The following is a 71445-nucleotide window of genomic DNA, read 5'->3' as shown; positions in this document are numbered from 1 at the left end:
GAAGAGCCACATGGAGCATCAAAAAATGAGAGGAGAGTGACCCAAAGGTATTGGGTTGGGTGTTGGTTCAGGGAAGTGGGTAGAAACTGTGTATTCAAAATGGATGAAAACCGATCAAACCAACCTGGGAGGGCCTAAAGGTCCTTGGGCTGTGCTTGCTATCTTCTAGTTAAGCAGTGAAACCCTTTCTGTGGTTCATCAAATTTGGTGCTTTGTAAAGGCCCCAAACAGTGGCTCTCTCATCAGCAAAGATCAGACATTGGTGATGGAGAAATTAGGCTCCAGCAGGGGAAGTGACTTTATATTCTCACAGGCCAACAAGCCAAGAGGTGACCGTCAGAGGCCCTGCAGGCCAGACCAGCACCTCGGGGCAGCGCTCGGCCAGCACACCTCGAGGCAGGAGGAGTCTCACATTATCTCAAAGGCTGTCGAGAAGCGCTATTATAACTTGCTCCTATAGAAGAGCTCAGTGTCAGACTTCTTTGTTGTCCTATCAGTATCAGGTTAAAAGACAGTTGGTCACTTTGCTGATGATGTTCATCATGGCCAGTCTGCCCACACACTGCTCTGAGGAAATTTGCCCTAAAGAGCCACGTTCTGGAGCACGTGCTCCATCTGCATTCCTCACATGATTGGACAAGGGGTGGTCACTTCATCTAAGGGTGACCCACTTATTGGTGACCCACCAATGGTGATCAGTGATTGGGGTAGCCTGGCTCAAAAATATGAGCTAGGGTAAATAAATCCTTTCAGGGGAATCTTGAATTGAAAATGGAAAGGCTGAGTCGATTGGCAATGTACACTGAAGTTGGAAATGGAGTTGTGGGGTGGGGGCCATGATGTCTGTGTGGAAGCTGACTTTATGGCGAAGTGGAAAGTGGGAGTAAGAAGTGGAGAGCAGAGGTTCAGAGAACATGCAGAACATAAAGCCACTAAAAGAGAGATGTCTGGGTTCCCCACAGCTTGTCTGTCCCCATGAGTTCTGGTTATGCTTGTGTTTCTGGCTGTGGGTTTCTATGAGCTAGCTTGAGCAGGTCTCTATTCTTTGCAAAAAAAAAAAAAAAAAAAAGACCATCATCTGAGACTGCCGTGATCTCTATAAAATAGTTGCTCAAATGCTAGGAGCTCCAGGCTAGATCCATCTTAATATGTCCTTTTGCAGCCTGAGGAATTCCACATCTTTAACTTTTCCTCAGAGGACCCCTTTTCCAAGGCTTTAATCCTTATGTTATCTTTCTCTGATCTCTCCTAAAGATTTCCAAATCCTTCATGTTCCATTGCTGTGACTGGTGCCAGGGTTGCCCCTGGGGACGGGCAGGATTGATTTTAGTGCACACTGCGCTCCTGGTCATCTACCCCAGGACTGCTCTCTGCTTGATTTCCTAATGACAGAGCTGTCTTAATGACTGACACACAGATCTGCTTCTCCCCTAATCCGATACCCCCCCAGGGTCATCCCTGTTACAAAATGTCAGTGCAGGAAGGGGCATGGCGGTCATCTAGCCCAACCCTGTCATTTCAGTAATGAGGAAACTGAGTCCCAAAGAGGCTACATAACTTGCCCAAGGTCAGGCAAAGTTGAATAACTCGCTTTTCCTTCATCTTGTGTGTGTGTGTGTGTGTGTGTGCGCGCGCGCTTTTGCCATTATTGAGTTTTATCCTACTAGTTTAAAAATTCTTCTTTGAGCTTCAGAGGGCATTTTGAATTGTGCATATTCAAATTCACATACATTATTTGTGATCCTAGGTGACTGATAGAAATAAGTGGGCAGACGTTTCACAGAACTCTGTATATTCTCAGGGTAGAATGAACCTACAAATATCCCAGTAATACTCATCTTTCAGACGACTGGTGTCCCAAGTAGATTATGTGCAAGCTGATTTATTGGGTTAAGACAAAAAGATTGGAATGTCTATTTTTTGAAATTTTAATTCCTAGTATTTTACAATGTATATGTTGCAGTGAATATGCAGACATATGCATGTAAAGTATATGTATATTTACTCTAACACACACATTGTAAAACACAACAAATATATATATTTGGGGGTCCTCAAATTCTTTTGCACATAGGCATGTGCAATCGAGACTTTTTTTTTATTGAGTTCATGATAGTTTACAATCTTGTGAAATTTCATTTGTACATTAATGTTTGTCAGTCATGTTGTAGGTGCCCCACTTCACCCTTTGTGCCCACCCCCCACCCTGCAATCGAGACTTTAACACAAGTCAGAACTTAAACTTTTAAGTTAGAGTTTCTGTTCACCAAAGTGCCATGTAACATAACGTGGTGGGCATTATGTGTACTTATCCTAATTCTGCCTCATGCAATCTCACCAAGCCAGTAGTACTTGTACCTCAAAATGGAAACTTGTAAAGAAAAAAATGGTACAATAATCTTAATCAGTTCTGCAAAATGCATTTAATAAAATTAATCAATCCATCTTGATTTTTCTTTTTTTAAAAACACCTCTTCGGGGCTGGCCCTGTGGTGTAGTGGTTAAATCTGGCATGCTCTGCCTCGGCAGCCTGGGTTCGCTGGTTTGAATCCCGGGTGTGGACCTATACCACTTGGTGGCAGCCATGATGTGGGGGCGACCCACATACAAAATAGAGGAAGATTGGCACAGATCTTCAGGGCTAATCTTCCTCAAGCAAAAAAAAAAAAAAAAAAGGAATGTTGGCAATGGTGTTAGTTCAGAGCAACTCTTCCTCACCGAAAATGAAACAAAAGCAAAACCTCTTAGAAGAGATGATTACTTTCTTAACATGAAAATGCTTTTTATCTTAAATTAAAAGCCAATGTTATTCTTAATGGCACAACATTAGAGGCATTCTCCTTAAAAGTAGAGATAAAATAAGGGTGCCAGCTATCACTTTTACTATATAGGTTTATCATATAACAATCATTTTGAAATTTCTTCCAATGCAATAAGACACAATACAGCAATAAGAAGTAAAACTCCTGGAAAGGAGGTGAATAAAATTAAGTTTCAGTAAAATAGATTAATGTAGGAGACATAAATAAAAACCAACAAGAGAAGCAAATTACGTCAATTTCCTCCAACGATCTGAAAATAGACAGAAGTCCCTTTATATTTAGAATTTTAATACTGAAAGAAATCTTAAATATGTACCCGACCCACAGAAGATGCTCAGAAAATATTTGTTGAATACATGAATAATTAAATGACATGAGTAGGGTCACTTTAAAGAAAAATGATTTTTTCTTTATGTATAAGACTAAGAGGCTCCACAAATCACTGAGAAGGGAAGGATTTTATTCAGCAAGTTCCAAAGAGATTTTTGGGACAACTTAGAGATTTGAGAGAAAAATTAATTTAGAAACTCCTGGCACACCATTTCCAAATAAACTCCATTGGTTTAAAGAGTTAAATGTAAAAAAATAAAATTAAAAGAAGCTACACAGATTTCTAGAAGAATGTATAGATGGCAAGATATCCTTAATCTCCAGATGAGGGGAAATTCTAGACTGAAAGCAAGGGGAGAACCAGGAAAGAACGAGAAGATCTGACCACATAAAGTGTTTAAAGGCTTTTACTTTGGAAAATAATAGAAGCCTAATTAAAAGACAAACAACGAGGTGGGAGAGAAATTTGCAACAAAATGTGAGAGACACAGGTTATTATCCTGTAAGAGTTCATACAGTTTGACAAGAAAAACAAAAAGATAAATGAAGAAAGTCAGGAACACACAGTTTACATCAAAGGAAGTGCAACAGACCAGCCTTTGGAAAGGAAGGGTCAGGGTCATAGAAAGTCAAAGCTTTGTGAATGATCACTTTCCACCTATCCAAGAAGGAATGTTTTGTTTATTTTTAATGGGCTTTATTTTTTTTAGAGTAGTTTTAGGCTCACAGCAAAATTGAGTGACAAGTCCAGAGCTCCCATATACCCCACCCCCACAAATGCATAGCCTTTCTCACTATTAACATCCCCCACACAGTGGCACATTTGTTACAATTGATGAACCTACCTTGACACATCATTATCACTCAAAGTCCATAATTTACCTTCGGTTTCACTCTTGGTGGTGTATATTCTATGGATTTTTTTTTTTTTAGGAAGATTAGCCCTGAGCTAACATCTGCCAATCCTCTTTTTGCTGAGGAAGACTGGCCCTGAGCTCACATCCGTGCCCATCTTCCTCTACTTTATATGTGAGACACCTACCACAGCATGGCTTGCCAAGCGGTGCCATGTCTGACCCGGGATTCGAACCGGCCAACCCCGGGCCGCCGAAGCAGAACATGCGAACTTAACCACTGTGCCACCGGGCTGGCCCCATCTACGGATTTTGACAAATGTATAATGACATGTATCCACCCTTACAGTTTGATACAAAATAGTCTCACTGCCCTAAAATTCCTTTGTGCTCCATCTAAAGTGGCTTTAATATAAATTGAAATATAAAATAAATTCTAACTACAAGAATTACAATTCTTATTCTAATTATATTTCCCATCTTTTAAAGTACATACAATTTCTGCTAAAGGAATTGAGAAGGGATTATGTGGATAAACGTCCCCTTGTTTCCACTGCTGACAGTTTCAACCTAAGAAAGCCAAGAACAGATTCCACACTGTCACAGCCTTTAAAACACTCATCCTCTTACTTCAACAAATATGTGCTCAAGGCATCAGAAGTCCCCTGTTTGCAGGTGATGACTAAGACAGCCAGAGTGAGAAAAATAATACAGAAAGAAACAGTTTGCATATTTTCTATTTACAACTGGGAAATAAGCATTTATTTTTAAATTAATTCTACTCCTGGGAATTCTACCTATGGGAAGGTTGCTAGATTTAGCAAATAAAAATATAGGATGCCCAGTTAAATCTGAATTTCAGGTATACAATGAATACGTTTTGAGACTAAGTTCATTCCTGGCGATATTTTGAGCAATTTATACTAAGAAATTATTTATTGTTTCTCTGAAATTCAAATTTAACTGGGCATCCTGCATTTTATCTATCAATCCTTGCTTATGGAAATAATCTAAAATGCAGCAAGGATTTATGCACAAATCTTGTTGCAATTTTATTGATAATAGCAAAAACATTGAAAGAAAAAATCCTAAATTTCCAACAATAGGAAAATGGGAGGGGGTTTGTGTCTGAAGTTTTTAATGACAATACTTACAATATAAGGTAAAGTTAAAAAACAAGCAGGTATCTCACACCCATTTGGATGACTGCTATCAAAAAACCCAGAAAGTAACAGGTATTGGATAGGATAAGAAGAAGCATTGGAACTCTCGTGTGCTGTTGGTAGGAATGTAAAATAGTATAGCTGCTGTGGAAAACAGTATGGAGGTTCCTCAAAAAATTAAAAATAGAATTACCATATGATCCAGCATTTCCACTTCTGGGTAAATACCCCAAAGAATTGATAGCAGGGTCTTGAAGCCATGCTATTCACAATACCTAAAACATGGAAGCAACCCAAATGTCTATTGATGGATGAATGGATAAGTAAAATGTAGCATACACTTGCCATGGAATATTATTCAGCCCTGAAAAGGAATGAAATACTGACATATGCTACAACATGAATGATCCTTGAGGAGATTATGCTAAGTGAAATAAGTCAGTCACAAAAAGACAAATACTGCATGATTCCCCTCACATGAAACACTTGAGTGGTCAAAACCGTAGAGACAGAAAGTAGAATGGCGGTCTCCAGGGGCTCGGGGGAGGGAGGCATGGGGAGTTAGTGTCTACCGGGTACAGAGTTTCAGGTCTGCAAGATGCAGAGATCTGAAGATGGATGCTTGGTAGCACAAAAACGTGAATGTACTTAAAATCACTGAACTGTACATTAAAAAATGGTTTAGATGGTAAATCTTATGTGTATTTCATCACAATGAAAATAAACTTTTTTTAAAGCGAGATCAAAGCTATGACCCTAAGTACATGAAACAGCATACACAGGAGAGTAACAAAAGCCAACAGTGGCTCTCCCTGAGCACTGACATCATGGGTTATTTTTATTCTCTTTGCGATGTAGTTCAGTATATTCTAAATTCTCTGTCACAAGCGCATAAAGCTGTTTAGTGGGGCTGGAGTGAATTAAGAAAATAAAACAAAAACAAACCAGGGTGTGGTCAAAACCTGTACTATTGACATTTGATGATGTGTCTAGAAGGGTCCCAGCAAATGACATTCCAAGGTGGGGAGAATGGATTAGAGGTGACGCCTCTTCTAATGCATCCCTGCTCTTTAGGCAGAGATTCAGGAAGTAGGACAACCCTCAGGGGGGTTTCAAAACGCAGCACTGGACACGGGCCCTGTTTCCAGGCAGGTCCCCAGGACGGCTTCGAGGCCTCAGAGAAGAGATGCTGCAGATGGTCCTTAAGACGGTCTCACAGAAGGACAGAGAAGGGGCAGAAAGAGGTCGGTCCTGTGACCGTGTGACCAGGAGCGGGCCCTGCAGCAAGGGTTCTGGGCTGGGAAGGGGCCAGACAACACGGCCCTGAACAACCCTCCCCCGTCCCGGAGACCTCAGGGGCAACCTTCATGCCTGAGCACTAAGTAGGTTTAGCGAATGAATTACAATGAAGAGGAGAATGCTTGTTGCATGAATCACGATGCCAGCGATGCCCAGGGCAAGCCCATAAGGCCCAGGAAGAGGAAGGGAAAACAGGGAAACATGGGGCAGAGGAGGAGGGAACAGATGGAGGCAGGTGAGTGGCAGAGCGCCCTCACAACAAAGGGCAGGCAGCCTTGGGAAAGGCTAGTGACTAGAGGAGGCATTGGGAGAGCACCACCACTGGGAGAGGCAGAAGCTGAGAGACGGTGAGGGAGGGCGGGTGGGGAGGCTGAGACCGGATGCTATCCTGTTGGAGGGAGGCCTTCGAGGAGGGAAGCTCCTTTGAATACCACACCCAACACCCAATAAGGCGCCTGGTCCTCAGTAGGTGCATAATAAATGTTTGTTTGCACGAATCACTATGTACTAGTAACAAGTAAAACACTTTACAAAGCAGATTGCTTCTAACCCTTACAACAAGCTTGGAAAGGAGGTACCCATATGCCCAGCTAACAGGTGAGGAAACTGAAGCTGAGACAGGTTAAGTCGTTTGCTCAAGGTCAAGGTGGCTAAGTCTGGATTCAAACCCAGATCTTCTGACTCCATAGCCCATATTCCTGCCGCTGCACCATAGTGGGTCATTAAGGGGAGTTAACGTCCTACCAGGGGGTCATGCACACCTAGTTCAGGGATGCCGTATGTAAAGTATTAGGGAATCATTGCTGGCTGCTTCTTGAAGCCTTGAAACCTGGCTCCGCCCCACCTCTTCCACAGGCCCTGCGGGGGTCAGATTGAAGGGCTCTTTCCCACCGCCCCCTTCCCTGAAGCCTCTGCAGTTCTGACCGATTCTCTCTTTCCCCTCAGGCTGCCTCCTTTGGCTTTCCTTCTCTGACTTCTCCCCCTCCTAACTCCTGAATCTAGACGCTCTCCCTGCTTCCCCATTTTTCACTTCTGTGGCTGACACACATCTTCAGAGCTCAGCCCTGTCCTGTCCTTGTGGCAGAGATGACCACCAGATTGTCATGCCCCCAGAGATGCATGGCCAGGCAGGGACTACCCATCTGGGTGCCTGCATGTGGGTGGGGCGGTGTGACGGAGCTCTGGCCAGTGGAATGCCTGGCTCACGAAATCCTCTTACCGGATCCTCCACATTCTCCTGTGCCAGAAGGATGTCAGTTGCAGGTTGACCCCCAGATCCACATGCTAAAGATGACGGGATCCTTGAATTACTGTAGGAGCAGAGCCCCAGCCCTCAGCCCTGTGCTAAATTAGCTTTCTGTGAGCAGGAAGTAAACTTCTATTGTGGCTCAGAGGTTTGGCAGTCTGTTTGAGCAGCCTGTATGCCTTACCTAACTCCGACCTCATGACCATCGAGCTCCTGGGCTCTCCCCACCCCACAGGAGGCCTCCCGTTCCACTCTCCTCCATACCTTCTTGCCAAATCAACCTTCCTTCAATCTATCTGGGTCACATTGCTGCCTTCCCCTCAAGTCTTCAACAGCTCCCCTTTATCTACAGACTCAAGAACAAGCTTCTGAGAGAGGCATGAAGACCCCATGCTCCAAGCCCCCTGCCCACCGCTTACTCTTTCACATTCTTGCACTCCTGTCAAATCTGAATGCCTAGAGTTGCCCAGATGTATCCTGCTCACTCTCGTCTCTGCTTCTTGTTGTTTTCTATCTTTGTCAAAATCCCCCATTTAAAATCCTTCCTTCTTCAAGATGGACTTTTGGCTCCTCCAGCCATATGGAATGGCTCCTCTCAGAGCGTCACAGCCCCCTCTTCTCTCTCCCATGGGATCTACCAGTTGCTGCCTTGCACTACAACGATGTACACTTGCTCAGCCCTCCTTCCCTCCCACTGCACTGTTGGCTCCCTGAGCACAAGCCTGGGTCTCACTTGTCCCCTCCGGGCCAGGCAGAGGCCAGGTACAAAGTGGGTGCCAGCTTCCCTTCCCCGTCACCCAACAATCCTCCATCTTTCTTCCTGGAGGGTGAGGCCAGGGGATTACAGTGTACACACCCAGCTCATCCATCTTCCTCCTCCCAACACTCAGAGGGCTGACTGGGTGACCTTTTGCATCTGTGGATTCCTCCCCCGCTCTCTCTCTTTTTCTTTTGAAACACAGGGTCTTGGAGCTTGCTCGGAGACCTGGCCTGGCTGGGAAGAAGTTGGCTGCTCAGTTATATTTAGGCTAGCAGAGACATCAATCTCAGGCTCTTTAAAAATAAAGTCCTGTTTCAGCTGGATCCCCAAGCCTGTCCCCACCTACTGCTAACAAGCTCGTTCGCCTCCTCCGGGTCCCCAGTCTTAGTTACAGACCCTTCACGTGGCCCCCACATGTGCGAATGTGTGTTAGGATGTCAGCGAACGGTTGCCCTCTCTGGCCCGGTTCAAAGCAGGGTTTCTCTCCTGTTTCGGGCCACCCTCCTCAGGGGCTTTTCTCTCCTTTCTGTCCCGGGGACCTTGTGATCTTCTTCAAGGCCTCTTCCCTCCCAAACTAGCCAGAGGTAAACCTTGTTAATGGAGGCGATACAGCCTCCTCTAGAGTTTCTGGGTCCTGCACTGCCCTTTCCCCTCAAGGCTGCCTTCATGGCTTCAGGAAGAAGGAAACAGAAGACAGAGACCAAAGACTGAAGCAGAAAGTGGACTGGCCATTGTGCTAGAAAGTGTGATGGGGGCCTTTGAATGAATGCTCCTAGTGCACAGCCTGTGCATGAGCATGTGCATGCATATGTGCAAGTGTGTGATTGTGCATGCATGTGTGTTTGCGTCTGTGTGTGCACGTGTGTGTGTACAGCACACTGAGGGGATATGAGAAGCAGCACCTGGGCACGCTGGGGCCGACCCCTCGGACTCCTTGACTTGGCTCCCGCAGCCCTGGTTCTTTTCCATCCTCACTGATGAAACACTTCTTTATGTCTTATTCACATCCTGTCCTGACTACCACAATTGTCTCCTTGCCGGGCCCACATGTCTCTCATCACCAATGGGATCCAAATGTTGCTGACAAAATAATCTCGCTGCCTTTGTGCTGCAATCACATTCCTCCACTTTTTCAAATTCTTCTCTGTCTCCCATTACTAGGGGAATCACACACACAGACCACCATCTCTCTCTGCTTCTTCACAGCCCCCTCCCCAGCCCCACTCCATCTCTCTCTGCCTTTCCTACCAGCTGGGCTCGTTCTCAGCCTCTTGCTGGTCTTAAGATGGCAGCTCTTTGGGGCCTGCCCAGCATTCCTGGCACAACCTCCTAGTACTATTTATTCCATCAGCAAATGTTTATTAAGAGTGACAGGCACTCTTCTAGGCACTGGAGTGCAGCAAGAAACAAAACTGAGGACAGCAGTCAACAAAGAAAAATACAACAGCGTGTCAAGAATTGTGAGGACTGTGAAGAAAAAGAAAGCAGCGAGAAGGGCCGGTGGGCGACTCTCACACAGAGAGAGGCCGAAGGGAGGCCTGGAGCTGCTCCCCACCTTCCCAACATCAGGGCTCAGGGCCTGCATCTCTAACATCCTTCTGCTCTGCCAGAGGCCTCCCCTCCATCCTTCGCTTGGTTTGTACCATGTTTACCCTGATCTTAAGAGCGGGGAGGCACCAGGCACGACTGTGATGCAACGGGAGACCTGCCGCTATGAACTCGAGGACTCCCTATGGCAGAAGGAACCAGGCGCACGCCCTCAAATCACTAAGCACAGACCCGGTCCTCTTCCATCTCCCCATCCAGAACACAGATGCTCATCTAAATACGGTGTCTGAATGACCACTGAGAGCTTGGCCAGAGTGTCCTGTCAACGTCCGAATTGTGTCTCCCTGTCCTGGAATCGGGGACCCAAATCTGGTTCTGTCGACTCCAGCCAGGCCTCCCCCTCTTCAGGCAAAGTGCAGGGCAGCCCACTGCGTGGATGCTCGATGCCCATCAGCGCTGTCTTCACTTGTAAACAGCCGACGGGAAGAGCATCAGAGATAGAAGCTCCGATTAACAAGTTTATTAGCAAGTGAAATGACTAACATTGAATTAGCAGCAATAAAAACTGCTACCACTCTGAAAACAAATTGTTGTCTCTGTGGGTGTTTTCCTTCCTGGGAGGGGAAAGGCTTGGAGGGATAGGAAGATGAAGTCTGGTCTCCGTCTAGATGGGAACAAAGCTGTGGACTGCTCGTCTTTTCACAGAGGCTTGCTGGTAGCCAGCTCACGAGTGACGGCCACGCTGCCCATAATAATCGTCTGTGTCCCCGGTGTCTTAGTGTGGTCCAGCTAGACCCTCCCTGCCCAATACAGCAGCCCGCAGCCACAGCAGACTGCACAGCGCTAGGAATGTGGCTAGTCTGAACTGACGTGTTCTCCGAGCATAAAACACATACCGGACTTTGAAGACTGAGCACAAAAAAGTGAATGTAACTACCACATCAGCAATTTTTATACTGCTTATGTTGAAACGATATTTTTGGACTAAGTAAAATGTACTATTATATTAACTATAATAGACAAATATTATACAAGTAATAATAATTATAAATGAAATGTATTCTTAAAATTAACTTCACTTGTTCATTTTTACCTCTTTAATGTGGCTGTTAGAAAATATACAATTGCATATGGCCTTGCATTACATTTCCACGGAAAAATGCTGGTTGGTAGCAGATCTCTGCTTTTTAACACATTGTTTAAGGCAGTTACACCGTGTTCAGCGGGAATCGTACCCACTACTCCACTACAGAAAGCAGATGACGATGGAGCAGTTCAGGTGGAAGAGGGGGACACATGCAGGGAGAGGAGGTTGGGGGTCCCGGGAGGGGCGCTGGGAGTGTGGAGGACCCCTATCCATTGTCAGAAGCCTGGTCTGGCTCATTTTTTACTGGACTGCATCTTCCATTCATTTGAAATTGTGGGGAAAATACTCCGAAGAGGCCCCCATTCAATCACCCTAAGTGGAATCTGATCGTTATCTTGGGATAAACATTCCAAATGGAAGGTGAGTGCTGGGAGATAAGGAAGATAAGTAAACCATATGGCCCTGTCAGGCGGCCCCAGGGCCCTATTCTTGAAAGGATTAATGAATCTAAAGGGGGTCATCTCAGCTCTGTCTTTTGAGGAGGCAGAAGCCCCAAGGCCCCAAATAGAGATGTGAGCTGTCCCCAGGCCTGGAGGACTCGCCCTCAGAGCCCACTCTTGCCTGTCCTGGCTCGCCGCCTCTCCTAGCTGTCCGTCCCCCTTCACGGCAAAGCCCTTTGGGCGGTGTAAACGGACCCCAATCTCCAAACAGTACTCAGCATCGCAGCTCTGTGGAGTCTGGAGTTTGGGATCCGATTCCCTACCCCCTTGCTCTGGCAAAATTTCCAGAGACACCACCTCTGCCCGCCCCATCCCCAGGGTGGGTACACAGGAGAGGGGCTTTCCTGGCAGGGTGGGGGTTTCAGTGGGGCTGCTGGGACTCTGGGACTCGGGGCCACGTGGCAGGGCAGAGAATCGCCAGCTGTGGGGGAGGGCAGGTAATACGAGCCCTGGAGAAAGGGATCTGGGGTGGAGGGGTGGGGGAGCGGAGGCGATGGGCTTTTGAGCACGTTCTCTCCTCCCCTGCATCACAAGACACTTCATCCTTCATTCCTCTGGCACTGCCGGTCCTGCACAGCTGTTCTCAGAGCCACAACTGAAGCCTGTCGAAGGCATTCCGTTTAGGTGGGAAAGTGAGTGCTCCAAGCAGAGAGAGTGGCTTCAGGATGGCGTGATCACGGTCACTGAAAAGAATAATCCAAAACTAACCGGTATTTACTGGGGGCTCATTTTGTGCCACTGCCTACCTCGATTATCTCATTAAATCCATGATAGCTCTACAAGGTAGGTGTTATTTTACCAAGGAGGAAACTGAGGTTCAGAGAGCTGATTCACTTGCCCAAGGTTGCACAGCTAGTAGGAGCTGGAACCAGGAATCAAACTCAAGAGGCTGAACCTTGAAGCCCAAGTTCTTGATGCCGACAGCAGCCCAGGACACAATTATTCCTATCAGACTTCAGCAGCCTTGGTCAGTGACAAGCAATTAGCAGACACTCTCCTGCCCACATTTTGTTCAGCCCGAAGGTCACGCGAATGTGGGCAGTTGAGCCTGGATGCCAACCAAGTGAGCCTGGGTTGTGGCCTCACACCTTGCTGGGGGCAACAACCCAAGCTCCCTGTTGTCCAAACCGCCCTGGCCAAGAAGAAGCCACTCCCTCAGCCTTAGCACGGTCACACCTTAGAGAGAGGTGGGAACAACTGGGGGGCAGCGGGGTCCCACAGAGTTCCTGCCTCAGGCTGGCCCTGGCTGATGGCCTCGGTTTGAGGCCTTTCTGTGCTCTGAGCACATCTAAACATTTGGAGGAAAACAAGAAAGCGAACAATAGACGCTTGTGGGCTGGAGGACAGGGCCGACTTCCCCCGGGGCCTCGGCACTGTTCATAAACTGCCCAGCTGCACTCTCACGGTTGGGATGTCACTGGAGCCTGGCTGAATCGCGGCCTTGTCCTCACTGGGGGCCGGCTCCTGGCTCCTCTTCTAGATGGCTGGGGGATGCAAATGCCGGTGCGGGAGCGGGTGCTCAGGGGGAAGGCATGTTTTCCCCGCCTGAATTTTGGGAAATCACACAGAAAAGATGCATCCGAGCCTGGGGATTGTAGCTCTGCCAGACCGCCCCGTGACAGACACGTCTGATCAGAGCTGTGTGCCCCACAGGAAAAGAATCAGCTTTCTGTCGAGTGGACTCCGGGCGCGGCCCCAGAAAGCTCACCCTCCAAAGGACCAGGAGAGTAAGCAGGACTAAGTGGTGCTAGGAGCAGTTTAGCCAGTGGTGGAGAGGGCGGTGGTGCCCTCAGAAAGAGGCCCCCTGGGCATCATGCTGGGCGGCTTGCGGGGGGGCCAATGGTGGGCTTCTCCGAGCTGCCCCTCCACCCCCAGGCTTTTCAGACAGCCACTTCCCATCATCACAGCCAAGGGCAGCAGGGCAGGGCATGCTGGGCTGAGAAAGAGTCAGTGGGTAGAGGGGTGCAAACCGGAGCTCAGACCCTCTTCTCATTCACAACTGACCCAGTGATGCCAGCCGAGGCCCAGGCAGCTAAATTCCTACCCCCAGGACCCCTAGCCCACTGTGAGGGGCTGACACAGAGTGTCCCCATCTGGATGGCATCTCTGGAAAAGGCTGGAGTGTTTCTAAAGAGGCCGTCCAGACATCACATCACAGTCCCAGACGGCCGGGAGGTCCTCGCTCTCACTTGGCCGCCCTCCCTGGGAAATGCTTTGGATCAGACAGCACTTCTGGGTTGTTTTTGCCTGAGGAAAGTGGTAAGAATTCAGCAAGAATCCCACGGTTGAAGGAAAACTCAGTGGATTTACTTAATAAAAGTGTTTGTAAAGAACCGTCCAGGACGTGTGAAGGGCAGCGTTGCAGGGCTGAGACTGAAGACGCTAGTGTGGGCAAGAAGGTCGCCAGATGAGGGGACCCTTGGGGGCAAAGAGAGAGGAATATAGAGACAGATGGTTTGGCTTCTGGAGAATAAAGAAAGGGTTTTGTTAGTGTCTAAGAAGTTCAAAATGGCGGTGCTAGGTCACCCCTGCAAGTGCTGATCAACAGCCTCGAGCTGAAGAGGTCTTCCTGAGGGTCCATTGCTCCTTCAGGCCCTCAGTCACTTAGCAGACACTTACCGAGGGCTGCCAAGCCTGGATGCTGAGGATGTAAAGAAGCCTAAGAAACCTCCGTGCCCGCAAAGCTCTCCCAGGCAAGCCAGAGATGGTTCCACGGTGCGGAAAGAGCCAGGACAGAGGGTGGGCCGCCAGTGGGCAGTGGAGTGCAGGAACACGAGCCTGGGGAGGGGGAAGTGGAGCTGAGTCTCCCAGATGAGCTGGAGTCAGCCAGGCAGCCCCAGAGGAAGGACAGCTAATCCCGGTAGAAGGCATGAACCGTGTAAAAGCTGAGAGGGAAAGCCTGCCCCCCTCCCCACCCTGAGGGACAGCTGAGACAATGGCTGTGAGAGGAGCTGGTACCCAAAGAGGAAAAGGCCAGCCCCACATTCCTGGCTTTGACGCTCATGATTTTCTGTCAGCTGGGCACATGCGGGCTGTGAAAACTTCCTGGTACGAGGACCTCTGCTGAGTTAAGGTCCATCCCTTCTGGCACATTAATTAAAGGCCTGTCCCCGGCTTTGGTGCTGGGGTGGCCCCCACGGAGAATGTGTCTTTGGGACACCCTCTCCTTTCATACCTAACGCTTTCCTAAAAGTCCGCTGGTCTGACACGCAAGAGGCGAGCAGCAGACTTGCAAGTTGTAAGGGATGGTTCTGTTCCCAGGACGCTAAGCAATACCATCACTGTATTTTCTTGACTTCTAGTCTCACAGCATCTCCCTCACCCCACCTCTAAAGAACTGTTATGAAACCAAGGCAGCTTGAGAACTGAAGGAACAAGATCCCTAACCACACCCCACTCTTTGGACCCAGTCTTTGACCATGGATGTCCAGCATTTCATAGACGCTCTCCAGCTTTATTCTTTTCCTTCATAATTGAACACACAGTCCACTGGCTTAAATCCAGCGAGCATTTGATTGAGGCTAAATATTCCCCCACTTTCGGCACGCCTAATGATTTCCATCTTTGTCTCAATTCTGTTAGGTTTACGAGACCTGCCCTTCTTATCACAAGCATCAGCACTTCATTTTTCCATTTTCCACTCATTCTTATAAAATAATAAGGTCAAAATGCAATAAAATATTCAAATACTTGCACAAACATTGTTGAACAGTCAGAAGGTGACGCTGCTGAAATGGAACTCTTGGCCACCAGGCAGGGTTCCCACATCATGGCTGGAAATGTGAGTTCACCCGCCAGCCTGGGAGGGCTTGAAACCAGTGGTTGACTCAAGGGGTCGAGGTGGTGGCAGTGGTGTTGGTCAACAGAGAATGCATAAAAAAGGAAGGTGTGCCAAAGTGCAGTGCACAAGCTGAAGGTCGTCTAGAACGAGCCCACCCTATGAAGCTCCGAAGTGGGGCATAAATCCTGCCTCCTCCTGCCTAAATGGGTAGGCACAGATGTGCAAGGAAGCTGCTGGTGATGGCTTTTCTCCAAGCAGCGTATACTGCGTCACAGACATGCTCCAGGAGACCTTCCAACATCTCCGCATCTGCAGGTGTGTGAGGGGAGAGGGTCGCAGGGACCACCACCCTATTTTACAGCTGGGGAGATTCTGCACACTCCTCACAGAGAAGTCAAGTTCTAGGTCACACTTTCGCATACAACTTGGCTGCAGGCAGATCCGCTGGCAGGGGGCTGGGGGCTGCTATCATCTCCAGAGATAGGGGGCTTACCGGCCAACCGCCTGGTGAAAGGACACTTAGTGTTGCTCGCGGAAATTCCTCAGGAGACTGAAGAGTGCCTGGAAACAGACACCCAGGATTTCTCTGCCACTTAGCAACCCTGGCAGCGGAACGTGACTCATGTTGCTAAGCTGGTAGCTGGTGTGGTCCTTGCACACTCAGCAATTCTAGGGTCTATGCTGGGAAGACGCTCCTAGGCTCTCCTCAGAGCTGCCTGGATACCAAGAACTTTTCCCCAGAGCTTCCTACTTTGGGTCTGAATCCTTTATGAGGAAAGGATTTTGTGAGTAAGTGGTAGGTGTAAACCTGGTCTTTTAGTCTACAACTAATCAGCATGTTAGAGGAGAAAGAATTCAACCACGGGTGTCGGAGACTTGGCCTCCAGGCCTCCTCTGCCCTGTCTTTCTGAGCCGCTCTGGACAAATCCTCTCATTTGCAAAATAAGAGGGTTGTTCTATATGAGCTCTCAGCTCTGATACTCAGAGTATTGGTGAAATGAGACAACACGTGAAATGTGAAAGTTATAAAGCATGATTTTAAAAAACATATCTCAGGAAATATTTATGGTCTTCACAGCTGAGAAATGTCACCAAGGCAAGGTAAGTCTGACCCTGAGATTTGTAACAAACCAGGAGGGGCTCCCCATCAGGCCCAGAACAACCACTACACAACTACAAGGCCTTTGCTTCTGAATCAAATCCTGCCAAGCCACTTCGTCCTCCTTCACCGGCCCCGGGTGAAGGGTCACAATTTCCCTTCAAGATTCTGAGGGGTACGGGGACGTGGGTCACAAGTCGGAGCAGGAAAAACTCCTTTTGTTTAAACTTTAGCCCAATCACACTTTTCTGAGTTGCTAAGACCCACATTTTGTGTTTTGCTTTAAGTTTCCAAGGCCTAATCTGAAGGCCTTTTCCCTTTTCTCTACCTTTAAAGAAGAAAATGGGAAAGAGAGGCGGGTTTTGTGATTCTTATTTGCAAACCCTCCCGGAGTGCAAGAGCTCCTCCTCCTCCGCAGGTAAACAGACACCTGAGCTCGGGAGGAAAACTACCTGGTCATCTGCAGGGAGTGCCAGCAGGACAAGGGGGGAGGGGGCAGGGCCAGCATGCCAGCGAGCTGAAGCCTACTTGTGTTAGAACCGCATCCCAGTCTTCACCCACCCACCCTTGGAAGCGGGGGCCACTCCTAAGGCGAAGCCCGGCTCCGCGAGGCCTGAAAGCTGGGGTGCAGAAAAACCCCGCTGATGCCCTCTCTGCAGCATCTCTCGGGCTCCGAACTTGAGGGAAGGAAGGATCCTCCCCCCTCCGCCCCATTCGGGTTGGTTTGCGCTGGAATGCCACGCTTTTCAAAGCGTCTGAGTGACAGGCACTTTCTAAATATGTACGGCGACTGACCGATAAGAAACTACGCCTCTGGCCTCGCGGGTTCGCGCCCCACCGGCAGCGGGGGCTCAGGCCGGCCGGCGCCCGCCTTGTGAGCGGCAGAACCTCGGCACCTCCGTGCAGCCCTGCAGAGGCCCCGTTTCCCAATTTTTACTTTGGGGACTGGCAAAAAAAAGGACGATGAGAACCCCCCCACCCCCACCCCCACCCCCACCCCCACCCCAGCCTCTGCGCCCACGCCCACTCGGGTGACCCAAATGGCTGAGTCAAGTGGGCGAAACAGGAGCGTCCCCGACGGCCCGGCCGCCCCAGCCCCCTCGCCCCTCGGTCGGCCCCACAATGCGCCCTTGTGCCGCGCCTGCAGCCAGGCCGGGGGATTTGGCGCAGGGATGGGGGGACTCGCCGTCAGATATTTAAAACAGAGCCGAGGGAACAAAGCCCGCCTTTGTACACCGAGGACGGCGCGAGCGCGGAGCCGGCGGCCGCGCGGAGAGATGCCCGGCGCATGCGCGCGGCCGGCCGGGCGCGCTGGGCTCCCGAGCGTTCCTCCCCGGGTCTGCGGGGCTCCGTTAACCCCTTCCCCCGCCGCTCCCCGGGGTCGGCCGACAGACAAGCTGGCTTTCATCTGTCGGCCGGTACATGTTTAATTGAAAAAAGAAATACTTGCTGTCCATGTTTCTGTAGGAAGCACAGGTCATTTAAATAAAATGATATACCAATTGGGAACCGGGGTTTTAAATGATGGGGATTTAATGGGACACTTGGGCCGTGTAAAAATCGAGGCATTTCGAAAAGACGCCTTTTTCGGACGCTGGTGAAACCGTTTTGAAAGGACTAGCTTCTGTCTTGTGTGTGCCCGGTGACTGGCTGCTTCGTTTTCCTGTTTACTGTCACTTGGGGTTTGGAAGATACGTTGGTTATTGTCAAGGTCCTGGCTTTTGTTTGGGGTTGTCGGCTGGACGGTGTTTATTTATTTTTTAAAAATAACTAAATGGAAGTGGAGTGTGTATGGTACAAAGATGAGATTGGGTCATGAACCGGGGAATTCAATTAATCCAGTCTATGCACTAGAGTTTCTTACAGAAAGAGAGAGAGAGGAAGGGAGGGAGGGAGGGAGGAAGGAAGGAAGAAAGGGAGGAAGGAAATTAGTTATGAAACACTTTTGGTTGTTGCTGGGGGAGAAGCTTGAAGTGACTTGTGGGGATGGGCTGTGCAAAGTACCCCATCCTACTTTGTACTGGCAATGATTGCCCCCCAGTAGGTAATGGATGAGGGCCAGGCAGAGGCTGGGGAAAGCCAGCTGCAGACTTAGAAGTGAGTTATTATGCTTGAATTTTCTAGATGGATGGGAAGGGCAGTCTCAAACCACCAGGCGAGCCAGAGCCTTCCAAACAAGGCTCCTGGGCCCAAGTCCAGCGAAGTTAGATGGACTGCCCCCCTCAGAGGCCGTGAGGGGCGTGGAAGGAATCAAACGGACATCTTGTGACTTGGATGTTAGGACTCTGTGCATGAGTCCACTCTGCTCTGCCGGTGGACACACATCTGAGGAATTTAAGGCTCGCTCGTTTTCTTTCGTAGCTCAATTACCAGGTGGTTATAAAAGCAAAGAGATTTCTATGTGAGGTCATCTTGGCAAGAAGCTCACTTACCATCCTTGACCTCCAGGTCTCCAAGGCAACTGCTGCTGGGACGTCACTGGCACCAGATCATGTCCCTGAAAGGCCACGCTGCAGCAAGGGCAGATAAACAATTTTGCGACAACAGTCATGTAGCAAACTCATTCTCAAATAAGGGCTGGTTACTCAGGATGACGTAAGTGGTTTTTTTCCACTCTCTTCCACACTCTGGCCCAGAATTCTGGGCCTAGGACATAGTCTAAGAATGTATCTCGGCGTGTGAGGTAAGAGAACAGTGTGGGGAGAGAGTTGGAGCAGTACCTTCTTCTAGACACAGGGACAAAGTCTCTTTCCTCTCGGCTTCCCCAGCCCACAGCACATTTCCTCTCCCTGTCCCAGCTCACTACAGGAATTTTATCTTTGTATAGAGAAAGTTGTGGTGGGCAGTCTCAATCTTCCCCTCCTGGGGTCTGTGTGCTGCTTCTTGCCTCTGGAGTCTGGGCTAGCCAGAGTGACTTGCTTGCTTGACCAGCAGAATATGATGGGAGTGACATCCTGGAACTTGCAAGGCGTGGGTACAAGAAGCTTTCTGGTATCTGTCTGGGTCTCTTAAAACCGTCACTCCTGGGACATGCGCTCTAGAAACCAGCCAGAAGTCCAAGCCACAAAGAGAGGCTAGAAATAGGTGCTCTTGTTAAGAACGCTAGCTGAGCTCTCCACCAACACTGCCAGTCTTGTGAACGAGCTACATCCACCTGGCTGTCCAGCTCGTTAGAACCTTCGGATGACTCCAGCCCTGGCTGCCACTTGCTGGTCACTGCAGGAGATCCTGAAAGGAGAACCCGCTATCTGAGCCCAGTCAGCAGAGGTGTAAGAGAGAATAAGAAATCAGTTTAGGCCACGGAGTTTTAGGGCGGTCTGTTATGTAGCAATAGGTAACTGAGCAGAAATGAAATGCTGGATGGGGAGTGAAGAGAGGAGAGAACGCCTGCCCTCTCAGTCACTTTGAGGGGCTTTCAGTCTTTTCCGTCCCCCTGTGTACCCCCAAACCACCCCTCCTTTGTGAGCCATGGCTGGGGCACAGTGCACAGCCTTTGTAGTGCCGCTCATTGTTCATGCACACTCATCTCCTCAACGCGATGGTGGACATCCTGAGGATGGGGCCCTGTCTTACTTGATTCCTACCCTCCCTGGCCCTGGCAGATCCATCAAGCTGATCTTCTCTCCTCATTATAGCTCAGGCTCCCGACTTCATTAAAGATCTGAAAGTCCCTGTGCTGTGAGGTGGTAATGGGTGTGACCATTAAAGCCACATGATCTGTGTTCAAGTCCTGGCTTCACCACTTATTAACTGTGTGATCCTGGGTAAGTTGCTTAACCTCTGTGAACCTTTAGTTCCTTACCAGTAAGAATAGGAATAGTAACAGTGCTTCATCTCAGGGTTGTATGTGGGTATCGTATGCGCTCTCCATAAGGTATAGGAAGGCTCTAGATATGAAACTGTCTGCAAGGTCCTGAGTGCGGTAGTACCAGTAGCTTTTGCTTAGAAAAAACAAAAGGGACAATGAGGGAAGAGGAGGAAGTCTCACTTGGGAATGAAATTGCCCGAGGTCCTGGCTGCTCCATTCACCTGCTTCCTGAGAGCATCACACAGGATCCTTATGACGTTGGGCTGATTTTCCTGGCCAGGCTGCTCACATGCGTCCCAGCCCCTGTGTCCTCGGAGTTCCCACGGCCCGGGGAACGCAGGTTCCCCTTCCTGAAACCTGGGATAGATCGGCCCGCTGGGGGTCGTGCACAGGTAATTGCCTGGTCCAGGAGCCAGAGTACTGGGGCTATGCGGGCAGGGAACTGAGCTCAGGGCATCTCCAGGGCCTCAGGGAGCATTTCAGTTCCGTCCCTTGGCCCCGCTTCACACTCCGGCCCGTGGAGGTGCCCGGAGCGCCAGGAGAGCTGCGATCTGCAGGCCCTGCTCCTTGCTCATCTTTCCGCTCAGCTTCCCCAGCCGTGGCTTGTGTGTTTTCTTTTTCTTCTTCCCCCCAAAGCCTCCAGTACATAGCTGTATATTCTAGTTGTAGGTCCTTCTGGTTGTGCTATATGGGACGCCGCCTCAGCATGGCCTGATGAGGGGTGCCAGGTCTGCACCCACGATCGGAACTAGCAAACCCTGGGCCACCGAAGCAGAGCCCGTGAACCCAACCACTCGGCCATGGGGCCGCCCCTCACCCCGTGGCTTGTTTTTTGACCTCCAGGAAGACTGGACAGATGGGCAGATAGCAGAGGATCTCATACTGAGGAAGCAGTTCTGTGGGCGGGCAGCTGCCCTGCCCATGGGTGTGAGTTACCTTTGCCACATGCCCCTGCAAAGCAGAGCACCCAGCAAGGGGACCACAGCCCTTCCTTCTGCATCCGTCCAGTGTTTGCTAGAATCCCACTTCCTTTTCCAAGCAGCACGTCGTGTGATGTCACCAAATGGAGGCACGGTCAACTAGTCACTCTGAGGATGGAGTGTCCTCCGGTGAGAAGCCTGGCCCCCCATGGGGAGGGTCATCTTCCAGAGAGAATGCCTACTTCACCTCATCTTTCAGGGGCCCTCTTCCTGACCGAAAGGCCGAAGGTAAGTGTCTGGGAAAGGTTCCAAAGCCCTGGGGTTGCACCCCAAAGGAGTCATACATAGTGTAAATCTTTACTCTCCCTCAAGCAGTTTAACAGAAGAAGACATTTGATCCTTCCTTAGTGCATCTCAGTAGTTCAATTTTCACTGTCATCTGAACTCAAGACAGAAAAACAAAACATAAAGCCTTCCTGGGCCTACTGTTTTATCCATCACATTCTATTACCTGCTGAGAAGTCTGCCCTATTAGCATATGTGATCATTTGAGGAACACCTGGTTAGACTATTTAGGTGGTGGCAGAAGAAGGATTGGCTTATTTTTCTCCCCAGATGTAATTCTTTGGGCTCTCCACCCAGGGTCACTGCTAGCCCATATGGCACCTATGTGCAAATCAGAAAAAGGCCCCCTTCCTCTGTGTGGATGCAGCCATACCAGGGGCCACAGCTTGGCATGCAGAGTGAGGACTGGATTTCAGCCCCCACCCACCCTCTTGTACAGTGAACAGCCTACACAACTGTACATGGTGGCCTTGCCTCCACCCAATGTCACTAGCTCCAGTTTCTCTTCTTAGAGAGGTGCTTGCTGGAGAGGGAGAAGGGAGAGGATGCTTGTTGCTGTACGTTAGAGACAGGTTCCTGGAGGCCCAAGAGCAACACCTTAATGTGGGTGTGTTTTGAGGTCTGTGAGAGTTTGGGGCATTTCACAGCAGGGCCAACTTTTCCTGGGACGGAGAATCTAGTCTTTGAAGTGAAGACAGTCCTTGGGGATGGAACAGCCGGTCAGTCTACCCACAGTCCTGCTGGAAACTGCCCTGGATTGGCTCATCTGGATGTTTCACGGGAATTTCCAAGAACCTCTTACCACCATGGCACCAGTCTCCCCTCGCCTCCTCTTGAGCTTCGGTCTGTGGTTAGGACATCTGGGCGCAGGGAGTTTTAGCCCATCTCTGCTTTCAGATCTAAATCCAGTCACCTGTCAGGGGACTGGCCTTCCCCGCTTTGATGAGTCCATTTACGGAATCCTCCATGGTGTGATCCATGGGGGCTGGGGTGCATCTGGAAGACTCCCCCTGGGATCTCAGGGGTCTCGTCTTCCCCGGCCGTGACTCAGCACGCTCCCCTCTAAAACGGAATGAACAGCATGTGGCCTGTCCATAGCACGAATAGCCCTCATGAGGCCACCTGACTTTGAGTTTTGTTAGGTTTTTAGGAAACGGATACGTTAATAGACCCAGCCCCAAATCTTGTAAGCAAACAGGGGCTCTCAGGAAATGTTGAGAGGTTTGTTCATTTCCTGATGCATTCATTCAACAAACACTTACTGAGTATCTACCATGTGCCAGCCCTGTGCTGGGCTCTGGGTGAAGAGGCTGATGAGAAAAATATACTCCTGCCTTCCATTTAAATGCCATTTCCTTGGGCAGGCCTTCTCTGACTGCCCCTCCCCAGACATGGGACCCCTGTCCCAAGGATGCAGGAAACAGCATCGCCCTGTACTTGATCCCTTTTCTGTTTGCCCCACTAGACAGCTTCAGGAGGAGAGGGACCATGTCTACATTCATCAAAATGTATCTGCACCAACCCTGGCCCAGTGGGGCCCCAAATAATAGGGGGGGACTGGAGCCATTTGCTCCCCACCTCGTGTCCCGAAGTCTGAAGGGCTCCCCGTCTGTGATACGCCTGTGTTTAGGGGACCCAGCCCTGTGCAGAGTCTAATTCCTAGCAGGGATTCATCTGCTCTGAGAGAGTTGGGACCAGATGATCGCCAAGGTCCCTCCAGCCTCAAGCCAGCGATTTTAGGACCGATGGGGCTCTGGAGGCCTGGACAGTGGAAGGGGGACCAGAGATGGGTGCGGGCCAGGTTAGAGGCGTGGCTGCAGAACCATTCTGGGTGCCCAGGCTCCGGGCCCGGCCCCTCGTTAGGAGAGTAAGGAAGATGTGGGCTGAGAGTGCAGATCTGAAAGCAGAGCCCTCTGTGGGCCCAACGCCGACCGTGCTCCTGGTGGGGGGAAAGACCCCTGGCGGGCCTGCCAGAGGCAGGAGAAGACAGGGACAGGAGGGTGGTGCCGTGGCTGTGGGCCTGCCTCCTGCACCTCAGCGCTCTGGGTCTGGTTACAATCACTGTCACTGTGCACAGAACCCAGGCCACCGCTGGAAGGAGATGAGCTGGGCCCTGGCTGCTGACAGCACTGTTTTATTCTTGCTGGGCCACTAAATCCTGGCTCTGTTGTTCTGTTGTCAATAGCAACAGGAGGAAAAGCAGTTTTCTCTGTGTTAGGAGCTTCGTTTTTCCCCTGTAGGAGGGGCTATCACCAGCCCAGTGCCCCCACATGGAGGGTTGATGTCCTGGGCGCCCCAGGGAGGCCTTAAAATCCAGACCCAGGAGGAAAAGGCCAGCTTCGCTCTGCTCTGGGCAAACTGGGGGTGACTGGGGTGGCGGGGGACCTGTGGGAAGGGGGCAGTCAGCTTTTTGAGGATTGGGCTCAGCTGCTCCTCTTTAGTTTCAATGGCTACAAAATATCCGTGGTGGCTGCCTTGGGTAGGCCTAGAGCATGGGGAGCAGAGAAAGAAAAAGGAGGGGAATCAGAAAAGGACGCTCGGAGGAGAAGAGAAGGGGATGGGAGGGGATGAGAAGAGGAGAAAGGTGCTGTGGAGAGCTGCAGTCAGCAGCCTTGGGCAGCTCTTGGGATATGAAGCCAAATTGGGATGACCCCACAGACCCGCGTGAAAAATACGAGTGTCTCTCTGGCGAGGGGCTTCTGCTTCCCGTTGGGGAGGCGCTGCCATCATGGATGGGTGGATGAGTGGACAGACGGACAGATGAATGAATAGGACGAAAACCAGTGGGATAGGATTTGCCAGGGACTGAGTGAGCAAAAAGGGGGAGAAAGAGTGAAGAGTGAGAAAATCTACTGACGGGGTGAAGCCAGTTTCGCAGGACAGTCAACTGCAATGTTGGTGCCAAGTCGTGGTTTAGGGAGGGCCCTCTCCCCTCCCCGCCAATCGCCGTCCTAAATAAACATGCACTCTAAGTGAAAAATATGTTTCCTATACAAACAGCCTGAAGAAAAATCCCCTAGCCTCTGCCTCAGCCAGCTGTCCACCTCTAGGCCCTCATTACGGAAACTCCATAGCTGCCACCGGTCAGCTGCAAGGCATTGTATCTACTCTTGCCGCATCCCTTCCCAGACCAAGTGAATTAGCTGTGGACAGACAGGTGAGGGCCTGAAATGTGATTAGAGGAGGCAGGGAAAGAAGGTTCAGATTAGTTTGAGAAAAGGAAGCGTTCAAGAGCCTTAAGCCTTTCAGCCCCTCCTACTCTGGGATTTGGAGTATTAATTACTCTAATCATGGCAAATCATCGAGTGAATTGTCTCTTCTCTCCCTTCAGCCAAAAAATGTTAAGTATAGGTTTATTCGCAGGAAGGCCCAGTGGGAATAGTTCATTAGGGTCAGGGTCAAGGGTTAGGGGTCAAAGGGTTATACCCTCCAAGCGTTGAACCAATAGTGTGGGCAGCTGGCACAGGTGTGAGCAAGGCTTCTTTCATGGAAGGTCCTTATCAGAAACCAGAGCCGTAACAGAGGGAACAGCGAATCAGATTACAACAGCTCCCCGGGTGGGGGCAGGTCAGAAGGGGTGTCATGTAGAGGCCATAGGGAAGGGGTGCTATTCTTAGGGCTCTGCCACCTCAGGGGCCTGCTGACTCTGTCAGGAACCCCAGGGCTCCTGAGTAGATCCAGTCCAACAACCTGCCTGGGTGCATTCTCAGGGACGTCTGGGTTGCCTTCAATGTCAACAAATAACAGGAAAACACTGGCCTTTTCTCTAAAAAAGATGCAATGTCATGTTCAAGGCTATGTAAGAGTAAAGGTGAGAAGGCGTGATTCCCAGAGAAGTGTAAACCTTACCCGAAATCTTGGAAGGAGCCTTAGAGGGAGATGGCAAGAGAGGTGTTGACCCAGGAGCAGTGGCCCCGGAGGCTTTGGCATTGAGTCCCAGCATGGGCAGGGGAAGGTGCATTACATTTGGGGCAATGGTCAAGTGAAACTCTAGGAAAACCGTCCGCCCTGGAGAGTGACTAGCTTGTCATGCTAGAAACCTCAAAGGGGCCTTCAGTGTCCTTTGGTCAAGGAGAAGACACAGAAGCTGCACTCTGTAGAAATAACCTCCCCAGGAAGGCAAGGAGGTCTCATGGGCTTTCACAGAGGGTGGAGGACCATTTCATCTTCCTTCTCTCCGGGCAGGGGGCTGGGGATGCTGGCCCGAGAGGTTATGTGTTCTCATTTATGGTCTTCGCTTGGCCTAACATCTTTCCGAGTAGACTGCCACTAACTCTGTGGTTCTTCTTGCTCGTGGATTTCTTCCACCATACCTGTCTTCCATTTCTAAATCTGTTTCAGCCTGGGGGAGGCTGCAGTGCCCAGCTCTAACTGGCTTTCTTGACCTCAGGATTATCTCTATGTAACACTAACCTTTCAAAACTCGTGACTTTTCCCTCTCTATTATTTAAAATCCTGATCTTTTAACATTTTTCTTTACTCACACTATTCATCTGTCTCTATAGTTAAAAAATAAAAATAAATCTTCTTCAGGGAGTTTGTATCAGGAGGGACGGAAAAAAGCTTGTGTGTTGAGTCCTACTGATCAGGGCTAAAAGCTGAGTAGCGTGTATGAACTTGACCTTGACTATGATCCCAAAGTGATAGTTGTCCCCATGTAAGTGGTCTTCATCTGGCCTGCTGCTCTCTTAGCCCTCAGCAGGCTGTATCTGTTGCTAAGATCTGGAGAGAGACACTGGGATTACCCTATGAAGCAGAGCAGCTAAGCCAGGAATTCCAGTGTGGGAGTAGGAGACAGAAAAAAAGGTAAGAGATGGGGAGAGGGTACTACTTGCCCCAGGGCTGCTGCTGTGGTGCAGCCTCCTGGATTTGAGCTTCCGATTTATAAGGCCCCAAATAGTCAAGGCTATGACAAGGGCAAACTGAGGATGAAGTCAGTAAAGTCACCTGCCTAAGGACATACAATTAGTGGGCAGTAGATTGTTCACAGTTAGGGGCAGCATCAACAATTCTGCACTATCAGTCAGGGTTATGGTGGCCTAGAGACAGGAGAATTTAATGAAGGGAATTATTTAGCAAGGTTTGGTCAGGGATTAGGGGAACCAACAAAGGATGGTGTGATACTTTAGGTTTAATAACATTGAGGAGGCATTACCATCACTAAATCGGAAGGGTCAAGAGGAAGGAATAGTTACTAGAACCCAGAGAGAGTACCTATAAGGAGAGGGCTGCCTGATAGGACCTGTGACCTTTGGTGGAAAGACAAAACTAGCCCACAGTGATTGGGCAGGGAAGGAACTAGGAGAATAAGTAATCCTCCTGCCTTCCAGTTTCCTGCTGGTCCCTCCCTTTGCCTGAGCACAGCTAGAAACCAGAGGTCAAAGGAGCCCCACTGATGCAGTATAGACAGGTCAGTCCTCTGGGGTACAGGGCAGAGTGAAGTGTGGAGTGTAGACCTAGAGGAGCAAGTGGAAGATATCTAGCCCCCTGGGAACACAGGTGAGGTTTGTTTTTAGAGCCTCCACATTTGCTTTTTCTGTTGTTTCCCTATACTCTGGGACCCCCAGGTGAGTCATCAGTGTCTAGTTTTGGGGCATGCCCTCTCTCACCACTATTTCTTTATCAAAATCAGTTCTTAAGTTGTCTGCTCCTGGCCATGACAGAGCAACAGCATCCAGATTTACCCTCACACCATAAACTCTAGTAAACTAAACAAGATAAATATACTGATGGCTTCAGATACTGTGCAACAGGCAGCGCAGGATTGTGATCCCTGAGATAAAGGAAAGAAATGAGGTAAGCCCTCTGATCACCTCCGTGTCTGACTGGAGACACATTCTGGACTATAGAGCAGGAAAAGGAATCCCAAGCAGAGTATGGTGGTCTTGTGGAGCTGAAAGACCGAAATTGAAGGTCAAGGAGATTTTAGATGGAAGTCGTGGGGCAGAGTTCTAGAAAAGAGGGGGCTATGTGGAAAGAGCCCCAGAAATCTGCATAAGGGTCCTCTTGAGTATTTTCTTAATACTAAGTGTATACACAAAGTGAAGCTCCATAAGACTGGGCAAGGAACGGCCAGGAGCTATAAGCTGGATAATTCACAGTTCACATGGGACTGAGAAATATTCAAATGTCAACCAGCTTGATCACCCAGGGCATTTAGTAGAGACCCCATAAGGGTTCTGCCCTACTAGTAGAACTAAACTATCCCCAAAGAAAAAGAAACTTTAGACCCACTCTAACAAAGTTTAAAATAAGCCCCTAAAAGGTCAACCTTATCCATAACTAACCTAAATGCCTGCCAGAGAAAAGCCCAACACTCTTTAAAGGAAGATAACAAAACACAATCAATAATGTAATTTTTAAAATATCCAACATTCAATCAAAAATCACTAGACTCACAAGGTGAGTCAAGAAAATGTGACCCATAACCAAGAGAAAACTCAGTCAGTAGAAGCAGACTTGAAAACGATAGAATTGAAAGAGTGAGCATGGAGGCACCTCAAAACAGCTATTGTAAGTAAGCAAAATGTGCTCAAGGATTTAAAGACAGTCAGGAATGTAATGAGGAAGGAATGAAAGACATAAAAAAAGAACCAAATGAAACTTCTAGAAATGAAAAAAAAAACAATATCTGAAATGAAAAGTCAGTGGATGGAATTTAAAGCAAACTGGACACTTCAGAAGAAAACCAAATGAAGCTGTAAGCATAGCAATAGAAATTATCCAAAATGAAGCACAGAGAGGAAAAAGACAAGCCAAAACAAAACATAAAAAAATGAAGAGAGTCTCAGTAACCTGGGGCATTATCTAGTGGTCTAACATGGGATTGGAAAGGAGATAAGGAAGAGAACAAATTTTTGCTGAAATGATGGCCAAAAGTTTTTCAAATTTGACAAAAACTGGGAATACTAGAGACTCAAGAATCACAATGAAGTCCAAGCAAGACAGATAAAGAAAACCAACAAAGAAAATCAAATTGCTAAAAATTAGTGATAAAGAGAAAAATCTTAAAAGCAGCCTGAGACATAGTTTATAGAGGCACAAAGATAAGAAAACTGCAGACTTTTGATCAAAACTATGCAAGCCAGAAGACAATGGAATAATACCTTTAACACGCTGGAAGAAAAAACTGATCTAGAATTCTGTATCCAATGAAAATATACTTTAAAAACAAGGGCAAAATACTATTTGAGACAAATAAAATCTTAGAAGAATTCATCACCAGCAGATCTTCATTACAAGAAATGTTAAAGTTCTTTAGAAAGAACAAAGAACTTTAGAAAGAACAAAAGAAAAAGAGTACTAGGATCTATACAAAAGAAGGAAGAATGCCAGACGGTAAACAAGAGGGTAAATATAAAAGACTTAGTTGCCATTTAAAAAAACTCTTTAAAATATTAAAGCAAAATTAAGAAGAAAGTACTGTGAAGTTTATAACATATGTAGAAGTAAAATGTATAACATTTTACAACAATAGCGCGTTGAACATAAGAGCGTAGCTAATAAATTAATGTTGTAGATAAAATGAAATCATAAAAAAGTACCCTGAATATAAAAAAAAGGCAGGGAAAGATGAAAAAGAGAACACAGAACACATGGGACAAATAGAAAACAAACAGTAAGACAGTATACCTAAACCAAACATATTGTAAGTACATTATATGCTCTTATAATTAAGTGCAAATGGTCCAAATAGCCCAACTAAAAGGCAGAGATTATGAAACTGGATAAAAAGCATTGTAAATGAAACCTATTTTAAATGTAAAAACACAAATAATTTAACAGAAAAATAGAAAAAGATACTGTGTGACACTCACCCTGAGAAAGCTAGATGACTGTGTTAATAACAGCAAAAGCAGACTTGAGGACAAGGAATATTACCAGCGATAAAGACGGGCAGTTTCATAATGAGAAAAATAAAAGTTTTTAAAGAGACAAAAACTGACCAAACTGAAAGAAGAACTAGACAAATCCACAATTATAGTTTGGTATTTCATTACTGCTCTCTCAGGAACTGAGAACAAATAGGCAGAAAAAATAGAAGAGTTGAATAACACTGTCAACTGACTTGACCTAACTGACGTTTTTAGAAAACTCCCCTCAACAATGGCAGAATACGGATTTCTTTTCAAGTTCCCATGGAATAGTCATCAGGATAGACTACAATTTGGGCCATAAAGAAAAGACTAAACAAGTTTTTAAAGTTTGAAATCTCATCACAAAATAATTATATTAGAATAAAAACCAGGAAGATGTTTGGAAAATGTTTAAATGTTTAGAAGTTAAACATTACATTTTAAATAACCCAAGGGTCAGAGAAGACAATGCAAAAATAATTTAAAATTATCTTGAATGGAGTGAAAATGAAGGCATAACATATCAAAATGTCTAAGATTCAGCTAAAGCAGAGGTTGAATGGAATTTTTAAAAATCTTATTAAAAAACATATTTGCTGAGGTATAATTTACATATTAAAAATTCACCTGTTTCAAGTGCACACAACTCAATTATTGTAAGTAAATTTACAGTCATGCAGCCATCACCACAATCTGAATTATTTTCTTACAGTGCCTCAGAAACTGTTACATTGCAAGTGCAATAAAGTAACAATTGCCAACTTTTCTTCTTCAACCCACACAACCAGCTTAATATTTAAACAATTGAGATATAATTCAGATAACATAAAATTCACCATTTTAAAATGTGCAATTTAGTGGTTTTTATGGTATTCATTGTATCTTGCAACAATCACCCCTAATTACAGAACATTCCTCCTCCCCCTATCTCCTGGAAAGCATTAATCTACATTCTGTTTCTATGGATTTGCCCATTCTGGACATTTCATATACGTGGAATCTTACACTATGTAGCTTTTTGTGTCTGGCTTCTTTCACTTAGCATTTGGTTGGAATTTTAAAGTTTTAAATGCTTACATTAAAAAAGAGAATGGTCCATTTCTGACATAGTTACCAAGACAATTCAATAGTGATACAATAGTCTTTTCAACAAAAGGTGCCAAGACAAATGGGTATCTATATGTGAAAGAATAAAGTTGGACCCCTACCTTACACCACATACAAAAATTAACTCAAAATGGATCGAAGACCTAAAAGTGAGAGCTAAATATACAAAACTCTTATAAGAAAACACAGGTATAAATCTTTGTGGCCTGGTATTAGGCAATGGTTTCTTGGCCATGACTGCAAAAGCACAAGCAACAAAAGAAAAAATAAATTGGACTTCATCAAAATTAAAAATGTTTGTGCAAAAGGATGCTATCAAGAAAGTGAAAAGACAACCCTTGGAATGGGAAAAATATTTGCAAATCACATATATGATAAGAGATTTGTACCCAGAGTATATAAAGAACACCTACAATGCAACCATAAAAAGACAAACATTCCAAATTTTAAAAATAGGCAAAGTATTTGAATAGACATTTCTCCAACAAAGACGTACAAATGGCCAATAAGTGCATGAAAAGATGCACAACCTTTTTAGTCATTAGGAAAATGCAAATCAAAATCACAGTTAGATACTGCTTCACACCTACTAGTATGGCTATAATAAAAAAGACAGACAATGACAAGTGTTGCAAGAATGTGACGAGATTAGAACCCTCATATACTACTGGTGGGAACGCAAAATGGTGCAGCTGCTTTGGAAAACAATTTGACAGTTCCTCAAAAAGTTAAACACAGAGTTACCATTTGACCGGCAATTCCACTACTAGATATGTACCCAAGAGAATTGAAAATATGTGTCCACATACACTTATACATGAATGTTCATAGCAGCATTATTCATAGTAGCCAAAAAGCAGAAACAACCCAAATGTGCATCAGCTGATGAATGGATAAACAAAATGTGGTATATCCATATAATGGAATATTATTCAGCCACAACAAGGAATGAAATTCTGATACATGCTACAACATGAATGAACCTTGAGAACATTATGCTAAGTGAAAGAAACCAGACACGAAAGGTCACATATTGTGTATTCCATTTATACAAAATGTCCAGAATAGGCAGATCTGGAGACAGACAGTAGATTAGTGGTTGCCAGGGGTGGGAGAAGGGATGAATGGGGAGTGACTGCTAATAGATATGAGATTTCTTTCTAGGGTGATGAAAATATTCTGAATTAGATAGTAGTGGTAGTTATACAACTTTGTGATTGCACTAAAAAAGCGCTGAGTTATACACTTTAAAATGGTGAATTTTATGGTATGTGAATTAAAATTAAGGATCCGAGGCCAGCCCGGTGGCATAGTGGTTAAGTTCGTGCACTCCGCTTTGGCAGCCCCGACTTCACAGGTTTGGATCCCGGGCGTGGACCTACACACTGCTCATCAAGCCATGCTGTGGCAGCATCCCACATAAAATAGAGGAAGATTGGAACAGATGTTAGCTCAGTGAGAATCTTCCTAACAAATAAATAAATAAATAAGGATCTGATAGAGATGACTTTATGCCCCAGTATTGATAACAGATAAAGGCTTAATGTGCCAATCTTCATAGGAATATCTGATTTAACTCAGGCCAATCTCTCCCCAAAGGTACAGAAGCTATTTTCTCAAAAAGTCTAGCTCTTCGGACTTTTGATTTTATTCTCAGCTGTGGTTGCTACTGGGCCGCCTCCAACGCCTGAAGAAGCCTGTAGCAGGCAGGGCGGGTGAATTGTATTCTAGGACTTTCCTGCAGCATGAATTCTTTTTAAAGTCCATTGCTAACTTGCTCCCATAGCCAGGCTTACTTGCAAAGTTAAAAGGTGATAAGAGGCACTTTAAAGTTTATGAAAAACGTTTTCACATTCATCGCTCTTTCGATCTGAGGCATTTCAGTTTAAGTGGGGGCATTATGACTGGCCCCTGCGCAGCACAGGCCCTGAACTCTAGCTCCAATTTCTCTGACTCCAAAAATCTAGTCTTTCTTAGAACAACCGACATGCATTTTGGAACAGGTCATAGAGAAGAGGCCTCTCCTGTGGCCCTCCAAGGATGTCATGCAGGCTCTTTAGCATTTAAACGACAGCTTCCACTGACTATCTCCCATTGGACTGAGTTATGCCGACTGACCCCCGAATTAGTCATGGGGAGAGCCCAGAGATTAAATGGTTCGGTCCAGTTGTTGTGGATCTTATTGTTTGTGGATCAATTTTCACTCCTTCAGGGCCACATACACCCACAACATGTTCGAGCATGAACACACACAGACACACACACCCAGGAGGCCTTCTCTCAGCAGTGCTATGACCAGGGCTGAGCTCCCACTTGCATTTCTTTTTTTATTGTGGTAACATATACATAACATAAAATGTACCGTTAAACCAGTTTTAAGTATACTATCCTGAGACATGAAATACATTCACTTTGTTCCCCGTCTATGTCCAGAACTTCATCTTCTCAAACTGAAACTCCATATCCATTAAACACTAACTCCCCATCCCCCAACCAGCCCCCGGCAGCCACTGTTCTACTTTCTGTCTCTATGAATTGACTACTTTAGGTTCCTCATATAAGCAGAATCAAAGAGTATTTGTCCTTTTGCCACTTGTGTTTGTTGGTGGCAAAGGGTCATCTGATTCCAGAGCTGGCCCATGGGACCAGGTGTTTGATGGGGTGACCAGCCCAGGAGAAGGGATAGGAGAGTGCAGAGCACAAAAACAGCCCCCGTCAGCATCAGGGGGCTCTCCCACCCCAACGACAGCTGGAAATTCTTTCTGCTCTTCTGCAAGTCGGGTGTAACAAACAGAAGACTTTTCAAGCCCGGTCCCAAACACAGGAATTCTCCCCTCGTCAGTCTGTCTCCTGGGCCCCATTGAGACAGCTGGACTTCCCACGCAAGCGAGAGCACTCAACTGTGAGGGCCCTCTCCTGGGGCAGCCTGCTCCAGCTTGCCCTTGAAGGAGTACACGAGCTCCTTCAGAGAAATAACTATTTTTCTGTTCCAAGTCGTACAGAATGCCGTGTGGAGGACTTTCAAAATGTCTACGGTTGCTCCTGAGAGCAATTGATGCAATCTGTGCCATCTCGGGTTGGCGTGACAATTGTATTTACTCAGCCCAGTTCTTTGAAATTCATGATAAGGATTTGAGTCTCATGCATGACCCTCCCACTGGCTTTTGTGAAGGTGAATGAACCAATTCCTTCCGAAATTAAAAAACAGAATCTTTCACTAGATTTGACGTAAGGCCCCAGCTAGACTGGAAGCAGGGAGCTCTGAAAGCAAGGGTAGATCTAACAGGTGCTGCGATGTCCCAGGCCAGAGGTGCTGGCGGGGCTGAGCACATTCTGTGCTCTGGGTGCCCAGGCACAGACTATATGTAAACCTTCACTAAGTGAAAAAGCTTAGCTTTCTCTAAATTCCTGTATATGACTTCCATGTGACTACCCAGTGTGGTGGTATCCTATTTGACTTTTACACACTAATTTGTTTATTTTTATAAGGTACATTCCCTCCTGGGAGCTACAAGCCTTAACAAGCCTCAGAAATCCTCTTGCAATAAAGATGATGCTGTGAGGAGGGCAGGAGAAGCTCTTCCCACCTCTGCAGAAGACCCAGCTAGAGAAAACAAGATTTATGGCGGGTGTCAAGGGTTGGAGGGTTAGAAGGAAGATTTAGAGGAGAGGAAAGTGGAAGATTTTTCCCTGGAGACGTTGGAAGATGATGACATCTTTTGCTGAAAAAGGCAAGGAAGCAATTTCCCAGGAGGTTCAGAAAATAGGATTAAACTCGCTGTTGGCTATTCAGTGTAGACCTGGGGGTGGTGGTGGAAAAATAGGCTGGGTGACCTCTGGCTGCTCGTCCAGTGTCTCTCTGTTCTGGTTCTAGTCTGCCCAGTTTGTGGGAGGAAGAGAAGAGTCGAGGACAGCTGAGTACATCTGTGGAGGGCACGTGCGATCAGACAATGGGCAAGTGAGCCTGGGATTCCTTATTTCCCAAGTGCTATACTAGCAACCAGGAGACTAGGGCTGGCATGCGATTCTGCTGCCAGCTAGCATTTAAGACTGAGGCCATTCTGGCCACAGTTTTATCATCCGTGAATTGAGGTAACAGGACCTGATTCAAATGCAACAAACTCTTACTAAATACTTGTAGGCAACAAAATTGAATAAGAACTGTTCTGCGGTCTGCAGGACCACACACTGGGGAGATGAGATACACACACTCACACATATTCGGACACAGTTGTGATAGGAAACAAACACTACTCTAAGGGAGAACGAGGAAGGGGAGCGATTGAGTCTACCTTTGGACTCCCACAGGTTACTCGGAGGAGGTGGGCTATGAGCGAGGCCTTGGGTACGGTTGGATGAGGTGCTGACAGGTAGATATGGGAACAAAGAAGAGGAGGCATCTGTGGTGGATAAAACGAGTGAACCAAAAGAGGAACCAGCAACTGGGTGAGTGCAGGGTGGCAAGCTCTGGGAGTAGAGTAGGTGGCTGTGATCCAAGCACAGGTACACATCACATAGCAGGTCCTCAGTCAATAAATGATGGCAGCAGTGAGGATTGGGCTGGAAGGGCAGTCAGGGCCTCTCCCTGGCCGGGGACCCATAAGCAGCATGGAATCCACATGGGTTTCTGAAAGGGAGGTGGACCACTATGATGGGCTCTGTGTCCAAGGGCAAGTGGACCATGGCAGAGGAGGCCCAAAGGCTGAAAGGTCCAGGGGAGAGATGACAATGGCTTGAATTTAGACAGCAACACTGGGGTGGGGAGGGATATAAAAGATAATGCAAAAGAAGATTCTGCAGGCTAGTCAGATGTGCAAGGAGAGGGAGAAGGAGATGAAGACACTTCTGAGGGTTTTGAGCCTGAGCAATGGGGAGGGTGGAGATTCGTAAACAAATCGGCAACCTCAAGAAGAGAGGTGTGTTCAGATCTTAATTTTGTGCAGAAAGGCTTTGCGGTGTCTACAAGGAGTCTCTGTAGAGATTGCCAGCAGGCAGGCAGGAATGTGGAAATTTTGGTAGCTAGAGATTTGGGGCTCATGGAAGTGATGGTTGAAGATGCGGAGGTGGATGAGATAGAGGAGATGCACTGGGAGGAGAGGCCAGCCGGGCAGAGGAGCAGGTGAAGAGCATTTGGACGGAGAAGAGAATGGAGCCAGGCTGGAAGTAACCAGCGGATCCCAGGGAAGGAGGTCGAGTGGTGGGAGGGGCTGAGCCGTGTGAGGAGGCCTGGGGTTGCCTTGCAGGCCGCTGTTGTGAGGAGGGCCTGTGAAATGGCCCCGAGCAGCAGCCAAGGGCTGCCCCAGAGGATAGGAAGGAGAACAAGGCGTAAAGGACCGTATAAAGAGGTTTGTACAGAGGGAACGAGAGCAAAACGATGGTGAACCGAGAGAAAGCGGGCCAAGGGAAGCCACTTTAGGATAAGGAAGACGTGGCCACGCTTTGGGGTCGTGCTTCTCGACTGTGAATGTGCTTCGGATCGCAGGGAATCCTGTGAGCATGCAGCTTCTGACCCAGGAATGAGGACGGGGGACGAGCCGGCGTGGAAGAGGCCAGAGCCACCGCCATCTTGGGCCAAGTGTCTTGCAAAGGAGGCGGGGGTGTCATCTGCTCTCGCCGAGGGAAGGGAAATGAAAGGGTGATGTGGAGGGACTGTGAGGCGGAAGAGGAGATGTGAGGAGTCCCTGTGAAGAGGCCTGGACCTTCTCCGTCAGGTGGGTGGTGAGCGATCTGCAGGTGGAAGGAGACGGGGAGTCTAGGGGGTCTGGGGCGAGTGAAAGCCTCAGGGACAGCGGCCTGGCTGACTGCCGCCTGAGGGCAGGGCGGGGCTCGGCTGTGCTGCGGAGGCATGATTTGGGTCGGCAGTGTGGGGCTGTCCCCTGCAGGGCCTGGAAGCTGCAGAGTGAACGGGCTGTGGACCCTGCTGGGTCCCTCAGGCTGGGCCTGGGGAAAGAAGGTCAAGGGCTGAGGGCCCTGAGGGGCCTTGGTTGAAAGGGAAGCTCTTGAAGGGACGGTGTGGGGCGGAGGGCAGGTGAGAGAGGAGAGCCATTGGAGGTTGCGCCCCGGGCCAGGCCGATCAGGAATTGGGACAGCAGAGCGGAGGCCAGAGAGATGAGGAGGCCCGAGGAGGGCCACAGCGCGGCGGAGCGGGAGGCTGGTCTCGAGGCAGAGTGATGAGAGATGGAGGACCCAACGGCGCCAAGAAGGGGTGGAGCCTGGGGCCTGGCCTGGGCACCGTCCTTCTACCCGTTCGCAGCAGCACCTGTTGGAAGCCGGGACGGCTCCTGGAGGCAGAGGGGGCCTGCCCGGTTCTCTTCACTCAGCTCCACTTCTGGAGGCTCCCTGAGCGAGGTCCCGGCTGCCGTTCTGAGCCCTGAGTTCCAGGCCTTTGACTGGGACATGGAGGCGGGGCATGAGAAGTGACTCCTTCTGTGGCCGGCTCACTGCCCTGCAGCCTGCTCAGGGGCACTCTGCGGTCACCCCAGCCACTTGCAGCTGCCTCCGGGGCCAAGGTCGGTTAAAACCCCATTCTGAGGTCAAGCCCTTAGGTGCTGAGATTCCAGCAGTTTCCGCTTTCCCAGCCCCTGAGACCACCCCCTCTCCAAACTGGGAGACCCCTTTTGAAGCTGGTGACTGTCCGTTGCACACCCCCAAGCCAGGGAACTCTGCGAGGGACAGAGGCCAGGCCGTCGGCACTTCCTGCTTAGGAGGACGAGCCAGCAGCACAGCTGGACACCCGGCTCTCGGTTTGTCCAGCTCAGCTTGATTCTCTTTCTCTCCCTGGTGAGCTCCGGCTTATAGCTGTCTGCTCTTCATCAGCAGTTTATGGAAACAGCGGTGTTTGGGGAGGAAAGAGGACAGAGGGAACTCAGATGCTGTGCTGGTGCCCAGCTGTGCCCGGGGTGGCCTCCCTGGGCACATGCCCATGCTCAACCCTCAGACCCGCAGCCCTTGTCAGACAACCCCACGTGGTGGCCTTTCTAGGCCCCTTGGGACTGCTGATCTCATACCACTCCCTGCCAGAAGCCGCCATGAGCTCCTTCCCTCCAAATCAGAAGCGTCCCTTCTCTGTTCCCTCCGCTAAGGCCTGGGATTTCCTTGCCTGTCAGCCTCCTCTTCCTCCCTATGGAGGTCTTTGCAAGAAGGAGGCTGGAGGTAGGGCGGCTGACCTTCCTTTGGCCTTGTCCTCCCTGGGTGATCTATGGCTGCTCCTGCATTGCCAGCCCCGCTCTTTCTCCCCAGCGCCACCTGGGACAGCCTCTGGCCCCCCTTCCTGGTGTGTGCCTCCTCCACATCCGTCTGTCCGTCTGTCTGTCTGCTCCTCCCTTCCCCGTGCCCCTGGTTATTTGTCCGCAGTGGGGGAGGGAAGCTCTAAAGGATTTGTGCAGAGACCCTGGGCAGAAGAAGATAAATGGAATTTGCAATAAATCCAGGAGCAAAGTTGTAACTTGACTTGAAAACAAACAAAAGGGCCAGAACTGCACTTAAGCTCCGCAGAAGCTCCCCTCCCAGTGTAAACAGAGAAGAGCAGACGAATGTGGGGCAAGGAGCCCAGCTCAGGCTGCTGGCAGGCAGGGAGGGGTCTGGAGCAGGCTGGCCGCCCACTTCCTCTGGAGGGGATGGCTGGTGGGGAAAGGTCTGTGCGGCCTCGTTAAAGCAGAAGGGAGGTGCTGGCACTGCTATTGTTTGCCATACTCTCGGAGGGGGACAGAAAGGTTGTTTTGGGGGAAATGCTTTCTTAGCCTGTTACCGTGCCTGAGGCCCAGCAGACAAAAGCTCAGAGCAGTGGAGGCAGGTGGAGTGTGGCCGCAGCTTTCCCTGGGCATGGAGCATCAGGGAGTTCACCTGGACCTCTCAGCTGGCTCAAGGAGCAGGGTGTGTGCGCCATGCTGGTCCTCCCTCAGACAGTGGCCAGCTCGGCCTGACCCTGGAGGGTTTACTCTTGCTGGACTCTCCATGCCTCACCTAGAAGTGTCAGGCTGCAATGACCACAATCACGATGTATTATTACCTTTTCATATAATTTTAAAGTGCTTCCACACAGATCCTCTGAGGCAGAACAGATATCATCAGCATTTTATGGGCTAGAAAACTGACACAGAGAGGTAAAGAGGCCTGTCCAAGGTCGCACAGCAAACCAGCAGCTGACCTAGTTGAGTGCAGTGGAAAAGGTGGATCCTGAGGCACAGTTCCCACTCAGTTAATAATGAGCTGTGTGATGTTGGGCGAGTTACTTAATCTCTCTGAGCATAGGCTTTCCTCTATAAGATGTAAATCCTTCCAAAGGTTAAACAAATCAGCTGTCACCCCATCTCTTTGTGGCCAGGCTTTTCAAAGTCAGGAACCTTAGGGGAACCTAATGGTGTGTCAAGGAGTATACAAAACCACAGTTTGAACATGGCACATCTTTTTGAAGCCTCATTTTTACACTTAGATATTTCTGGAGGAAAAAACCCCAGTCTTTTAAAAAATTGTTGTAAAGCAAGATGGTTATGCTATAGAAGAGGATGTAAAATTCAAACTTTGAAAGTGAAATGGGAAACTTCAAGGCATTTTGTGCTTGCTGCTGTTTCAGGTCCCCCAAGTATGTCTTTGCTCTCTCCTGCAGCCTGGGAACTAGGTGGGAGGGTTCTCTCTAATGCGCAATTGAGACCCACCAGGCAGAAACCCATAGGCCTGGCGAATGTGGGGAGGGTGGGTGGCGGGGAGAGGGGCTGCATTCCCTTTCCTAAGGAGAGAGTTGTTTTCATGGCATCTGACACAGTTGTTTTCATCCCAGGCTTCAGATAAGAGTCACCTGATGAACATTTGAAACACACCCACACCAGGTCCCACCCTGACCAAGTGCAACAGAATTCCTGGCAGTGTGGTTAGGGCTCCACATGTTCGAAGAGCTCCCTGGGTGATGCTGATATGCAGCACGGGCGGGGCGCGCTGACTTACAGTTCAGACTTGGAGTTCAGGGAGCCCCAGGGTGTCCATGGCCATGGAGGGGAAGCAGTACAGACAGACAGCTCCCTACCCTCTACCTCCTGACTCCTGCTTAGACTGGTGGGCAGATGAGACTGCATTCCAGAAGCCCGTACCTCCACCTAAAGGAAAGGGGGTAAGATTGGGGGGAGGTGGAGAACAAGATGTAACTTTGTGTGGTGGGGGCAGGAGGGCTCTATGCATTTGGTTAGTGTCCCCCTAAAATTTATGTCCTTCCTAGAATCTCAGAACACTACCTTATTTGGAAAATGGGGTCATTGCAGATGTAATTAGTTAAGATGAGGTCACACTGGGCAGGGTGAGTCTCTGCTCTAACGTGACTGTGTCCTTGTAGGAGGAAGAGAGAGACACAGGGAGACCACCCCGTAAAGATGGAGGCCGAGACTGGCATGATGATGAATCTAAAGGCCAAGGATTGCAGGCAGCCACCAGGAGCTGGGAGAGGGGTCCGGAACAGCTTCTGCCTCAGAGCCTGCAGAAGGCACCAGCCCTACCCATGCCTTGCTTTTGGACCTCTATCCTCTGGAACAGTGAGGGAATACTTTGTTGTTGTTTTAAGCGAAGCTTGGCCAAGCTTGTGGTACCTTGTTAGAGCAGCCCCAGGGAACTGATACAGAGGCTGATGTTAGGAAATTCTTGCTGTAGATGCTCCTCCAGAGACACTTGAGAGAGGAACTGAGGCCCCTGCCCTCAGCCACACGGAGCGGGGCCCGTGTCTGAGGAGCTGCAGTGTGGCTGGCTTTGTGCCTAGGATTCCGTGAGGCTGGAAGGTAACAACCCCAGGGTGGGCTCATTCTACTGAAAAGCTGAGGGGGCAGAGTAAAATGGGACCTGTCCAAAGTGTCAATCTGAAGGTAAGACAAGGACAAAGGAGTCAGTTGATTCATTCATTCATTCACTCACTCACCTCTTACTTAGGGAGCCCTACTATGTGCCTGGCCCTGGGAACACAAAGTCCAGAGACAAGAACCAGCCTGCCCTGCCCTCAGGAAGCTTGAGCCTGAGGGGTTCATGCTCATCAACCAGGAGGTTGGGTCCATGAGCATTAAGATTTCTTCCAGCTCTGACATTTGGTGACTAAAAGGGAGAAAAAGGGTGATCTGGCTGGGGGCCATCACGCTGCCACCAGGGCATTTTTGGGGGCCACTGCTGTCTCTCTGCCTGGACAAGGCCAAGGAGGGGCTATAGGGGATGCGAGCCCATGAGGACGTGGAGCTGGACCCCTAATTTCCTCTACAGGCACAGGTGGTGATGTACACTGTCGGGGACAAATGCTGGCCCTGCCTGACCAGTGCAGCCACTGGCGGGACACTATCTGCGGCGAGACGGGCCTCAGCGGCCACCACTAATTGTACAAAACTGAAACATCTCAAGAATATTTTCAGCCCATTTGCACTTATCAAATAGCACACTGGAAACCCCAGCAATTTGTGTAGGATCCTTTCCAGAATGAGGGAGATTTCACAAACTTGGCCTCATGCAGGGTGAGCTGCTTGGGATTTCAGCCTCAGAGTGGGCCTGGCCTCCTTGTTCCCATTTGCCCCACCTTCTCCCAGGGCTCCAGCCACTCCCCAGCACACCTGGCCGCACCATGCAAGGCAACTCTGAGACAGACACCCCAGCCACAAGATGTCTGTGTTCCTTTGGCTCTTTGGCTTCTCCTTCTTGGCATTTTTGGCAGTTCCATGGTGCTCAGCAGCTGGGCATCTGGCCGACTAAGAAATGCAAAGTTCGGGGCCTGAAGCCGCTGCTGCCTTGGCTGTGGTTTGTCTGAAGCTCCATTTCATTTGGGCTAGAGGTGAACGCTTCCCTCCGGAGACCCCTGCAGGCGGGGTCTGAAGCGAAGGTCAAGGAACGGTCGCTTCCACCGTGGCTGGGTGGCGTTCGTCTGGCACAGACACAGCCTGACAACATGCTGACGGGTGGCCCAGGAGCAGCGACAGGGCCAGCGGACTGGAGGAGCTGCCCGAGGCCAGACACGGCTTACAGGCCTCCCTGCTCCTTCCCGGCCACAGTTGCACAACAGCCCTGACTGTTAGCTCCCCAGACGCTTTTATTAACAGTCCCATGTTACCCGACAATTGAACATAATTAAGACAGAACAACCTTTGCAGTTGACTTTACCTTTTAAGACCTCACAGACTTTTACAAGGACATCCCAGAATGGCTGCTTTTCAAAGGGAAGCCAAGAGATATGCTGAGAGCCCCAAGAAAGAGGGGAACCCCGAAACGCCTCATACTCATAAACAAAATGAAGAAAAAACACATACTGTGATTTACAGTTATAGAAGTAACAGACGGTCACAGAGGACAATTTGGAGGGTACAGCAAAGTAAAAGAAATGAAACAGAAGCCACTCACAATCCCACCCCCGGAGACCACTGTCAGTGTTTTGGGGGATACGTATCCTTCCCGAATATGAAAATCTCTCATAACATCTGTACCTTAGAAATAAAAATGGAAACAGACTTTGACACTACAATTCATAATTTCATAAATAAGGCCCTAAAATCTGTTATATGTTGGATAACTTTGACATAGGGATCAGTAAAAAGAATCAAATTAATTGATCTATAAGCAGTTGAGGGCCTGTTCTGAGTAAGGCATGCCATTAGGTCCCCTGGGGTGTTAGTTCATCTGCAGCACAGCCCCTGGCCTCAAGAAGGTAGAAGGACAAGATAAGTGACACGGAGAGTAGCTTTTGATATTTGCATCCTTGCCTCCTGGAAGAGCTCACCATGGAACCCCAAAAGGGTTTGCCTCGTTGAGCTGAGTGGTGCCCATCACAAAGGCTATGCGTTACTCATTCACTCAACAAGTATTTACCTTGTGCTTAAATGAGTCAGAGGAAGGTGTTTAGGTTTTGGAGCTGGAACCATTGGAATGAGAGCAACGTTTAAGGAGATTTATGTTTACTGGCTTACCAGATGGATGGTGTGATGGTTAATTTATGTGTCAACCTGGCTAGGCCATGGGACTCAGAGAGTTGGCGAAACACATCTAGATGTTGCCGTGAAGGTATTTCTTAGATGAGATTAGCATTTAAGTCAGTAGACTTTGAGTAGAGCAGATGACCCTCCGTAATGTGGGTGGGCCTCATCCAATCAGTGGAAGGCCTTAAAAGAAAAAGACTGGAGTCTCCTGAGGAAGAGGGAATTCTGCCTCCAGACTGCTTTCAGACTCAGCTGCAACCTTGAGTCTTCCCTGGGTCTCCAGCCTGCTGGCCTGCCCTGCAGATTCAGACTTGCCAGCCCCACAATTGCATTAGCCAACTCCTTAAAATCTCCCTCTCTCTCGTTGGCGCTTTTTTCTCTCTCTCTCTCTCTCTCTGTCTCTCTGTCTCCTATTGGTTCTGTTTCTCTGGAGAACCCTGACTAAGAGAGATGGAGATGGAGAAAGACAGAAGTAGGGAGAACTGGCTACTTAGAACAGGGGAGGGAGACCAGTTCAGCTTGTCAAGATGCTGGAAGGCAGGAACAATGTTACGTGTATATGTTTGTGCCTTTGCGTGTGTCAGTATGTGTATGCCTATGTGAGTGTGTGTGTCTATGTGTCTGTCTGTGTGTATCTGGATATGTGTGCCTCGGTGTGTATCAGTCTGTGTTTGTTTGTTTATGTGAGTATTTATGCCTGTGTCTATATCTGAGTATCTGTGTGTTTGTCTACATGAGTGTGGATCTGTGTATGTGAGTCTGTGTGCGTACCTATTTACTTGTGCCTGTGCGTGTACCTGCTTCTCTTTGTATGTTTGTGTGCCCCCGATGTGTCCGCGTGAGTGCGTATGCATGTCTTTGTGTCTGTCAGGGGGATATGGGCAGGGGATGAGACTGTCATGGTGCCCTAGAAAAGGACCTCTGTTGCTGGATTTTCAGTCAGTTCAGACAGCTTACTGGGAGCAAGAGTGCATGCTGGTCTGGGAACCAGGCAGGAGGTGGACAAGCAGGAAAGCAGGTCCCGTGGTTTGTGGAGCAGGAGCAGCGCACAGGAAGGGAGCAGGAGACCTGGCTGGATTTGGGGAACAGGATGGCCAGAGGTCCAGATGGTACAGAGAGGTCTGTGGGGCAGTTCAGGGACCTACACATGACATGCCTGCCTGGAGTCTGGAGGTTTCATGGGCCAGGAACAGGTTTTTGCAAGGACCAAGCTGGTTGGGACAATAAGGGCCTGTACTGAGGGGTGGCAGTGGACAGGGAGATCTGGAGACTGGGCCCCATGAGGATGGTGAAGGGAAATAGAGCAGGGAAGTGGTTGGGGATGATGAGCGCTTCAGTGTAGACCTGTTGAGGTTGAGGCAACCACAGAATCAGACTTTCAAAGGTGAGTAGGGGGTAGTGACAAGTGTCATGCTCTAGAAAGGACAAGGAAAATGAGGAATGAGAAAAGCCATTGGGTTTGACAATTAGGTGGTCTTGGTCACCTCAGTGGAGGGGATGGAAGCTGATAGAAGGGAAGGGAGGCAGTGGGTGAACATGGCAGGAAGGTGGCATCTATGGGACCCTCCCATGATGTATGGAAAGGAAAAAACTTTAAGACAATAACATGAGTGGACAGCTGAGTTGAGTGATGAGAGCCCTGTGCATATTTGAAAAAAGATTGAAACTCAGCCATCAAGATATTCAGCCCTGATCCCATTAAGCACTTCCTCTGAGAGTTAGCAAACTGGATATCCTTTAATCATGACTCATATTTATAAAGGCCTTTCTCCAAAGAACTCCAAGTACTCAATAAACGTTCATTAATTCTCTCTCGCAGCCTCCATTAGGGAAAAGTTGGTGGCAGGTATCATCATTATGTTTATAGGCACAGAAACTGTAGCTGAGATGAGAATGACGCTGCCAAGCCAGGTCAGGAAGCTAGTCAGGGTGGGAAGTGTCGCACTTGGCTCTCCACTGCCAGGCCATTCCTAAATCGTCTGCATCTTGCCACTACCCCTAAATTACTGGCAAGGCTTGGTTATGAGACCAGTTGCAGGGTCCGATGCTTCAGAGGGTGGCTGCAGGATCATCTCAGAGGGATCCCCGGGCCAGCCAAGAGTGGGGCTGGGGGAATGGATCTTTAGTTTGCTCAGTCCTGGACCACGTGGGGACCTAAGCAGCTTACTCTGCTGAGTCCTTAAGGGTCACAAGCAAATGCTGAGTCCAAGCAACAACACAATTGCCAGACTCAAGAAAGCATGCGCTCGCTGTGTTTGTGTTTTTTGGGTACCCTCGTACAAGAACTTGGGAAATACCTCAATCCTTATGCTTTGGAATGTGTAAGATGCTACCATTTGCTCAAGAGAAAAATGATCTCTAAATGCAAAGAATAATCAGGGACAGCCCACTAAGCAGATGATCTGGTTGCCTCTGGTGGTAAGCCTGGGCTTCATCAGGCCAAGAAAGGAAGGCAATCCCAAAAGTCTCCATAGGGGATGTGGTCTGCAAAGTCCCCCAGCTGTGGTCCCAAAGAGTGCAGACGTAGGGAACATTAACTTAAAGTTCGGCTGTACTTGCAGGATTGGGGCTGCCAACGCCTGCTGAGCCCTGTGAGCTGGCGATACTCAGGCTCTTAGCTAATGAGGACAGGCTCTTGTGGGATCAGCTAAGCGGTTCAAATTCCCCGTCCAGTGTTTATGCCACTTGGGCGGACCTGGGAAATTCAAGGGGCCACCGGCATGTTGGCCTAAAGCCAGGGTTTAATTAAGCCCTCAGTCTCCACTGATTCCACCAGGGGCCTGATCCCCCTGAGGCCAGCCAAAGGGGGAAGCATCCTGAAGAGCATTGGATCGGCTTCTTTTGAGTCTTCCCCTAAACCCATTGTTTGAGGAGGCATTGCTTGTTAGTAGGAGTAATCCCCTCAAAGTCACAGAGCAGCATACAGAAAATCAGAGGACCAGCCCTGCACTGGAGCAGCTTAACTATGGCGCCTAGCACGCATGTGGTTGTTCCCACCCCTGTCTGCTGCGTGCCGTGGAACATGGATATTCATGAGGAAAGAGAGGATAGATGGGCACAATCACACTCTCATTTTGGGGTTTCTGTTGAAGAATCCTTGATGTTTGGTCAGAAACTACCAAAAATACGTCTTGTTCAGGAAATGGAATGATTAGGGTTGACTATTTGAATTGGGAGACTCAGAAGGCCTGGCCACCCTGCAGGGTGGAGGCCTGGGACCCACAGCCAAGGACCTCCCGAATCTCTGGGGGACCAGCAGACCCCTGGGAAGGAAGAGGGTGATGTGAAGAGCTTCTGAATGGAGCAAGGACCTGGGACTTTCAGGGAATTTCTGTCTTCTTCTTCTTGTCCTCATCCCTCTTTCATAGCCTGGAGCAGAGAAATTCTAGCTTCTTACGATTAATGTGAAGTGGGCCAACACCAGAATGGGCAATCATGGTACAGACCAGCCTCCTGGTGTGGGTGGCTAAGGGTTAGGATAACGTTTCCATGGAGCTGATTGCTAAAGGACACGGGCGCGCCTTTAACGTAGCTGGGGCTGATCGGATGGAAGATTGTGGGAAGAAAACTGTAAAGTTTTGTCTTCCTGTGACTTTCTTTTTTCATTTGAAGAGAGTAAAGGCTAAGTCCTCGGGTCTTGGAGTCAGATGGCCTGAGGGTGCACCCTGAAAAATGCCACTTGGAAATCTGGTCCCACTCCACTTGGGAGCCTACAAGCCCTGTGATTCCTCTACCTGCACTGGGCCAGCAAGTTTCCCAAAGAGGGCAAGGCCAGATTTCTGCCTCATGGCATCCCGCTTTTGCTGTAGCTGGGGAGGTAGCATGCTAGCCTCCTGGGTGTTTATGAAATGAGTTATGATATATAATGTTAGAATAATGTCTGGCACACAGTGGGTTCCATATATTAGTACCATCATCATCATCATCATTCTCAGCCTGCAGTTGGCTGGATATGGAGACTTGCCCACACTGCCACAGCTCCTGGCAGCCTCGCTATGTTCAAAGAGTGTGGGAATAGGGCCCTGGCCTGTGTCCGATGGTCAGCACTACAGTGGGTCACAAAACAGCGCAGAGGGAGCGGCCGGCTCAGATAGGGCCCTGAAGATGAAAGCCGCCGTGTTCCTGAAGGCCTGCAGCTTCCTCTGCCCTGCTGGGGTTTTTTCTTCCCAGTTCCTCTCAGTGATATCTTAAGAGGCAAACTTCCAGCACTAACAGGAGGTCTTTTGTTCTCCTTTCTCTAAGTGGACTTTAACCCAGTTACGACAGATGAGTCACTGTAAAAACAAACAAATCATAATACTCCATTTTCTTAAAGGCTCTTCCATGCCTGCTGACAGAAAAGGGGGAACCTGACACTGCATGGGGCCTGTGGGGCTTCTCCCAGCCCCAGCCTTCTGGAGGCAGAGCCCAGGAGAACCTTCCAGAACACGCTGGAGCCCAGCACTGTGGAACTGTTCAGTGAGGCTCTGGCTTGTTTAGAATTTCATCTGATTTGAAGTGGTCCAGGGGCTCCAAAGAATTTTGGGTTCAGCACAGTCCTGGTTGGGATTTACACTCCTGGATCTGCCACAAACTAAATTCTAGACTTACCTCCCTTCACACTTAAGTTTCTTTATATGTGAAACAGGAGTATTGGACACCATGATTTGCAAGAGACTATCTTTTGCTATTAGAAGACTCTAGGGCAGGCTAAGGGCACAAGTGCAGCCTGCATCCATTCGATGGAAGTTCACTGGGCACCTAGTTAGGTACTGGGATTATAGAGGTGAGAAAGACCCACTTCCTGCCCTCGGGGAGACAGATATGTAAATAAATGAGTGCCTTCTGATACAGGTGAGCTGGAACATATGTCAAGGGGGTGGGTGGGATAAGAAAGGAGATGACTTTTCCATCCAAGAGTGTTGGGAAAGTCGTCTTGGATGAGATGGCTTTTGAGCTGAGTCTTGAACCTTGAGGGCACGTTCAGCAGATGCTCTGGGGCGAGGGGGCGGATATGGCAGGCAGAGGGAATGAGGGACATCACCAAAGAACCAGACACATGGCAAGTTTGGATCCACCCTGTGCGAGCCCTCTTCATCTTCTTTGTCCGGGCATTTTGCCTACATGCTTAAGTAGAGCTGGACCCTCATTGTCCTGAGAAGGAGCCGTCCCTGGATGAACACGTCACTGGCTTCAGGACCCTGGTCCGAGATGTTTTCTGGGTGCATCAAACATTAAGGTGTGCTTCAGGCCACTAGCCTGGTGGGCTCACTGTTGAAGAGCACAGCAGTTCCTGTTGGATGGTGGTGTACGTAAGGTTGTCACCTACTGTCACAGTTGCTGTGTCTCAACTCCCTGGAGCTAAGATGCAGTGAAACACATTCATGTGTACAATGAAAACATCAGTTCAATTGCCTGGGAAACCCTAGTCATCTTCAACCCCCACTTACAGGTCTCCTTTACTGTGAAGAGCTCCCAGAATCTGTGGGTAGAGTGAGCAGCATGCGTCTTTGTCCTCCCATGGCTTATTCTTTGTATCTTGCTTTAGGCTCCAGCCATAAAATCTGGTAATTTCCCACTTTCCCTGAGTGCCCTCCTCCTGGGCTGTGAGCTCCTGGAGGGGATGGTAGGTAAAACATAGTATTTGGTTCATGTACATACAAGGTGTTGACTAGAGGTTTGTTAAACAGACATGTGAATGGATGAATGAGATTTGAGTTGGTTTGTTTTGCTTAGTGTGACAATGATATCAACTGAAAGCTTCACCTTCATCATCTTTGATAATAAAACAGCAGGGCCTAAGGATTTCCTACTAATAGCCTACTTTGTGCATAAGTAAATCTCTCTTTCCCAGAAACTACTTGCACTTGAAAATTTAGATTTAAAATTGGATTGAGCCCACCATGGCACTCCAGGGCAAAGGGGAGTCTAGTCTATTTTTTTCAAGCTGACTTCCCTGCTCTAGCATATCCCAAGAACTGAGACAGTAAGGATCCTCCATTTAATTGAATGGGTTTGTCCCCTCCCCCCTGAAATACATTTTTTACATTTTTATGTCAATCATCTGAAAGCAAACATCTCCCCATCTTGTGATCTGGCAAGGATAGGGCAGGGTAGACTTCCTTCCATCAGGGTCAATCTATGTCTGTCTCCTTTTTTTCCGAGGAGTCTCATCAAGGTCTGGGGTGGTGGGAGCCTTATTTTACAGGGGAAGTGCTCCTCAGCTGGCCTTTCCTTCCCCACTCTCTATTCTGCTCTCCTCAGATGTCCCTGGGCAATCAAGAGTAGATGACATGGAATGATTTCAGCGGTGAGGCTGAGTGGATGTGGACCCCAGACTCAGTGCACAGCCCAGCCTAGCCTCAGCTGAATTCTCTACTTTGGGAGAACTCAGGTCCCTGCTTCCAACCTTGTCTCTTGGGGTTGGATTATGGCTTTCAAAGGATGAGTAAAAAATTCCAGGAACAAGCTTGGTCTCACTGATAGTAACTGGTTAATTACTTCTGAGAAAATGGAAACCTTGGTCTCCTGATGTGTACAATGACAGGCACAAGAGGAATTTTCCAATACAATAGGGGAATGAGTTTTCCAAGGACAGGCTGACTGAGAAAAGCCCCATCTGACTATGCACCAGTAAGGTGATGTGGCACCCCCTGGAGGGGCAGAGTTGACCAGCTGGAATGGAGGACCAGGAAGACCTTCTCCCCTACCTTCCAGGTGTGTCACCAAGATCTGCCACGGGCAGGAATGGTGACTTCAGGACAGCTGGAACACTTGTAGTGCCATTTCCTCTGGTGAGAAGGGAGATGATCTTGACCGTTCTGCTTTGGGAGGAGGTGGTGCTGGGGAGCAGCTGAAAGCTGGATGGGTTCTTGAAAATCTGTGACAGGAATGGTGTGTACCCAGGCTTGTCTCTGTTCTGCAGCAGAGTTTACAGTGGCCCAACTGTTTCCGTCTGTGAACTCAATCATTACTCCCTTCATGTGCTCCCTGGGCACTCCTCTCCGTGGACACTGTCCTATGAACTAGACAAACAAAGCCGAATTCTCTCAGCTCCTTGGTTTTGTTCTCTCCAACTCCCTTCGCCATCCTTCCATGAGAGGAGAAGGGCCATGGTTCCCCCAGTCCCTTTCCTTCTTATCGAGACAGCAGATTTTGAAAACTGCAAGGGATAGGATGCTGTGAAAAGGCTAGGAGAAGGGATGAATCACCCTCGTCTTTGAATACCCAGGAGCAGCTGTTGCGCTTTATAGCTGTCCTCTGTGAGCTCCTACCCTCTTATTTAAGATCCCTTGGAGAAGCTCATTCCCGATTAGGGAAAAAAATGGTTTTGGTACGATTAATTCCCAGTGTCAGGTGGAAAGGAAACCTCTCCAAAGCTGTTAGCTGAATGGTGAGTAATTCACCTTGGTCATGCTATTTAGGACATCAGCCACTCGAGGCCTCTTGCTCCGTGAGCATTTGTTGTAGGAAGGGCTGAGGAATTTGAATCTCCAAAATAAAATGGAGAATAGACATGGGGTAAGAAACAGGCAGCACATCTGCTGATCCCTCAGATAATCTTTTTTTTAACAGAATTTTTTTCCTGATTTTGGAATAATATATGTCCATGGGAGAAAATTTTTTTTAAAAAAGAGACAGATCCAAAAAAGAAAATAAACATTAAGCCAAATCTTATTACCCAGAGATAACACAGTTAACATTTTTATACGTGTTCTTCCAGTTAGAAAATGTACACAATGCTTTTTTCTTATAAAACTGCTACATAAAACATTGCACATACTGGTTTATAATCTGCTTTTTCCCTTTAATGATATGTTGTGAACATTTTCCCATGAGATTAACTCGTCTTCTAGCACATAATTCTAATGACTGCCTAGTGTTCTATCATACAGATGTTCATTAGCTAATACCCTATGGGCGAATATTTAGGTTGCGTCTATTTTTTCCTATTATAAACAACATAATGTACACACTGGGGAGATGGACCCAGCCTGATCCTTTGTCTTGGTCATAAGTCACTTAGTCCTTCCTCAAAAGCCATTGGTCATTTTGCGGGCCAAAGAAACTGCATCACAGTTGACTTCACAACCCTTGCTCAGAACACAAGGACAAACTTAATCTACCCATGCTAGTGGCAGCCCTGAAAGTTCTCTTAATTCCATAGAATCTTCCATCAATGTTAAAGGACAGTTGTGCTCAATTCATTCATTCATGGATGTATTATTTTAGACAAAACGAGGTCTCTTGACTGGTTCCCCTTTGTCCCTGGTCATCTTGTCAACAAGGAAGGCAAGGTTATTATAATAGCAGTGGAAGCTTGGAATTAGCAAGGTAAATCCGGAGAGGCAACTGGAAGCGTGAGTTCTGGAGTGAATCATCTGTCATTTTGAGTCATCTTCCATGTTTAGTGTTTTCGGTGTCACCATTCTGCTCCATTAGAGTAGATCACTGTGAGGGTAGTAGAATAAAGGCTGGGGCTCCCAGCACACCGAGGAGTTTACAGAAACACTGTGGTTGGCTTGGCCAGAGGGGGAAAGGCTTAGGCACTGAGCAAACTCCCAGCTGAGAATCTGGGACAAAATCTAGGCCGTTGGTTCCCAGTTCAGCTCAACTTCAAGAAACTCAAGCTGCCACTTGGGCGTGCCTTAGACACCTTCTGTGTCCATTTTGCTGGCCATTTATGCTCAGCAGGAAGCCAGAAAGGAAATGTGCTCCAAGGTGAGGGGCAGGTGTTGCCCGCCTGGGAGGTTGGGTCTGGGTGGGGCAGATAAACCAGTCACCTCCCACGCCATCACCCCCTTCTCATCCCAGTGGCCCCACACTCATCTTTAGCCGCTGATGGATGATGAGATCATGAAGCAAGAAATTCTCATTTCAAGGCAAATTCTAGACCCTCTTGCCATCTTCTGGGGCCCTCGGCTTCCGGAAGAGGCTGGTAGAGGAAGACAAGGAGAATGCGTTTGAGGAGAAGGGTGTGGGAATGCACATGATGGTCAAAATGTGCACAAGAGTTGGAGAGATTAAAAATAGGTGGGGAAGGAACGCTGGCGCATGCACACTTGCATGCACACGCATTCACACACACACATTCACTCACAGTTTAATGGGGCTTGTGGGAGAGGAAACTGTGGTCTCCAATGCTTATGAAAAGTCTTGGCGCGAGCTCTCCAAAGAGAGTGGGGGTGGGGAGCTGGGCGAATCACAAAATTCCTCCCAGGCAAACATGTTTGTCCCACCTCCAAAAGGCCGGCCTTCTTTCTCAGCTGCTCTAATGTGTCACGAGACACCTCTGCTCAGTCTGACGGTCCCACGTCCACAAACAAGGCACCCCAGTGAGCTGTTCCTTTCCCAAGCCGCTGAGGGATCTTCTAGGGGTTGGAAGGGACTCTTTCTGGGCTGATCCAGCCCTGGCTGATGAGCTCAGCTGTCTCCTCTTCTAGGAAAGCAGGCAGGGCTTCTAGGAAAGATTTACTGCAACAGAACATGGCTGCCTTCCACCACCGCCCCCGGCCACCTCTGTCTTGCTTCCAAGCCGGAGACTGAGGTTGGGGAAGTTTATAGAGAGGATGCTGGGAATAGATCAATATTCCTGTCCTGGATGATTGAGGAGCTGTGCGAAGGCAGCGGAGCCCCTCTTCATGCCCGTAATTGGACAACAGTGGCGCCACTGTAAATGCCAGTCCAGAGAAATTCTCCACTTCCCAGTGCCAGGCACCTGCATCTTGGCCTCAGGAGGTTAAGGAGGAAGAGCCCCAGGCCCGTTTGCTGACCTTTCATACCAAGGATGTGAATTCCCTCTCTGTCCCACCGGCGTTCACCTCTCCTTCCCCTTGAAGCCAACAGGGACAGGCCCTAACTGGTTTCTTCTAGTTTTCTTCTTCCTGCCACAAGGACAACTCAGCCCCTCTTGCAGCCTCTGCCTGTCTCAGCATGAAGGACCCAATGTGATCATAGGCTGATGAGAGCTTGAGAGCCAACCCAGAGAGCAAAGCATGGGCCAGGCCCTGGTCTAAGGGTGTCTCATGTATTAACTCATTTAACTCATATTAACTCACTATGATGTGGGCACTGTTATTATCTCCATTTTCCAGATGAGGATACTGAGGCCCAGAGAGGTCCATTAACTTGCCCAAGGCCACACAGCTAAAGCGAGGTAGAGCGAGGATTTGAATCTGGCAGCTTGGCTCTGGAGTCTTGCACTTAAGGCCGCACTGCAGGTGGAGTAACATGGCTCTGGTTCTGTCTGTCCTGCTGCTGGCCCGTATCTGACCTCGGGTCTCAGTCTGACCATAGGATGCTGTCTTGCTCCTGTGTTTGGGTTCCTGCTGTGACCTCCCAGTGTGCTCATCTCTCTAGGATACCCTAGGATGCCCGATTCTTATCATCCCCCATTTCAAGTTCTGGAATCCCACCCTGAGCCCATTCTGCTGATCGTGGCCATGGACCCTGCTGACGATCCCAGACGATAAGATCAACGTCTTCCTCGCCTCTGGGTCCCCTAGTGCAGTGCACAACACACAGAGCGGTTCAACTTACACTTGTTGAAGGAAATCAGTGTCCCAGTGCTCTGTGCCTCAGTTTCCTCATCTGTACCAAAAGATAATAGAAAGTAGAGTTATGGGAGAATGAATTCAGCGAATCTGTGTAACGCACTTGGAACGGTGTCTGGCACATGGCAAGTGCACTGTAAGCGAAGGCAGTCATTATTATCAGTGTAGTTACTATTGTCGTTACTGCTCATGGGTGGAGGAGCATCCTGGGGGAGACTTTGAGCCCTGAGTCAGAAGCCGGGATTCTAATCCTGGCTGTGCCACCTCTCAGATCTGTGACCTTTGGCAATTGACCTAACTTGAAAAGTTTTTAAATGTGTGTGTTATCTTTTAAGTTATCATTTAGCTTCTTTGACTTAGAAATAGTTCTCTTTTTTTGGCTATTTAATTTTTAAAATTTTTTTATTGAGGTAACAGTGGTATGTAACATTATATAAATTCCAGCTGTACATCATTGTATTTCAATTTCTGTGTAGATTACATCATGTTCACCACCCAAAGACTCATTACCGTCTGTCACCCCACACATGTGCCCTGTCACCCCTTTCGCCCCCCTCTCCCCCCCGACCTAACTTTTCAAAGCTTGTTTTCCTGTTTGAAAAATTACATAATAATACTTGTACCTCACAGAGTTTTTTGAGAATTAAATGAGATAATATATACTAAGTGCCTGGCATGGAGAAAGATCTCACTAAATAACAGCAAAGAAATGATTAGTATTACTGTTGTGATTTTTTTTTTTTGAGGAAGATTAGCCCTGAGCTAACATCCACTGCCAATCCCCCTCTTTTTGCTGAGGAAGACTGGCCCTGAGCTAACTGTGCCCATCTTCCTCTATTTTATATGTGGGATGTCTGCCACAGCATGCCTTGACAAGCGATGCATAGGTCTGCATCTGGGATCCGAACCAGCGAACCCTGGGCCCCTGATGCAAAGCGCGTGAACTTAACCTCTATGCCACCAGGCTGGCCCCTGTTGTGATTATTTTCAAACTGGAACGCACGTGTTTAAAGCATTTGGGGTCACTCAGTCCTCTTCTTGTGACAGATGCCTCCCTTTGATACTCAAGAAAGACCTCCTCCCTCCCCTCACCCTTCCTTTGAACACACACCCCCCCACACACACTGCACACACACACACACACACACACACACACATATACACACATGCCACTGCACCTCTGCCTTCATGTTTCTGATGCAATGAAGGCCTGCCAGGTGTCGGGCTGTTGTTCCCCTGTCAGCCCTGTGCAGGAATGAGCTTTGGTTTTTGAGGTCCTAGAAAGCACCCATGTCCTCACTCCTGGTGTGGAGGGGACACGACATCATGGTCATCTCGAAGGAAGGACTTGGCCAGTTCCCTCAGGGAATGGGACCTTCAGAGGACAGGGAGAGCGAGCTTCCCTTTGACATTTGAAAGTCATCTGGCGCCTGCGTCTGTGCCTGGCTGTGCACAGTCCTAAGGTGGCAGGCAGTTTCCCAGGCCTCCATTCCTGCAGCGTGAATCACTAGGGAGAAAAGGAGCAAAGGAGAGTGACTGGAGGACTGACTGTGTTGGGCATCCGGGTGGCTGGCCAATCACTTCCACATCCCAAGGGCTCAGGATTGCAAGCCCAATGGCTGTGTGAGATCCTGAAAGACCCCCAGGCAGAGCCAGAGCCCCACATGGTGGCAGGAACACAGTGCTCCCTGGCAACCGGAGCAGAGCTGCTTGTTGCAGCTGGGTGTGCGGGACCCTGGGGAGCAGCAAAACTGAAGCAAGCAACTCCCCATCTTCCCCAGTCACCCCCCACTCATCCACATGAACAAAGAGGGCCTGGCACCAGCCAGGGGCAAACACCCAGGGAAGGAGAACGTGAGACCAACGGGACTGTTGGTGTTGATTTGGTCTTAACCATCAGAGGGATGTCTGGTTATGACATCACCACATAGTTGTTTCTGTGGAAGTGTCCATGTTGGAGAGGTATTCTGGAGGGATTAATGGATGGAAAAGCCAAGGAGACAGCTCCCCTATTCCTCTTTATAGGTGAACGTGTGACAAGGGAAGCCGACAGAAAGGGGCATCCTGCACACTCTGCTCCAAGAGTGTGGCTGCTGTTCAGCAAGCCCAGCTCCCCTGGCAGAAGGTGCGTGGAGGACCTCATTCTTCTCGCTCCTACTTCCACGTCTTCTTCCCACCTCCATTTCCCGTTGTCCTTGTGTGTGTCAGCCTATGTTGGAACCCAAGCTCATTCCACCGTTGCTGACTTCTCCGAGCCGCCTCCCTTAATCCACCGAGGGGAGGATGTCATGACCCAGCCTCCAAAACATGAACAAACCAGAACCAGGGTTTTAACTTGTTTCAGTAGGAATAAGGGAGGAGAAGGGTCACGAGTGAGATGTACATGGCAATATACCATAATGGGGAGAGAAGGGGACAGTGGCTGCCTGGCCCTTCTCGGTTGGGGGTAGTCGCCTAGTGAGGACTCCATGGGGCTTAGCTCAGCCGTCTGCACACCATCCCTCTGGAAAGGCCCCTCCATGGTGAGGGTGTTGAAGATGGGACATTCTGAGGACTCCACCGTCCCCCACAGTCAGCATCCGGGGGGCTCATTACAGTTTGCAGTAGTTGCCGGTTAGCTCAGTTGTGAACATACCCTGAGAGATGAGTCTGCATCATTTGACACTCAGGTAGAAAGGTGCCAGAGCCCTGGATGCCCTTCGCTAACCCCAGGCAAGGCCCCAGGTGGTGTCAACATTCAGCATTCCGGGTAGATGTGTCTGTACTCCCAGTGGGAGCCCAGAGGAGGAATCCAGGTCCACTCCCCAGTCTTGGGAGGCAGTAAGGGGTTCAGAGTCCCAGGTGCCTTTGATATGGACAGATCTTCTGCTGAAGACCTCAGGTCTCCAGGCTTTCTTTGCCCTGGGAAGCTGACTCTGAGACAGGGGACCCCACACCCTGCAGGGAGGTAAATGGGAAGGTCCCGCCATGCCAGCAAGCTGGGTGGAATCATAGGTGTTGATGTGAGGAGTGGCCGGACCGGTTTCCAGCTTGAGACTTATGCGTGGAAAACTCGTTCCATTCTTCAACAACTGTCGACTCAGCCACGCCTGAGCCTGGGGAGACTGGCTGGCCAGGCAGTTTGAAGAGATGCGTGGCCAGTGCAGCCTCAGCTCTCACTCCATCAGTAAGCAGAACCCTTCCCAGACCCACAGAGCCTGATGGTGAGGCTCTTCATGTCTCACTGGAGGGACAGGCCGGAGACCCAGGGCAGCACGAGTGTTCAGAATCAGCCTCTAGGAGGACACGTCAATCGGTTGCCCTGGGGTGACCTGTGTGGGGACAAGCAGGGGATGAAAGTGGGATGTGGGTGGAGGCAGGGAGGGAGCCTTTGCAATGGGGCTAATTTTGAAGCAAAAATAACTGCCAGTGCAACATGAAGAAATACACACCATTAGCACAAATCTGAATGCATATGGAATGTATATGTGTGTGTGTGTGTGGGTTTGTCACTTGAAGACCTAAGGAAAAGGGGAAAAAATGCAAAAGAAGAAAAAAAGAAGTCCTTTCTATCCCTGTAACCATTAGAAAGAAAATGAAGTCCAAATTACATTCAGGGCTGCGGGGACAGAGGAAGAGAAGCAAGAATGGAAAAAACAGGCCATAAAGATGCCAGGGCTGCTTAAGCAGAAACATCTGTTGAAGTCATAAGACTCAGGGCCTGGTCAGGCTTCTAACAAACCCAGGAAGAGGAGAGTCTGTGCTGGATCAGGATGAGCCTCGTCCGCCCTGTGCAGGGCCCCCGGGACCCGCATACGTGCGGAGGAGACACCTTCTCGAGGGCTCAGCCTGGGCCTGGCTTCCAGCAGGAGAGGAAAGAGGGAGAGGGCGGGAGAGACGTCCCCAGGTCAGGAGGGGCCCCTAGCAACGCTGGGGGCAGGGATGTGACAGAAGTTGGAGCGCGTGTTTATTTAAAGCTTTAACTCACTGGGGTAGCCTGGGGAGCCACATGCCTCCACTCCTGCAGCTAAAGCAAGAAAAAATGAAGGTGGGGGAGGGGAGGGTCAGTTGCTGACCTGCACCGGAGCGGGGAGGCTGGGCTTGCTGTTTGCAAATGGAGCCACTCTCTTATTTGTGATTTTCCACTTAGGCCAATGGTCTAAGGCCTATCTCTTCTGACAACCACAAGAATGGCAGCCATATGCCACTTTCTGTACCCCATTCCTTATAAGTACCACCTCATTTAATCCTCCAGCCATCCCATCATCCCCAGAATGGGCAGAGACTTGCGTGGCATCTTCAGGGAGGTTCTCCTACTAGTATTATGATCCTAGGAGGAAACTGAGGCTTAGCGAGGTTAAACGACTCGCCCAGGTCACCAGCCGTCTCATTCCAAGGAACACCCAGGGGCTGTCCCTCCTCTTTCCCCCAAAACGAATTTGAAAAGCAGCCTCAGCCAAGCGCCGCTGGGAGAGCAGCTCTGCTAAACAAGCCCAGCGATCGTGGAGACCTCGAGGTCCCCACAGACCTGTGGCTTGTCTGTCTCGGTGCTTGGTTACATTAGCCCTGGAGAGTAGAGGGAGCTACAGCTACAGAACACACCACACAAAACAAAGGGAAGGGGGTTCGGTGCCCCAACCCCACGGCAACGGAATCCTATCGTCTGGCAAGGAAACACAGAAATGGTAAAAGAAATGAAATCCAGACTCCATACTACTTGCTTGTGGGAAACGGTCACAGTGCCGTTTATAAGGCTCCACTACCAGTCAGATGCTGTGTCGCCTCTTCCTAGAAGCCCCGCCCCACGACCTGGCCCTGCCCGTCCACACTCATTCAGTTCCTGTGCCCACAGCTCCACCCTCCCAGGAGGGCACTCGGGACCCTTATTTCCCACGTAAGGAGACTGGGGATGAAAGGCAACGACTGTTGGCTTCAGGGTTCATAGCCAGGGGTCTGTAAATGCCCCCAGAAAATGCAAAAGTGAAATAGCAAGAGGGCTGGCCGAAGTCCCATCTCCTGGGTAGCTTGCTTGGGAAGGAAGCAGCTCCGTGCTGCTAACATTTCCCAGGGTGGGAGCCTGTGGGTGCCGGGCCCATGCCTCATATCACCCTTTATGATGGGCAATATCACCTCCGCTTTAACCGAGAGGAAACTGAAGCTCAGAGAGGGTGCTTAACTTACCTGACATCACCAGCTACTGAGTGACAGAGCTGGAATTAGAATCCACAAGGAAGCACCCGTATGTTCTTAACTGTGCTCCAGTGCGTCTCCGACTCTAATGTGCCTCTGATCACCAGGCCATCTTGCTAAAGCATGTTCCCTAATTCAGCAGGGGCCTGAGAGTCTGTGTCAGTACCCAGCTCCCGGGTGATGGCCGTGCTGCAGACCCCAAGATGATACTCTGAGGAGCGAGAGTCTACACTCCACTACCTTCTTGAACCCATGCTTAACTGTGTCATTGGGGCTGGCATGTCTCTTCCTCTCAGATACAGCTTTGCCACCAGGACGGATTGAAAAACCACTCACGCAGCCCAGTCAGCTATGCTATGCATCTAATTATTGTTAACTCCTCCCTGTGACTTGGCTGAGTGTTGAAAACCCCAGCATCAGCTTTGGGTAAGAGAGGCTGGCAGCGGCCTGCTTCAGGGAGGCCACAGCGGATGGCGGGGGACGGCTGCTCCCCCAGGGCTGGGATAAGATTTGATACGATTCTGTATCTTGGGGAGAATCTATGTGATGAAATCTCCCCCAGTTGGCCTCTCCCATGAGCTGACAGGCATTTCCTGCTCAGATCAGCAGAGGAACTCGGGGTTTGCTCCTCTAGGGCCAATCTTGGAGGGAAAAGGAGCAAAAAGCAAGAAGGCAGGAGCTGCCTTTGTCTGAGCCCAGACGACTTGGGTCCCTGGTTCTGCTCCATTTGTAGCTGGCTTTTTGGTTGCGGTCCCTGTGGCTGGCTTGAGGGCTCTGAGCATAGATCCTTCAGGAGGGCTGGGGTGACCTGCATTCCACAGAAAGGAGGGGCTGGGAGAGGCTCAGGCTCAGGTTTGCTCAGGAACACAAAGACAGGCTAGAAAGACAACCCAGAAAACCCAGCCCTGTGGCCCCCTGACAACTCTCCCTCTTCCAACAAACGTTGCTGAGGGCCTCCTGTGCGCAGGTGCTGTGCTGACACTGGCATGCAGCTGAGACCAGGATTCCCTGGCTGTGGCCCCACAGAGCTCACAGCTAGAGGGAGCTGACTTTTAAACAGATAACTGGACTTCCATGGAGTAAATGCAGAGAAAGGCGGTGCCTGCGATGTTGGGCTTACAGGCTCAGATTCCCTACCTGCCCCTGCCGATCATGCAACCTGGCTCTCTTTTCTCCAAGGTAAAACCATCACCTCTTTGGGATGACTCGCCCACTCTCACACTGCCTTGCCTTTGGTCTCCCTTTCTCCCCTTCCCAGCCTCCACCTCCCCTGACACCACCCTTTTAGAACCCACTGCACACCTTAGTGAAACCAGAGACACACACGGGCTTATGCTTCAGTGGGCATCTGGAACTTATCAGCACAGCAACTGGCGAGGTCGTTCCATGGGAATTCTGCAAATGTTTTGCCTTGGTCAAGAATAAAGGTGTGCATGGAGGGGAAAGGTCAGGTCAGATGGGGAGGAGGCAAGAGTCAAGGCTGGGTGTGCAGAACGGATGAGGAATTGGAACTGGAGTGCTGCTGCCGTCTGGTTACTCAGGGCTTGGCACCACCCAGCCTCCAACAGTCCTGGGGCAAATCGCTGCCCTTGGAGCAGGATGACCGTGGCTGTCTCTCCACACCAGCCGCAGAGGGCTGGGATCATAGTTGTTTTCCCCCTTATTCGTCTTCCCTTCCCCGGGCTAGGAGGTGATGGGCTGAGGGGAGAGGGTTTGGAGGAAGGCCGACTGCAGCTGATTCACTATGAAAGGAAACGCATAACGTGCTGTGGACGCTTTGCAAGGCGTGATGGGATCTGCAGCAGATGAGCAGTTGCCTTGGCGACGCTAATGAAAAGCAGGCCTTGGGGGAGGTCCGAGAGCCCCCGTGGGCTGAGCTATCCCCTCTCTGTTGCTCCCCTTGCCTCCCCACCACCAGCCTCAGATCAAACTCCCCAAATATTTATAAAATCTCTACCAGAAACAGAGAAAGTCAGCCGCCCAGCCAGGCGTCTGCCCACGTCCTTCCGGAGCTGCTCGGGTGACACTCTCCAACGTGGCTCATTATTCTCTTTTTCTTCCTTGCAGTGAGCAGGGCGACCAGAGAAGGAGGGAGGGGAAAAAAGTGTTTGTTCTGCGTTATTCTGGCTGATTTTTGAATGGGGGAGTTTACGGGCCTTATTTTGAGCAGGTCACCCTGTCCCTAGTCTCTCCCAGCCCCTTGGCCCCCTGTCTGTTTTTTGCTTGTTCCCTCCCTCTGTTAAAGCTGGGCTCCAACCTAGACCCTCCGCTGGGTTACTCCTTGGCTGCCTACTCAGCCTCCTGCACTCTGTGGCCCACCAGCCTCCTACCTGGGGCTTCTTGTTGGCCCCTGGGAAAGTCAGAGGGGACACTGCTAAGATGCTCTCTGTGCTTCCAGAATGAAAATACAAGGGACCATGGGGACAAGCAGCAGGAGGAGCTGGCGCCCTGCCACAGTGGAGCAGGAATTGGGCTTATTCTCCTTGAATTAAAGGGGATACATTGGGGAATCAGAGCTGGTCTGAGAAAATCTGGGTGACCTTTGCTAATCACTTTTTTCCTGGGTGGTTATTAAAATGGAGAGCAAAGAACTTGAAAAACAGGGTGTACAGAGGTGGGCTGCAGCTCTGGGTTCTCTCCTGTTAGTAGGTGGGAGGCACCATTTGCCCAACCGATGCGTCTATCAGGGGCTTGCCCTCATGGCCTCCCATTCTGCGGGTGACACAGACTTCCACGGAGAGAGGCAGCAGGCGCTGTGGGGAAGTCCTGGGTTGGGTCAGGAGGGTTGAATGTAATTCCAGCAGGTTCAGCCTGGGTAAGTGATGAAACCTTTCTCTCTCTCGGTTTCCTCATCTTCAAAAAATGAGGGTTGGGTTAGGTGGTATTTAAGATCTCTTCTATTCCTATGAATTTTATGTAACAATGAAATGAAAGAAGAATAATGCCATATGGTAAAAAGTACTACCATGAATGTAATTCCTGGGCCACATGAGGGGTCCAGGTGGTGAACAGCACAGGCAATAAACCAGGAGGAGACTTAATGGAAGTATTGGCTCCCTTCCATGGAGGTGAAACTTACAGTGTACCATGAAGGGTAAAAGGCGTCTGGATAGAAATGAGGAGGGAATTGAGCCAAGGGTAGATGAGGAGTTGTTGGAGCAGAGAGGAGCCGAGGGGTGGAGGTGAGCTGGCTGGAGTTGAGGCAGACGCTGGGAAACACTGGAAGGTAAGGTTCCATAGAGAAGGCTGGTCCAGGCAGTGGGGGAGGAGCGTGAGTGTAGGAGAGAAGAAAAGAGGCCTGCTCTAAGCAGTGTGATAGCTCCTGCTTCTTTGAAGATGGATGAACTTGCTTTGAGTGACTCCCACTAACACCTGAGCAGTGAGAGGTGAGAGGATGCGAGGTCAGTAACTGGAGGTCAGGACCCTTAATCATTGGCTTGTATGGCCCCAAGGAGGCTTTGGGTTCTGGCTGAGGGATCTGACTCTCCAGAGACACGTCCTTTTGTCACCTTTCTGCCAAGGAGGCCAGCCAAGTGGCACAGGCTGGTGGGGATTAGAGTCAAGGAGTGTGAGAGGAGGAGAACAAGCTCCCTACTGTGTCGGGAGCTTGAGATGGTGACACCTGAATGACCCTGAAGCACGAGATGTCGGGCAGACTCCCAGCCCAGGACAGAGAGGTGCCTGGGCATCCTGAGGACTCTTCTAGGAAACTCCAAAACTCCTCCTTCCAGTTGTCATTGGCCACCCTTACTCCCACCAGGCACTGGCGCTGGTCCCGTGATTGGAGTGGCCCTTGCTGTGGCCCGCACATTAGGGGTCTGAGCTGGCTCTCCTCCAACCACAGCCCAGCAGCCATGGGCCAGGCGTCCACGGGTTCAAGGGCCATGTCCAACAAGAGCCCACACACGCCCCACTGCTGGACCTTGTTTCAGGTACTCGGATCCTGGAGCTACCTGTCCAATTCCCTGAGCTTAATCCCAAGGCCAGTATGGGCCTCTAGCTTAAGTCTGTTCTGCCAACAAGAGTGGACCCTGCCATGGTGTGCATACCAATGCCAGGCCAGGGGGTGGATTTTGCTGGGGGTGGATGTGGAACTTGGACATGTGTGCTCAAGGCCCCTCCTAGTGCCAGATGGAGCCACATATGAAGCTAGCCCAGGGCAGGCTCTCCACACGTTCCAGTGTGGAACTCCAAGGGGTCCACAAATTCTAAATTCAAACTTGGCCTTCAGGGTGTCGTGAAGGTGTATTTGTCAAAGTCAGAGAATATTTAATAGTTTGTTAGCTTGATTTGTAACTTTCAAATATTTAGACATATGGAAGCCAGTCTCCCTTCTACTCTTACCTGGACCCCCAAATGTTAGGGGGTGGGTCTACATTTCCTAACCCATTTACAGCCTGTCTTCCAACTTACATGACTATTAAGGGTCATCTGGTCTCTGAAGAGTTTATCCTCTCCTGGAAGGCCTGCAGTTGCCCTAGGCAAACCTGATGGGCAAACCCAATGGACCCAAGGCCTTGACAAACCATCCCCCTCCCCGCAGCCAGTCCCAGGAGGCAGCGCAACAGAGTCCAGGCCAGCAGAGAGCACGACGCTCTCCCAAATGTGTCCCTTTGGCCTTGATGACCCATGAGGCTTGGGATCCTGTGTGGGGGCGTCCAGGGCCTGCCTTACAGGAAGGTCGAGTGGGCCCCTGAGTAATTTTGAGGGAACCTGAAAGATCTCCTCAGCTTGCCAAAGTACCCGTTCCCCACCACGTGGTCTCTGGGTCTCAACTTCGTGCCTTTGCTCAGACTGTCTGATACACTCTGAGCATCCTCCCCACCCCATCTTAAAGGCGGACTACTCCATAGAGAAGGCCTGAGAGCCCAGTCAGACGTGAGCCATCCCTCCTCCTTCAAGAACCCACATCATCATTGCCATTACTATGATAAAAGTAACTGATGCTCACGGAAAAGATTCAATATCCAAAGAGGGGTAGAAAGTGAAAAGCAGAAGCTCCCTCACCTGCCTGAGCCCCAGTTGTCCTTCTCCAGAGGCGACTACTAAAACCCCGCTGCTTGTATCTCTCGTAGAAATAGTCTGTGCATATCCAAGGCTAGACCCGCTTGGCATCCCCGTCTGTTACTTGAGATCTCCTGGGGAAAAAGATAAAGAGATGGTAACACAGAGACATAACTAGAAAGAACATTGGGGGAAATGGGCTGGTTAGAAGAGGCCGAGAGAGGCAAATAACCATGAGAAGGAAGCTGAGGCACCAAAGAAGGGAGCAGAAATGTGGAAGAGTGCAGCATCATGGATGCCACGAGGGAAGACAGTGGGAGGTATGTGTCAGGGATGGCAGAGGGCTCAAGACAGCAAGAGCGGGGTGACTGAGGGAGTCTTTCAGTGGAAGAGCAGCAGCGGAAGTAACCCACGTATATAACAGTGTCATCCCTATGTTGGCCACTGTTGTAAGTGCTTCCCATGTGTTAACTCATTTCATCCTGACGAGAGTCCCCATTTGCAGATGGAGACTGAGGGGCAGAGCACCAAGTGTTCCAAGTTCACACAGTTGGTACAAGGAAGGGATGGGGTTTGAAGCCTGGGAAACCAACGTGTGCTAAGCACTACGCTTCAGCCTGATCACAGCCAGTCTGTGAGCAGCAGGGAGGAGGTGGGGCAGAGCGGCAGGGCCTCCCTGACGTGGCTTGCATCATGTCCAGAACCGCCTTCCAGAACACGGAGGAGACTGAGGAAGGAGAGGGGATAAATCAAAAAGGGAAATGAGAGGATCCCAGAACCAAGGCCCTGCGTTGTCCTGGGACAGTGGGAGCCAGCAGAGGCCTCAGGGAGGGGAGGGCAAGCAGCTGCTCTGCAGGGAATCAGGGCCTCCCAGGATGGCACCTTTCAAAGGCCCCTTCAGAGCTCCACACTGGCCCCGCTGGGTCCTTCCCCTCTCTCCTGCCTCCGCTCCCTGTTCCCACCCCCTTCTGGGCCTCCCCCACCTCCTCCTGGGCAGATTGTCTCGACAAGGCCCTTCACGGATCCCTCTGCCCTTGACTGTGGAGGGCATGATGCCAGGAGAGGTGGCCATGCACATTTTCTCCCTTGCATTTTCTTTCTTGGGTGCTCTGATGGCCGGGCCAGCCAGCCCCCTTGGAAGGGATGCCTGTGGGAACAGGAATTGGGGTCAGAAGTTGTGCCCCACATGGCAGGTCCAGCTCTATCCAGGTAGATTTGGGAGTTGCTGGTGTATTTAGGAACCATACAAATAGGGCTGCTGGATGAAATACAGAATATTCAAAGCAACTGGGATTTTAGACGAATAAAGAATAATTTTTTGGGCCAGCTCCATTGGCCGAGTGGTTAAGTTCGCACTCTCCGCTGCAGCGACCCAGGGTTTGGATCCTGGGCGCGGACATGGCACCACTCGTCAGGCCACCTTGAGGCGGCGTCCCACATCCCACAACTAGAAGGACGTGCAACTAAGATATACAAGTGTGAGGGGGGGGGTTGGGGAGAAAAAAGCAAAAAAAAAAAAAAAAGATTGGCAACAGTTGTTAGCCCAGGTGCCAATCTTTAAAAAAAAAAAAGAATAATTTTTCATTGTAAGTGTGTCCCAAATATTTTGTGGAACATAGTTATACTAAAAATGTATTTATTGTTTATCTGAAATTCAAATTTAAATGGATGTTCTCTATTTTTATTTGCAAAATCTGGCAATGCTACCCTCCACACAAAGCCCCAGCCTGGCTCCAAGGACTCGGTCAAAGAGAAGCCCAGGCCGGTGCTATGCCTTTCATCTAACAGACCTGCTTAAGTCCTTGTGCTCCAGGAATAAAAGAAATCTCTGAGCTGTTTTGGTGTATTGTCTGAGAAGTTCAAGTGCCAAGTTAAGAGGTCCCTCCACTGGTTCACTCTGGAGGGGGCCTATATCTCTGTGGGTGGCAGCTGGAGGCGGGGAAAGGGGGAGCTTGGCGATCTGGAAGCAGCTGGACAAACGTCTTAAAACAGAAGACTGGGAGCTGGTTCCTTGCATGGGAAGCTCCAAAGTGACTTGTCTCCAGACCTTTGAATTTTCAAGGTGAGTGAGGCCATGTGTGCAAAGGGAAATCGAGGGTAATCTCTCTGGAGGGAAGACAAGCTTATGACCCAGATCACTGGATACCCCAGCAGTTTCCAAGAGCTAGGTTGTGGGTAGGGCAAAACACAGATCTATTAGATACCCCTCAAATGCACTCTCCTCTCCTCCTTTCTCTTGTCACCCCCTCCATCTGCCAAGTGTTGGAAGGCATGTGGTTTGGGGCACGATGTCCAAATCCAGACCACCGTCCCTGAACTCCCTGCTGGATTTTGGTCCTCATGACCCTGTGACCTACTTCTTCTGATGTATCCTTCAAGGAGAGAGGTCATCAAAAGACATCCAGGACCTGGGGCTCTGATGTGAAGCTTTGTGTGTTTGTTTTTAACTAATTGTGTAGCAGGTAATGCATGAGGTGGGCTGCTAGATTCTGAAACCTCTGTGAAGGCACGTCACACTACCCATGGGGAGAAATTACTTTATTCATTTTTGCTTTCACTTCCATTGGCAACGAGTTCCAACAGCCATCACCACCTTCTGCTGCTTGGGCAGTAACATGTTCGAGGACGTACCGATGACACACACCCCAGCACAGGAGGGGCAGGAGGTTTTTCAGGAGATTGCCTGATGGAATGACCCAAGCACTGGGCCAGCATGAAGTCCTCCAAAGCAGGAGGCATGCCCAACATTCCCTCTGATTTGAACCTACTCCTGAGGACACGTCTGATTTCATTCATTCATTCAATAGATACTTATGGAGCACCCACTACATGGAAGGCATTTTTCAAAGTGTGAGAGATATAGGTTTGGAGAAAATAGACAAATTCTTTTATGTGTGTGTGTGTATGTTAACAGCGAGATGATTAACATATAAACACAAATATATCTGGTGACAATAAATGCTATAGAGAAAAATAAAGCAAGTAAGGGGGACAGAGAGTGCTTGGGGGGTGACAAGGTTGCTCTTTTCTACAGGAAGGTGAGGGAAGGCTTTTCTGATGAGGACTTAGGGGATAGAGCATTCCGGGCAGAGGGATTAGCAAGGACAAGGGTCCTGAGGTGGGACCATGCCCATCCTGTTGGAGGAACAGTGTAGAAGTCAGTGCTCAGAGCAGAGAAAGCGGGAGTTGAGAAGAGGTGAGGGGTGGGGCCATATCAGTCGGGGCCTTGTAGGGCATTGTAAGGACATTGTACTGTCACTGTAAGGACACGGGGCATTGTAAGGACTCTGAGTGAGGTTGGAAGCCCCAGGAGAGCTGGGAGCAGAGGCGGGACATAATTGGTTTACGTTTTAAATGGTTCACCCTACCTGCAGTGTTGAGAACCGATTGCAGGGAGGCCTGTGGAGGCTTTGCAATAATCTAGGTGAGAGGTGATGGTAGCTTTGCCCAGTGGAGCAGCAATCCAGGTGGTAAGAGGTTGTTGGAGTCTGAAGTTATTTTGAAGGAATCGTCAATAGGATTTGCTGATGGCTTCAATGTGGGGTGTGAAATTCCTGGAGGAGGCAAGGATGACTCCAAGACTTTTGGCCTGAACAATTGGAAGGATAGCATTACCCTTTACGGATATGGGGAGACTGAGGGAGCAGCATGTTGGCAGGAACATCAGGAGTTTGATTCTGGATATGTTCATCTGAATATGCCCCATAGATATCCCAGTAGCGATGTCGAGTCAGCAGTTAGCCATGCCATTCTGGAATTGAGGGGAGGAGCCCAGGCCAGAGATTCAGCTTGGGAGTTCCCAGGAGATGGATGTCATGTAAAGCTATGAGACAGCATGAGATCATGTGGGGAGTGAATAATGATGGAGAAGAGGTCTGAGGGTGGAGCTCTGAGGACCTTCTCTGCCACTCACCAGTGATGCTGGGGAGCCACGCTCAGCGTTCAGTGTCCAGTCACATCACTCACAGCAAGGGCTGGTTCTTTTTGGGTGCAGATTTTCTAAATCAAGAACAGACTTGGGAATGACTGATGGCTCTAAGATGGATTGCACACCTGTTCCACTGGACATGGAGGAGGTGTTCAGGGAAATGGCAGATCTTGGTGTCCCGACACCCAAGGCTCCAGCTAGCAAAGCAGGCAATGAGACTTAAGGCGTACGCAGTGGGAGACCCTCTGCGGGCATGAAAGCCAGGCTACGTAGGTAGGGGATCTTGCGTGGAGATGCTTGTGTGCTGGTGATGGGCTCTGGGGCCAAGCAATGTCTGATGAAGTGGGTCCCAAGAGGCTGGCTATGCCTGGGTGAGTGGGTGCTGAGGGGAAGGGTCTCAGAGGATGAAATGAGAGAAGGCAGAGAGGAAGCTTTTAACATAGTGGTTCAGAGAGTGGGCTCGGCAGTCAGGCTGACCTGGGCTCAGCTGGAGCAAGCTACTAAGCCATGCAATCAACAAGGAGCTTAGCATGTGTCCACAAATGACAATCAGTAAATGGTAACCGTTAGTATTGTTAACGAGCATTCATGATGTTTGGATACTCTGTATCCAGGCCTATTCAGACCAAGATTGGAGGACAGATTTCAGAAAAAGCAAGGACCCCACACTGTCCCTCTAGACATGAGTCCAGTTTCTAGAAATGGCTATACTGAAGGTAAAACAAGGAGGAGAATTTTTCCGATGAAGTGGGGAGCAGCTCCCTTACTGAGAGAAACACACATTGGGAGAATTCACTCTCGGCAAGAACACATTCTTGTCTCCAAGTGAGACAAGAAAGGGAGGAAGGCAACACCAGACGGTCCCAAGCACAGAGCCAGAAAGCAGGGCAGAGAGACTGATGCATCACTGGATTAGCAAAGAGGCTGAGCTCAGTAGCAGGAGACTAGGAGGGGGCCGCCAACACGTTCTTTTCAGAGAGGAGAACTGGAAGTGCACCCTGCGACCAGCCTCACTCTTTCTTTCTGAGAGGAAACAAGGCCTAGAACAAGCAAAGAATCCTGAGGTTGGGCCGCTGGTGGGCAGAAGGGCTAAGACCAGGCCCCTGGGCGATGGAAGCCGCAGAGGGGGATCAGCACTGAGTTGTGAGGAAGGTGTGGAGTGAAGGGTAAAAGATAGGAACGCTGGCTCACGGCCTGGGATTTAGAACCTTTGGCTATGACCAGCCCGGGACCAGACTTCTTATTCTTGTTAAGTAAAAATCAGAGGAACAAAGAGTAAAATCCCAAGAATAATAATTTTGCATTTCACTGTGGAAGCATCGAGACTGAAAGGAGAGATGACTCCTTGGTTATCTTTTGAGGCTGGGCCTTCATTTTCAAAATGATTAAAATCATGGGCAAGGCCAACGACGAGCAGGGACCAGTGGCTTTGCTCTAGGTCTCCGTGGAGGGGCGGTCAGTTCCCTGGGCCCCATGAACATGGAACATGCAAACTTAGCATTCGCCCTCTCTCCTCACCCCGTGTATCTCTTCTTGAGTCATAGTCATCATGGAGATCAGATTGGCTTTCTGGCTTTTAGGCTAAAGATCAAGACCTGAAAAGACTTGAAACCAAACTGGAAATTCTGCTTCCATCTCCATAACTCTCTGTCAGTCTCTCAGCTCCTTCTGTTTATGCAAGAGGGCATTGGTCTCTCGTGTTCTGACATAGGCTCTGGCCTCCCAAGCTTGCTTTCCAGGAAATCTCAGTAAATTACAAACAGAATAACCCTATTTATTCCTCCTTTATCCAGACTTTTTAAATAAATAAAAGAAAATTAAACATTTTCTTTTGCTTTTAAAATAAATGCGGGCTGGGATCTGCTGTACTGAGGCAGTAGTGAGCTCAGCAACCAGCATGGATTCTGAGTCAAGAGGGCGAGCACCCAGCCCAGGCCCTCTGACCCCTTGTTGACCTTACATTGTGCCCCTGACCCAAGTTAAGGTACAAACCAGGTCTGGCCTCCAACACCGCTGGTCCAATAACAGAGTTCAGAGTTCGGAGTTCAGTACTCCTCTGAACTGATCTAATTGTTAGCACACAAGGATGTCTCCTACCGTAGCAGCTCTCAAGTACCAAGGACTGAGAATGTATCCTGCCCTGAGAATGTTTCCCTACATCCTTTAGGGCTGGTCATGCCCATGGCTTTAGTGTCTCTGTCTAGAAAGTAAGACCCGTTCCTCATCACCAGGTGCCATGGAAAGGATGCCAGGAGACTTGCCTTAGAACAAGGGTTTCAAGCTTCATGCATCCTAAATCTTCCTATTAGGGTCTTGACACATCCTTCCCCAAAGCCTCTAGATCCACAAAGGATGAACTTAGCTGCCTACTGGGCAAGCAGCCTGGGTGCAGGGGCGGCTGCTGGTGAGGTTTCTAGAATGAGCAGGGTGGAGTGCCTGGGCAGTTGCTGAATCTTCCTCTTTGGGAGACTCCAAGCTCACCAAGGGGGTGTGTGTTGGGGTGGCGGGGTAGGTTATGGGAAGAAGGATGGAATTTGTCTTCTGGAATTTACCAGGCAAAGTTTTGGGATTCACTGGTCAATTTCAATTTACCAAATGGAGCCCAAGACCCAGAGAAGCACCCACTAAGCTCATTTCACTCCAAATCAGCTGGACCCAAAACCTTTGTAGGTTTTCCATCTGGGGAAAAATGCAATCTGGTGACCTCCAGAGATATGGGGGGGTGGGGGGTGCTTGTTATATAGTCTTCAGAGTCAGACAGACCTGAGTTTGGATTCTATTTAGAAGCCGTATGAACTTGAGCAATTCTGTAACTCCTCAGAGACTCAGTTCCTTCATTTTCCAGTTGAGGATAAGAAAACACACCCTCATCATATGTTTGCTGATTCAGTAGTTCTGACTGAATACCCCTGGCCGAGCAGCCCCCACTGAAGAGATGCATCAAAAGGCCTTGACACAATGCCAGGCACAAAACCGATGCCTAGTGAATGGGATCACTTGTTATCATCTGAGCCTGTCCCCATGGCTTCCCATTAGAGAAGCAGTCATTTTTGAGAAGCCTCTCGGAAGCTAAGATCCTTTTAGTTAAAGACTTATTAAGGCAATCAGAAATCCAGTCAAGACATTTCCTCTTCTCTAACCTCAGAGTGGGTTTGGACGAGAAGACTTCAATCACCTCCCTGCATCTTTGACCCCTTGGCCTGTTTCCCTAGTCGCCCACACCCAGCAGCCCCAGACCAAAAACCCTGGCTAAACAGCAGGCTTTCACCGCTCTCTGAGGACCTCTTGGATCTGACTAATGAGGTTATCACAGGTGCTGTCTTGCCACCAGCCATGAAAAAAATAAACTATTCTCCGTTGGAGAATAGTGATGAGGGACACATGCCCAGAACCTGCTACCGCGGGGATCTCAAACCCAGGGCCATTTCAGTAACACACTCCTGTCTCACCGCCCAAGATCCACTGACCAGCCCCTCGGTCTCTCTAGGGCAGGCCTGGTGGATTCAGCATGGAGGCCTCAGTGCCCTGGACTCGCTCAGGCCATCCTCTGGGTCCCATCTACACAGGCTGCTGAACTATTGGGTGGGAGGACAAGCACTAGCTTTTGGGAGAGATCAACAATGACTTCTCAGTTTTATTATTTTAAACAATGTCCTGTGGGTGGGTCAGAGTTTTGAGGACTGAGAGTTAGACCCATGTGGCCAGTGGTGTCATGAGTGAAGACATAGCTGCTTGTCACCCCTGGCATGCTGGAGTCGGGGTGAGGGTAGAGGGAAGAGCTTTGAATTCCCTTCAATAGGTGAGTGAGTACAAAAAAAAGAAAATAAAAAAGGCAGTCAATGAGAATGGGTAATTGACCTTAGCTCAGAAATACGTGCTGCTTGTCCTTGTCTGCCAGGCTACACAGCAGGAACTGAGTACCAGAGAGAAGCTAAAGTCGTCATCTGTGAGCTGAGTGGAAGCTCTTCCACTTGGTGGCCCAGGAACAGGCATAGGCTGAGACCTGGGATCTGGATGTGGCCTTTAGCCTCCCTAGAACATCGGGGTCTTGAGAGGAGTCCTGGGGCTTCATCCGCTCATTCAGCAAATATGTGCTGCAGCTTTATTCCTGGCGGAACATGCTGGATTTGCGTTCTCAGTGTGAGAGACAGATAATAAGCAACAAATACATATCCCATGTGTTATTCAATGACAATTTTATGGAAAAAAATGAATTGGGCAGGGGGAAAGGGAGTCTTTGGGTAGGAGTGCCAACAAAGATAGGGTGTTTTTTTCTTTATGCAGAGTGTCAGCAAAGACCTCCTTGAGAAGAGAAGGAGCCAACAAAGTATGGGGAGTGGAGGAGAGCAATCAGGCATAAAGACTA

The 71445-nt window shown here is 49.3% G+C and overlaps 1 long non-coding RNA gene across 3 annotated transcripts; it reads left to right on the top strand.

The window, feature by feature from the left end:
* Window positions 1-20122: 20122 nt before the first annotated feature.
* On the top strand, window positions 20123-41936 carry LOC124231040 (uncharacterized). Of its 3 annotated transcripts, none has more exons than XR_006886361.1 (4): window positions 20123-20253; window positions 21340-21505; window positions 36008-36236; window positions 39848-41936. It is a non-coding gene; the product is annotated as an uncharacterized LOC124231040 (long non-coding RNA). The 3 variants fall into 3 exon arrangements; XR_006886360.1 differs by having other exon boundaries at window positions 21337-21505; XR_006886362.1 differs by lacking the exons at window positions 36008-36236; window positions 39848-41936 and adding an exon at window positions 32125-32161 and having other exon boundaries at window positions 21337-21505.
* Window positions 41937-71445: the final 29509 nt, after the last annotated feature.

The sequence above is a fragment of the Equus quagga genome, chromosome 20 (assembly GCF_021613505.1).
Source record: "Equus quagga isolate Etosha38 chromosome 20, UCLA_HA_Equagga_1.0, whole genome shotgun sequence".
Taxonomy (NCBI): domain Eukaryota; kingdom Metazoa; phylum Chordata; class Mammalia; order Perissodactyla; family Equidae; genus Equus; species Equus quagga.
This window is presented reverse-complemented; position numbering and strand designations above follow the sequence as displayed.